The 66,454-nt window shown below is 38.6% G+C and overlaps 2 protein-coding genes and 1 pseudogene across 2 annotated transcripts; 2 read left to right on the top strand and 1 right to left on the bottom strand.

Moving 5' to 3' along the window:
• Nucleotides 1-7,118: 7,118 nt before the first annotated feature.
• On the top strand, nt 7,119-8,321 carry LOC143891123 (uncharacterized). Its single transcript, XM_077395766.1, has 2 exons — nt 7,119-7,355; nt 7,410-8,321. Exons 1-2 carry the CDS (start codon nt 7,119-7,121, stop codon nt 8,319-8,321), a joined length of 1,149 nt encoding a protein of 382 aa, XP_077251881.1.
• Nucleotides 8,322-19,778: 11,457 nt separating this feature from the next.
• LOC143884366 (putative WRKY transcription factor 49) lies at nt 19,779-23,073 on the top strand. Its single transcript, XM_077387889.1, has 3 exons — nt 19,779-20,216; nt 20,437-20,580; nt 22,301-23,073. Exons 1-3 carry the CDS (start codon nt 19,957-19,959, stop codon nt 22,818-22,820), a joined length of 924 nt encoding a protein of 307 aa, XP_077244004.1. The 5' UTR covers nt 19,779-19,956; the 3' UTR covers nt 22,821-23,073.
• A 6,559-nt stretch (nt 23,074-29,632) lies between these two features.
• LOC143891115 (ATP-dependent zinc metalloprotease FTSH 8, mitochondrial-like) lies at nt 29,633-65,846 on the bottom strand (annotated as a pseudogene).
• Between the last annotated feature and the right edge of the window lie 608 nt (nt 65,847-66,454).

Genomic DNA, 66,454 nt, shown 5'->3' with positions numbered 1-66,454 from the left:
CTTGTGATCGAATTGAACTGATACCACTGCGGTCTGAACCGTGAAATCAGTTCTTCTACTTGTTTTTACGTTTAGGATCTGTTTCTTTTGACAAAAAATGGGGGTACAACAAATTTTACGGCTTTTTTAGGTGAAAAAAATGGGTGTAAATTTTTGCTCATTTTATGTTGGAAAGGAGCCTTGAGGCTCTTTCTTTCAACGTAGAAGTGGTCGGAAGACAAATTTTATGCCTATTTTTAAGTGAAAAAAGATGGGTGTCGATATTGTATTACTCCCATTTTACTTTCAAAGAAAAAGGAGCCTTTTGGGCCTCCTGGGATACCTCTCAAATTTATACTCGCATATAAAGTTATGTTGAGTTGACCTCAAATAAGATCTATGGATGGATCTCTCTGAAAGCCATTGCTAGTCTATTTTAAAGATAATATTGTACGGAAGGAAATAGGGATCGGAATGGAGTGAATGGAATGCTAAAATTCCAGGCTCTGGCAAGGGTTATGGGGCCTCGAGGTCCAGCTGCTCTGTGAAGTCAGATTTCGAAGTTCTTGCTCGCTATAAGATTGGAAAAAGGCTTGAGGTCAGATTTTGGCGTGACTTGTGTGGCGACAAGTGCTCTCTGAATCCCGAGGCTTTTTAGGATAGCTTTGAATCCTGAGGCGTTCGTGGCAGACTACATGGTAAGAGAGAATGACACGGGCAGGGTTTCTGGGATGTGAGTGAAGGGATCTCAAGGATGAGGAAATCTTGGATCTCCAATTGCACCTCACACAATTAAACTCCATGTACTGCTCGAATTTAAAAAAATGATGAGAATATGGACACCAGAACCGAACGGGGAATTCTGTGCTAAGTCATTTTTTGCCTCTATTAATAGTGGTCAGGCTTCTTCTAGATGGAAGTCCATGGCTCCACCAAGAGTAATGGCCTTTTTATGGACATTGGTCTACAAGCGAATTAACACTTGTGACTGGTTAAAAAAAAAAGTGTTTCCATCTAGCGAGTAGAAGTTGCCTGTGCTTGAAGCTGAAGGAAACCCTTGATCATCTAATACTGCACTGCCCCTTTTCTTTTAAGCACTGGACCAAGCCATTTAGAATCTTTGGAATGTCATGGGTTTGTCCTAGATCTATCAGGATAGTACTGCTAAATTGGAACTCTGGTCCTTTTGGGGACTTAGGACGATTACTATGGAGTACCATTCCGTATGCAATTGTATGGAATAGCTGGAAGATCGCAATTGACGGATTTTTGAGGAATAAAAAACGAGTGCAAGCCGTGTTATTGAGGATATTAGAGTGGAACTCATCTCCTGGGAAAAAGTAAAAAAGAGAGTTCCATATGGATTATCTGGACATTCTTCGGAACTGGTGGGCAATCATATGGGACAGAACTGTTCGGACGAAACCGATGCCAAAATGGAAGCCACCTCCCTCAGGTTGGGTCAAATTGAACTTCGATGGGAGCTCCATAGGTAACCTAGGTAAGGCTGGGATTGGGGGGTCTGATAAGGGATGAAAGGAAATCAACCATCATGTCTTACTCAGGACCTGTAGGGGAATGCGATGCAAATGAAGCAGAAGTAAGAGCCCTTCTTCGGACTACGATGGGATTTTAGACATGATTTGAGGCAAATAATTGAGGAAGGGGACTCAGCTAATGCAATTAGTTGGGCTTCGAATGCTTCAAGGGCTCCTTGGAGGATTCAAGGGATCATTGCTGAGATCTTGGACTTATACGGATTTTGGAACCCAGAATTGAACATAGAAGAAGATCGGCTAATGAGGCAGCGGATATCTTAACAAAGGAAGGAGTATTTAAGGGAGACCATGTTGGTCAATGTTCCTTAAATTCAACTAATGTGGCAGACTTTGTAACTGCTTTAATTTCTGCATTTTGTACTTGGTGTGGGACATCTTGTCCCCACCCTGATTTTTAATGAAACTTGTCAATTTTCAAAAAAAAGAAAAAAGAAGATAATATTGTAGCACATGTAAACACTCTTTGGGAATAGATTTATTTCTTCTGATAAATTTTATTTCTCTCTTGCCTCTCGTTCTCATCATTTAATCTTTCATCTATGTGTTTCAATCTTGCCACAAAACTGAGGAGAGATTGAGGCCCATAGCAAAGGTAGAGTTCGGGCTCAGGGTCTGTTTGGATGCACCATTATTATGTCATAGTAGAGTAGTGCGTAAGTAGTCAACTGGTAGAGTAGTGGGATAATGATGTGTTTGGTTGTCAACTGTTTCTCATCTCATGCTCTCCTCACTCATGTGAAACAACAATTACTCCAAAAGCTTAAGCTGTCAAGAGTTGGTGTTATTTGATCATCTATACTTCAACACTCCCCCTCACATGTGGCCCCTCTTTTTTGAGTTGGCCAAACATGTGGATTTTAAATATTAAGGAGTTGTTGGGTTTTGAACCTGGCGTGAGGCAATAGCTTAGATAACATGCGAACCATTTAGTTGTTTCACATGGTATCAGAGCTATCACCTTACGACAGGTTCAAAACCCAACAACTCCTTGATATTAAAAGTCCATGCGTAGGGCTAACCCATGTGAGGGGGGAGTTTTGAACTGTATAAATGATTATTTAACAAGGATTCTAATTGCTTAAGCTTTTGGTGTAATTGATTGGCCGCCGCCCCCCCTCCCCTCCCCTCCCCTCTCTCTCTCTCTCTCTCTCTCTCTCTCTCTCTCTCTCTCTCTCTCTCCCTCCTGCCTTCTAAGCCTCTATTTAATACTAAGTAAGCAAATATTCTATGGAATTGTTTTCATGGTTGCCAAACATGGCCTAAAAGAAATCATCATCATCTTCTTCTTCTTCTTTATAAATAATTGAATTCATTTTTGCCTTTTTACCTTCCTTTGGTTTTCAAAACAGCACTCAAGCTAGGTCTGCCAATGATATTTCAATTTGGACCTTTTGCTAAAAAAGACAAACAAAAAGCCATGTAAATTCGGGTGCAACTTTTGCCAGGTCGGGTTGAGCTTTTGCGAAAAAATGAATTGGAACCCGACCTGATTTTGTGGTAAAAGCTCAACCCAAATTCCCAAAAATGAATCATATTTTGCACCCATAGTAGAGATTCCTAGAAGGGGGTGGAAAATAGCATTTTTGTTATTTTTTTCATCAGTCGACTTCATCAAAACCAGCTATGGTTCATGCAGTTGTCATAGTTTGCATTTTTTTAATTTATTGGCAAGCTGAGATTAGGCATGACCCCCACCAGATATATTAAAATTGAAGAAAAGAGTTAAGGGGGGCTCGCAAGGACAGCACAAACACATAAGAAGTAACAACAGAGGAAAACAAAGAGCTAGCCTGAGGGGAGAGTTACAGACGAAGGTACTGAGATCCTTTTCATCTTTATCAATAATGTTGATAATAGTTTGCATTGACATATGTATGTCTCAATTTTTTTCTTTTGAGTGGTTGTATGTCTCAAATAGTTGCATTGAGACATTTGTATGTCTCAAATGTCTTTTTTGTAAATTGTAGTTGACTTTTATGGCGTACCTTTGGATGTTTTTGTGATAAAATTTACCTTTAGATTCTCAAATCGAACTCTTTTGTTTTTTTTTTTGGGAAAATGACTAAAAAAAAGGGCTTTGATATGACAATGACCTGTCAAGGGGGGAGAGTTGTAAATGAGCAATGTAGAGTTTTTTGGACGAGAAAGCCTATAGTGTACGTTTTTCTCTCTCCCTCTCTCCCTCTCCCCCCTCTCTCTCCCCCTATCAAATCAAATTGCAGGTGATGATTACCTTCAACTTTACACCCACTTTTCACCCCCTCTCTCTCTCTCTCTCTCTCTCTCTCTCTCTGGCATTCTCTCTTCCGCCTCTCTTTCTCTCTGTCCGACGTTTTCTCTCCCGCCTCTCTCTCTCCGGCACTCTCTACCTCTCTCGCTGGCCCTCTCTCCCTGTCACCAGCACAAAAGAGGGCGCTCCCTACACGGTGGCGCGCTTCTCAGGTTGGTACCCCTCTCACTGTCACTTTCTTCTTCAGTTTTTTCAGTTATTGTTCCCATAAAGTCTGGAAAACCCCTAACTTTTTCAGTTATTGTTCTCTTAAACAATGGTTTAAACTAATAATCGTGAACACATTATTGGAAAATGTATGGTTTAAACCAAGAATTTCTCAGATATTATTGGTTTAAACCCCTAAATTTTGGAAAATCAATGGTTTAAACCAATAATCTGTGAAAAATCATTGGTTTAACCTCAAATTTTTAGAAAATCAGTTGGAAAATCCCTAATTTCTGAAAAATCAATAATTTAAACCAATACTTTGGGAGAAATATCTGATTTTAACCCCAAAATCAGTTGAGAAAACCCCTAATTTAAAAAAAATTAATGGTTTAGACCAACAATTGATCACAAATGATTGGTTTAAACCCCCCTAGTATTTTGTAAATCAGTTGATAAAGACCTAAATTTTCACAAATCAATGGTTTAAACTTATAAGTTCACACACATTATTGGTTGAAACACTTAAATTGTGAGAAATCATTGTTTAAACCCCTAATATTTCTGAAACCACTTGATAAAACCCCTAATTTTTAAAAAATCAATGGTTTAAAACCTATAATTTCTAACCCATTATTGGTTTAAACCCCTAAAGTTTGAGAAATAAATAGTTTGAAGCAATAATTTTTTAGAATTCATTGGGTTAAACCCGTAATATATAACAAATCAGTTAAGAAAATTCCTAATCTTTTAAAGATCAATGGTTTATACAAATAATTTCTCACACATTATTGGTTTAAACCCCTAAAGTTTGAAAAATCAATGATTCAAACCAATAATTTGTGAGATATCATTGGTTTAAACTCCTAATATTTTAAAAATCAGTTGAGAAAACCCCTAATTTTTCAAAGATCAATGATTTAAATCAATAATTTCTCAATCATTATTGGTTTAAACTCCTAAGTTTTGAAAAACAATGGTTTAAACCAATATTTGGGAGCAATCATTGTTTAAAACCCGTAATATATCGAAAATCAGTTATAATTTTTCAAAGATCAATGGTTTAAACTAATAGTTTCTCAGAAATTATTGGTTAAACCCATAAAGTTTTGAAAATCAATGGTTTAAACCAATAATTGTTAAGAAATCATTAATTCAAACCCCTAGTATTTAGGAAATCAATTGAGAAAACCTTTAAACTTTGAAAGGTCAATGGTTTAAATCAATAATTTGTCAGAAATGATATGTTTAAAGACATAATATTTCTGAAATCAGTTGAGATAACCGCTAATTTTTGAGAAATCAATGGTTTAAACCTATAATTTATGACACATTATAGGTTTAAATCCCAAAAGTTTGGAAAAACAATGGTTTAAACCAATAATTTGTGAGAAATCAGTTGTTTAAAACACTGAAGTTTGAGAAATCAGTTGAGAAAGCCCATAATTGTTAAAAAATCAATGGTTTAAACCACCATTCCATTGCTTCCTTTGTAGGGGCATAAACCACCATTTCATTGCTTCACTCCAAAGGACCATTCCATTGCATTGGACCAATTCTAACCTCCCTTTCATGGAAAGGTATGTAGTTATCTTTTCATTCTCCTCTCTTTCCATTTTTAGCATATTTAAATTGCTTTAAACAACTTCTAATCATTGTTTGATTTTGTCTTAACAGGAGGGAGGAATGAAGGGCTTCTTTTGTCTTACATGTTAACAACATTATAAAGGATAATGTATCATTTGAATACGTCGGCAGGAAGAAGTTGCCTCTTACTATGGGTTGGAGACCAAAATATAGAGATTTTGACAGTCTAATTCATAGCAAAATTAGGACCAATCGAAGTGAGGTTTCTCTATCTATAAAGTGTTGATATATTTTAGACCCATCTCAGATCATCTTATATGATATTCGAGATGACGACGACCTTGATCTGGTAATGATGCTCTTTGATAATACGATCAGTAACTCTTTGAGCCTATATGTAACTAAAGATTTCAGAGTTGGAGGAAACAATTCTCCGGACCCTACGAATGTCGGTCACCCGTATTTAAGTGCGAACACAGAGGCAGTGGGTCCCAGAGTGGAATGTAGAACTGCACTACCACCGCTGGAAAATTGCTGTGGAGATCCTCCTGGCAGAGGAAGACGTTGTCATGGACATACCGGTCATAGGTAAAATAACTGACTGTTTACAATCCATTCCTGAAATTGCCTTCCCTTTATGCTAAATTACATTTCTACAGATATGGAGTTGAGTTCAGTGAAGTTAATGAAGATCCTATCTGTTACCGGTGTATCAACGATTCTTTCCTCATTTGCAGAGGCTTCGAGGCCGAATATTAGTACCGCCCCCGTGCTTCCTGCATCACCGAGTCTAACGGCCGTTGCTCGAAAAGAGAAAAGAACGCTTGGAGGTATTCATACCATACATCGGTAAATTATAGTACTGAACAATTTTTGGGTGCGATTCATATTCCTTCATTTCATTTCTAAATCAATTACTTTATCTCTAATTGGCTACCGATCTGAAGGTATGAAGTGGACTTGAATCAGGATTTTGAAGATCCCACTTTGAATGAGACCGACGCGACTGAGACCGAGTTTGAGAAAACCCAACCAGGCAGAAATGATTCGGACTTGTGTAGGAATTTTGGAGGTGATATTCATGCTATTGATTTGATTCGACCGAACGATGGTAGTAATAACGACGATGATGAGGAATTCGATGATGATGAAGAGGACTTCGGTGATGATAAAGAGGACTTCGGTGACGATGATGAGATGGGTGACGATGAGGAGGATGAACCTACTAATTATCTAGGCGATGCTTTGGGAAATACCAATATAAGGCAGCCGATGGAAGCGGATGAAATGGTTGTCGGGGGTGATGAAGTAAATGTGATCATGGGACCTGAGGAGTTCACAGTCGGGGCAATGTTCCCAAATCTTAAAGCCTTTCAGAAGAAAGTCACAGAGTACGCAATCCGGCATCGGTTTGTGTTTGTCTCACAAGAGGCAAATCCCACAAAGTACGGCGTTAGATGCAAGATCGTACCTGCCCATGGCGTATCACAGGGACCACTTATACAGATTATGTTAAGGTAAAAAGATTTATCACCCAGCACACATGCTCAAGCACAATGAAAGGGAACGATCATCCCATGGCCACTGCAAAATGGGCTGCTGAATCCTCTCTAGCCTTATTCGAAAGCCCAGAAGATGTTACGGCTCCTATGATAAGACGGTACATCAAGGCCCAGTGGGATATAACAATGTCGTATCAAAAAGCCCACATAGCGAAGATGATCATACATGAAATTATGTGTTGGAATGCCAAGGCGTCATACCGCATCCTGCCTGCGTATGCTGATGAGTTGGTAAGAAGGAATCTTGGCACAGTAGTGCGGTTGTGCCGAACTCGAGAGCTGTAGCCAAGAGGGGATGATACATTTGGGCGTTTCTTTTGGTCATTTGGCCCTAGCATTAGTGCATTCAACCAAACAGTTAGGCCCCTCGCCCTAATTGATGAGACCCATCTGCGGGGAAAGTACAGGGGGAGTCTACTAGTCGCAACTGCGATATATGGCAACAATGGATTATTCCCGCTGGCACTTACAGTAGTCGAGCCAGAGACGTATGATAACTGGGTATGGTTCCTGCATTTGTTCAGTCAGAATTTCATTTCGGCAGGACGAGATGTCATCACGATTGGGTCCGACCGGATGAAGGGGTTGCCTAGAGCCGTAGCGGAAGCTCTGCCCGGGTCGCACCATTTCTATTGCATCCACTACCTCAGTGCCAACTTCCATGGAAATTTTAAGAGTGAAGATCTCCAAAAACTTTTTGTTATTGCTGCATATTCCCTAAGGGAGGGTGCTTTTAAGAATGCGATGGAGAGTATTAAAAGCATGAGTAAAAGCGCAGAAAAATGGATATCGGAGATTCCTAAACAAAATTGGGCCAACACGTATTTTGAAGGTTCTAGATATAACGTGCTGACAACTAACACAGCTGAGAGCTTTAATGCACTTTTAAAGGGATCAAGGGAGCTGCCTATTGCAGCACTTGTCGAACAGACAAGATGGAGAATATTTGACTTCTTTCAGTACCGTCAGAAAGCAGGTAGCAAGTGGACGACTCGTTTGACCCCAAACGCGGAAGACTGGTTGGCTGATGAGTGTATTCTAGCAGGTGGTTATATGGTGCACCAGTATGGTTGGACCGTATATGAGGTAAAGTCCAAGTACCACGTTGATGAGGTGGACATAGAAAAGAAAACATGTACATGTCGTTTGTTCCAAACGATGGGAATGTCGTGCTCCCATGCGATAGCAGTCATGTGATTTGACCAACGAGACCCATACAGTTACTACGACGGATAGGAGGCCCTCTTCTCGAGGAAGAGGTAGTAGGCACCTCACAACCTGAAATCGAGTAGTTAATCTCGGTTAGAAGAAGTGAGTACTAGGGAAGTACAGAAGCTCTAGGTTTAACCTGAGTCTTCTTTAGCCTCTCATCACGGATCTGTCCGATAAGGGTTGCCTGGTCACTCCTCCGTGTTTGGATCCCTATGATCCACTTCAATAGGCGTGGATGTGCATCTGGAGCTGAAGGTGCCCACAAGGTAGTATGCTCGAATAGCCACACCTGGAATGAAGACAGACAATCTTTAGAGAACAAATAATCAAACTTACAAAAGACTAATCATGTATATAATATATGTACTCTTTACCTGTAGCACAATAGTGCATCCGGTGATATATCCCGTCTTCTCGTTTTTGGAATAAGAATCCAATGACTCTACCAGGAAGTCGTAGATGGGGTATGCCTAAGCAATTCTTCCCACGGTCTTTGCTCCTAAGTAGGGGAAGAGGCAGGATTTCGTCCTGTGATCCACAGGGTCAGCCCGGGCAAAAAGCACAGAGCAGCACAGGAGCAGCAACACATGTCTCACTGTCACTTGGACCGATACAATGTCATCCGATCTGGACTCTGCTCTGATAACATCTGCAATCTCACCAAATCTCGCCCAAGCACCGGCAAACCTCCAACCTTCGACCTCCTCTGTCGAATGCCAGTCTATCCGTATTCTATCCCCTATAAGGCTTAGGCTCAATGCCAATGCTAAATCCCTGACCTCAAAGGGGACTAATATGCCACCTATTTTAAATGCCCTCGACTTGGGTATCCAAGATCGCCGAGGACGGTCACTATTGCCTTGTGCAATTTCAGACCTTCTAGATTAAGGAAGGCCCCAAATGGGCTGCTCTCTAGCATATCAATATGTGCTTTCCTCAACTCAAGGGACCTGAAGAAGTCGTGAAACTCGGAGGGGCAGCATCTCGACGTAGCATAAAATGCCTGCAAAACAAATCATTATCAGATATATACAACATTTTAAAAAATACAAGACTTAAAAGAATAACGGAGGTATTACCATGGTTTGATGAGATGATTACTATGTGGAAAAGATGGAATTAAATCCAATAAATCAGATTTGGACCTGTTCAGACAGAATGTGATGAAAAAAAGTTAACAATTTATTTAAACCAACTGATTTCTCAAATATTAGGGGTTTAAACCAATAATTTATATCAAATATTGGTTTAAACCATTATTTTTCAAAACTTAGGGGCTGATTTTCAAAATATAGGGTTTTCTCAACTGATTTGGGAAAATATAGGGTTTTCTAAACTCATTTTCTCAATTTTAAACCAATGATTTCTAACAAATTATTGGTTTAAACCAAACTTTGGGGGTTTAAACCCATAATTTGTAAATAAATTGGGGGCAATTAGGGGGTTAAACCAAACTTTAGTGCTCTAAACCATACATTTCTAACAAATTAGGGGTTTAAACCAAACTTTAGGGCTCTATACCATATATTTTAAAAAAAATTAGGGTTTTAAACCAAACTTTAGGGCTTTAAACCATAGATTTATAAAAAAAATTAGGGGTTTAGTTGCTGATTTTCCCAACTGAGAGAGAGAGAGAGAGAGTACCAACCCTAACTTATTGGTTTGAGTCTAAACTGATTTGGGAAAATTATAGGGTTTTCTAAACTGATTTTTCAAAATATAGATTTGGGAAAATATAGGGTTTTCTAAACTGATTTTCCAAAATATAGGGTTTTCTCAATTGATTTGGAAAAATATAGGGTTTTCTAAACTGAATTTCTAAACCAAACTTTAGGGCTTTAAACCAATCTTTGGTTTAAAGCAAACTTGGAGGTTTAAACCAATAATTTGTGAAAAATTTGGGGAAAATTAGGGGTTTAAACCAAACTTTAGGGCTTTAAACCATAGATTTCTAGAAGAATCAGGGGTTTAAACCAAACTTTAGGGCTTTAAACTATAGATTTAAAAAAAAATAGGGGTTTGTTTGCTAATTTTCGCAGCTGAGAGAGAGAGAGAGAGAGAGTATTGATTTTTCCAGCCATAGATTTCTGAACTAATTTTCTCAAAACCCCTAATTTTTTGTTTCCAAACTGATTTTCTCAAAACCTTAACATGAAATCTCAAAACAAACTGAGAGGGAGAGACTACCAACCTGTGAGAGGAGGTTTGCTTAGAATCAGAGGCTAACGCAGAGAGGGGTCGGAGAGAGAGAGAGAGAGAGAGAGAGAGAGAGAGAGAGAGAGAGAGAGAGAGAGAGGCCGAAGAGAGAGAGAGGGCCGAAGAGATCACACCAGAGAGGGTCGGTGAGAGAGAGGGCCGAAGAGATCACACCAGAGAGGGTCGGTGAGAGAGAGAGAGAGAGAGAGAGAGAGAGAGAGAGAGAGAGAGAGAGAGAGGTGAAAATAACAAGGTTAACGTTTGATAAAAGTAAAAACCACGCCCGAAACCCGACCCGACTTATGTAGGTGTACTATGACATTTTTAATTCTCTCTTGAACAACATAGCAAATTATTTTTCAATATAATGACATAATTGTTTTCATTGAGGTGATCATGTTTGTGATGTGGAAATATACTTTTCTTCTTTAATTTATACACTTGATTACATAAATTTAGAGATTTTTGGTGTGAAGATTTGTTTTTTTTTTTTTTTCTGCAACGCGTCAATGTGAAAAAACCCGACCCGACCCGAGAATTATCACTGATAGGGCCGGGTTTGGGAATCGTGGGTTTTCTGGAAAAGAACCCAACCCGAGATATTTCTCGGGTAGCCTAGGGTTCTTCAAAACCCGACCCGCCCGACCTGAGTTGCACCCCTAGCTATGTGCACACATGACCAACGACAATGATGATGATGTAACATGTCAAAGATAGGCCCATATATATGCCAAAGTTTTGTGTGGGGATAGTTTTTAAGATGATGACATGTCCATAGCATGCATGTGACCATGCATAGAGTTTCTAGAGGTGGACAAAGGGCAGTTAGGTAGTCACTTCATCTAAGCTATGCCGGGAAAGAGACAGTTGGGACAGCTCCACACAGTGCATGTGATACCAGACACAGGCCATATTAAGGAAACTTCTCACTCATCATCACAACTTGGCAAGCGACTTATTACATGATTGTGAAGGAGATAGAAACATATCCAATCTACCCATGATTTGTTGACATTTTTTTATTGTTTTTTACTTTTCTCTTATTATAAACAAGTGTTGTCTCTTCAAGATACTTGAGAGCTAACCTCCTTTAATAATTAGGGGTGTCAATGGATCCCCCTTCAGATCGGATCCACCTATATCGAGTCATGATCCATTCAAATCTCTTATTGGTCGGATTGAATTCGGAGTGATCTTCTTCGGATCCACTTCCTGTCTCGGTCATGATCCATCTCAAAATGGACCAATCATAAGAGTATCCTAGTAGCTCGTACTTACATTCTACACAACTAAAATTCTCAGAAGAGGGTGAGAGAGAGGATGAGCGTGAGTCGTAGTTGCGAGGGTGAACTGCAGCGGCAACAATGCAATGGGCTAAAGACATAGGGTCAATGGTTAGAAAAGAAAGAGAAGAGGATGACTCAAGACTTGAGAGAGATGAATGAGAAATATTAAAAATAGAAAGAATTGGAAAAAGAAAAAGCATGACTTATTTTTAGTAGATTATCCTTGAAATAATAATTAATGTTAAAAAAATTAGAGAGTATTTTCATAAGATAGTAAAATAAAATTGGATTTGGAACTATCCCATGGGCTTTCGTTAGTTGTCTCGATCCATTCAGTAATAATTTTGGATCTTATGGTAGGGTCCCAAAATGTGTCCATGGAGCCTAGTAATGTGTCTAGATCTTGTCCATTTAAGTTCGGATTCTGTTGGTCCATCTAAGGGGCAGAGCCAGGAATGTGCACCAGAGGGGGCAAAAAATAGTTGTTATACATCAATTAATAAATTATTGTAAAGTAAAAAAAAATTAAATTTGCACAAATTTCTATTCAAAATAGTTTCAATTTTAAAATGATATGATGGGTGGCTGTACAAACCTTTCAATTAAAAAATTATATGATATATGGGTGGCCGTACAAACTCTTATTTTTCAAAATGTACAGTACGGCCCACTCCATAGGATGATCCAAACCGTCCAATTCTTGGGCCACAACATAAATATGTTGTGCCCCAAAAACCATTTCCATAAGATGATCCTAACTCTCCAATCTATTGAAGTTTCCATAATGTGCAGTCTCCCTATAGATCGAAGGGTTAGGATCATCCTATGGAAATGATTTTTTTGGGCACAACCGATTTACGTTGTGACCCAACACATGGACGGTTTGGATCATCCTATGGAGTGCGCCGTACTGTACATTTTGAAAAATATTAGTTTGTATGGCCACCCATCGTATAATTTCTCGTCAAAAGGTTATTATATTTCCCAAAAGCTCTCAAAAGCCTATTAAAGAAGAAATTGAGCTGGGTTTTTGCAAATATCAAAATATGGTTGTGTTGGTAACATTTTCCAAACTAGAAATATAATTTTCCTTCTATAAAAAATGGAAAGTAATGATTTATTTGGTACAGCCCCTCTAGTGCAATTATGACTCCTCTGTTACAATAAAGTGGGCTGTCCCAATTAATAAAAGGGTCGAGTATATCATTCCATATATTTTATTCCGGAAACTTCTCATTTAAGCGCAGCGACTCCTCTTGTTATGTTTCGATTTTGAACAACGAATGGGACCCACATCAAAAACCCTCCCACTATGCTGTTGGCTTTTCATAGAGGAAAAAAATTGGACTTTCTAAAACCAGACCTATCCAGTATCCAATCCCCTTGACTCAGAAAATTTTCTGCAAAGATCAAGGGGGCCCCTTGGCTCCGCCCCTGGTCCATCAGCCCGTCTGGGTCCATTGACAACCCTAGTAATAATTCTTTACCAAGAAAACCTTAAGATCCACCTTCTTGTCACAAACCTTTTCGATTCTTTTCTCCAAGTAATAGAGATAGAAACAAAACTTTCCTCACATAAAGAGATGGGTCTCATTTGTCCACATACTCTTCTCACAGAATTCTATGCAGGCTCTACCACCTTGGATGATGCCAAAGGGTTGACTGTGTGCTAAAAACCATGGGATCCTTTTGTGGGTACTACATAGAACCACCCCACATCTCTCTCTCTCTTCCTGCACCACCTTCTGCTAGTCAACTCCCATTGTCCTTTTCTAGGGTTAGATACCCAAATTCCTCAACCACTCATTCCTTCTCCATAAGTCAAACCATGAAAAAACAAAAGCTCTTCCCTCACTTCAATGACCAACAGAGCTAAAGGCCAAAAAAAAAAAAAACACTCCAACCGAGTGATGATATCCTTGATATGGATATGAAAAGATATAGCTCATGAATTGTCCAAAATAACCACAATTTAGTTGGGATTATTTAGTATAGTTCACATATCTATTGAGTGCAGTTTTGGCTCTTTTGGGTCAAGCCCATGGCTCAGTTACTGCAGTGTTATGTGTGGCAATCATTAGCTTAGGGGGGTTCCATTCACTAACAAAGAAAAAAATGGCATATTCTTTTTCAAGAAAGAGAATAGGTAGGCGTTTGGATCTAGGGAAAACAAAAATTTCCTTTTATTTTCCATAAAAATTAAAATTTCAAGGCCTAAGAGGCTTTCAATTTTCCTTGAAAAGGAAAAAAAATTGATTTGTAAAAAATATAATCACAGGAAACGAATTAACTAAAGATTAAAATTTATTTTTCTGAAATTTATTTTCTTAGAAAAATAATTTCATTAAAGTAGATCCCTACAGTTTCACCATATCAGGGGTTCAACGAATGGAGATGTGGATTGCTTAATTCAGGAGGAAGCATCCCGTGCGGCTTTAGAGATTTTTTATTCATTAAAAAAAGTATTTCCCTATATCCAAACAGCCCCGTATCTCCGAATGAACACATTTTTTGCAATTAACAACATTTTAAAAAATACACATAGTAGCCATGACAATAGCTTCGTGAGTCGCGGTTCACTTTCTTAGGAGATAACGTCCACCTGGTAGCAGATTTTGTCTTATTCATTTAATTCATTTGAGGTGGTTGCTTATTGAGTTGCTAATACAAAATCACCGGTTCTATTTCATTCTTGGAGTGAGTCCCACTTGGCTCTTTTAAGTGGGATGTGTTTTCTCTCTCTCTCTCTCTCTCTCTCTCTCTCTCTCTCTCTCTCTCTCTCTTATATATATATATATATATACATATGAGAAAACGGTTCCTACACATATGTGTAGAGAGTTCTCTACACACTAGCTTAAAATACAGTGGAGGCCCACATTGTTTGGGTGATCCAAGCCATCCATTTTAAAGGCCCTCACATAGATAGGGTGTCTACAAAAAATCAGATCCATAGGATCATCCCAACCCTACGATTTGTGGAGGTAAAATGGATGTCTTTAAACCTTCATAAATTAGTCCATTTTTTGCCTCCACAGTTCGAATGGTTAGGATGATCCTATGGATCTGATTTTTGTGGACACCCAATCTATGTGAGGGCCTTAAAAATGAATGGTTTGGATCACCCAAATAATGTGGCCCCCACTGTATTTTAAGCTAGTGTGTAGATAACTTATCTACACATATGTGTAGGAACCGTTTTCTCTCTCTCTCTCTCTCTCTCTCTCTCTCTCTATATATATATATATATATATATATATATATATATATATATATATATATATATATATATATATGGTGAGTTTTTATATGATGCCCGACTGTCAAAAATCAAGGGCTAGGTGGGTTTGTCACCTAGCCCTTGCAGATTTGACGGTCGGCCACCATATAATTTCTCATATATGGTTTGCATACGTAAGAGAGGGTTTGAAGAAGAAAGGAAAATGTAGAGAGAAGAGGAGAAAAGGCCAGGGCAAGGCAAGAGGGCTTTCTCTTAGGGGCCCTAGCAGGGCTTTTGTGATGGAGCAAAAGCAAGGTTATTTTTCTTGAGGTGAAAGCTAGGGCAAGGCAAGAGGGGTTTTCTCTTGGAGGCTTTAGGAGGGCTTTTGTGGTGAAGCAAAAGCAATGTTCATCTACTCAAGGTTGAGGAGAAGGTTTAGGGCAAAAGAGGGGTGTTCTCTTGGGCTCTTGGAAGGCCTTTTTGTGGGGAAGCAAAAATCCATTTTCCTCTTGTTTATCATGGTGTATTCTTCTTCTTCTGTTGTTCTTCTTCATTAAATTTTGTGTCATGTAGCACAAGCATTGTGTTGGAGGATTTTCCAACTACTTCTCGAGGGAGGGTTTTTCCATGTACTCAGTGTAGGGACTTGGAGGTTATTTTGTGGCTACATAAAAGGTTGGGGAGAAGGGTTTTATCGGTGAATTTTACCGATGGAGGTAACATTGTACTATTTTGGTTATAAATAGTGGATTTAACGTTGCCTTGTCTGTAGAGTAGCCCATTGTGGTGAACAACATATATTCTTATCTTCTTGTGGTTGCTTGTGATTTGCTCCCTTTGTGGTTGTGGTTTGTTGGTCTATATTTTCTCCATCTTCTTAGTTTAGGATCTTGGGTATTTTCGTGTGTTCGCCGGTGGTAGATTGACAGATGTTATTGGCGGTGGGTTTTGGCAGCAAACAATTGGTATCGGAGCATCCGGGTTTTGCACGCAAGGTATTTGTGAAATTGCTTGAGAGAAGCAAGGTTTGAGAAAATGACTAGCTAAACATTTAAGGTGGAGCTATATGATGAGAAGACATAAGGATTCAATTGTTGATAGTGGGAACCGAAGAGAATGTGGCAGGCATGCTCACTAAGGTGGTTCAAGGAGAGAAGTTGGATTGATGTTTATCTTCTCTTGGCTTCAAGAAAGAAGGCTCAACATGTTGGTGATTATGCATCAAGGTGGAGATTGTTGAGTTGGTGATACAAAATCACCGGTTCTATTTCATTCTTGGAGTGGATCTCACTTGGCCCTTTTAAGTGGGATGTGTTTTCTCTCTATATATATGATTTGCATATGTAAGAGAGGGTTTGAAGGAGAATGGATAATGTAGAAATGAGAGGAGAAAAGGCTAGAGCAAGGCAAGAGGGTTTTCTTTTGGGAGCCCTAGGAGAGCTTTTGTGATGGAGTAAAAGCAAGGTTCTTCTTCTTGAGGTACAACCTAGGACAAGGCAAGAGGGTTTTCTCTTGGAGGCTCTAGGAGGGCTTTTGCGGTGAAGCAAAAGCAAGGTTCATCTACTCAAGGTTGATGAGAAGGTTTAGGGCAAACGAAGGGTGTTCTCTTGAGCTCTTGAAAGGCCTTTTTGTGGTGAAGCAAAAAGAGGTTTTCCTCCTCTTGTTTATCAAGGTGAATTCTTCTTCTTTCATTGTTCTTTTCCATTGAATTTTGTCTATTGTAGCACAAGCATTGTGTTGGAGGATTTTCAACTACTTCTCGAAGGAGGGTTTTTCCATGTATTGGGTGTACAGACTTGGAGGTTATTTTGTGGCTACATAGAATGTTGGGGAGAAGGGTTTTATCGGTGGATTTTACCGATTGAGGTAACATTGTATTATTTTGGTTATAAATAGTGGACTGAATGTTGCCTTGTCCGTGGAGTAGCCCATTGTGGCGAACCACTCATATTCTTAACTTCTTGTGGTTGCTTGTGATTTGCTCCCTTTATGGTTGTGGTTTGTTGGTATATATTTCTCTATCTTGTTAGTGCAAGATCTTGGGTATTTCCGTGTATTCACCGGTGGTAGATTGGTGGATGTTATTGGCGGTGGGTTTTAGCTGCTAACAATTGGTATCGGAGCATTCGGGTTTTGCACGCAAGGTGTTGGTGAAATTGCTTGAGAGAAGCAAGGTTTGAGAAAATTACTAGCCAAACATTTAAGGTAGAGTTATATGATGAGAAGATGAAATGATTCGATTGTTGATAGTGGGAACCGAAGAGAATGTGGCAGATATGCTCACTAAGGTGGTTCAAGGAGAGAAGTTGGATTGATGTTTATCTTCTCTTGGCTTTCAGAAAGGATCAACATGTTGGTGATTATGCATCATGGTGGAGATTGTTGAGTTGGTTATACAAAATCACCGGTTCTATTTCATTCTTGGAGTGGGTCCCAATTGGCCCTTTTAAGTGGGATGTGTTCTCTCTCTCTCTCTCTCTCTCTCTATATATATATATATATATATATATATATATATATATATATATATATATATATATATATATAGTTTGCACATGTAAGAGAGGGTTTGAAGAAGAAAGGAAAATGTAGAGAGTAGAGTAGAAAAGGCTAGGGCAAGGCAAGAGGGTTTTCTCTTAGGGGCCCTAGGAGGGCTTTTGTGATAAAGCAAACGCAAGGTTCTTCTTCTTGAGGTGAAAGCTAGGGCAAGGCAAGAGGGGTTTTCTCTTGGGGGATCTAGGAGGGCTTTTGTGGTGAAGCAAAAGCAAGGTTCATCTACTCAAGGTTGAGGAGAAGATTGAGGGCAAAAGAGGGGTGTTCTCTTGGGCTCTTGGAAGGCCTTTTTATGGTGAAACAAAAAAGGGTTTTCCTCCTCTTGTTTAATAAGGTGTATTCTTCTTCTTCCATCTTTCTTCTCCATTGAATTTTGTCTGTTGTAGCACAAGCATTGTGGTTGAGGATTTTCCAACTACGTCTCGAAGGAGGGTTTTTCCATGTACTCGGTGTAGAGACTTGGAGGTTATTTTGTGGCTATATAGAAGGCTGGGGAAAAGGGTTTTATAGGTGGATTTTACCGATGGAGGTAACATTGTACTATTTTGGTTATAAATAGTGGACTGAATGTTGCCTTGTCCGTGGAGCAACCCATTGTGGTGAACCACATATATTCTTGTCTTCTTGTGGTTGCTTATGATTTGCTCCCTTTGTGGTTGTCTTTTGTTAGTATATATTTTCTCCATCTTGTTAGTGCAAGATCTTGGGTATAGCCGTGTGTTCGCCGGTGGTAGATTGGCGGATGTTATTGGCGGTGGGTTTTGGCCGCTAACATTGTTCTCTACTAAGAAGAAAGTGAGCCATTATTAATAATTAAACTCATCTCCTATTTTCTGAATGGTAAAGAATTGAATTAGAAAGAAAAATACCAAACCTGGGGATGAGCCCGACGATCAAGATGATCAATGTAAAACCAAATAGAGAAGAAAAAAAAATGCAAAAGCTCCTAAAGGGGAGAAAATCAAGCACTTCCAATACTGCCTTGGAAGCTCCCTCCCTGTCAAGCCTTTCTACCTCACTATTCATCGCTCTCCTAATGTGATGAAAGGAGATAGAACATCCCTCCGCCCAGTCCAAGATATCATCTATACAATGAGCAAATCTCCAAGGATGTGGAAGAGTGCTTTTCAACTATTTTATCACATTGAGATAATCTCCTTCAATCAACCTTATACCTTGATGAGCGACCCTAGTCTTTGCCTCATTGGAGTCTGAACCTCAGACGGGACCTGAAACTGCCCAAATTGTGCTACCTCGTTGGCACCTAACAAGACCGCCTACTCCCACCGGTCCAGGAATGAAACTACTCTCCTTGTTTTCCATTTTGTTTTCAAATTAGCAACTTAACGTGATTAGTGATTCCCAAAATGCTATCATTAGGCAATCATAAAAGAGTTTAATAGCCGAGGAGTGCAACTATCCAAACAAAGGATTGAAAATAACATTTCCCTATTTCTGCCCAAAAAATGCATTACACAAAAATATACTCGAGTTTTTATTTAGTTACCTTACTCTCAGTCGAGTTGATTCGACTCAATTCACACACAACTTAGTTCACTTGACTTGAACAAAACATGATTGATCCCATCAAATAATTCAATTTATGAGCTATTACTATTATTATTATTTGGGATTCACTAGGGACCATCGCAGAAGGCATTTCGTGGGCCGGCTGTTGCATGAGAGAGCAGCCACCTCAGATGAATTAAATGAATAAGACAAAATCTTTTGAAAAGTAAGCGTATGTGGCTGTTCTCTCGTGCAACAGCCGGCCCACAGAATGCATTCCGTGATGGTCCCTAGCAAATCCCTTATTATTTTGTGTGTTGGGGGGTATATATATGGAGAGAGAGTTCCGTGTGACTTAAGAAAATATATAATTTTGAGAGTTCCGTGTGACTTAAGAAAACAATAACAGTGCCCTTCCATTCCTTTCAGATAATCTCTCTTTGACAATGACAGCCATAATCAAATAGACCAAAAAAAAACACCTTAGAACAAATACACAATACTTTAGTGGTTGACTATTGCCTTTAGTTGAATTGAGGTCAAATTCCTTGTCATGAAACAACACCCAGTACAATATTAGAAAAGAAACAAATTCAGGTAAAGGGTACTTTCGTCTTCTTGAAAAAATAACCTCTCCATGTTTGAAAGCCTTCAAAAGCCAAACCACTAATGAAAAAATCTACAATCTTTTCTACTTTCAAAATTTACATTCACTCCCATGTCTACCTCTATGGGCAACAAACATAAAAAAACATCACCCTCTATCTGCTCCACCCTCCAATTTTCTCCTCTTAAACGACTCTCTTGCCTCTCCTCCTCCTCCTTATGAACTGAATTTCTCTGTTTTTCAATTTTGATGGCGGCAACAGAAGAATTAAATTCAAATTGGTCAGAAGGGTCCCAAGACGAGCTCGTAAGAGAGCTTCTCGATGACGAGACCCCTTTCTTTGTTCTTCCCAAAATTGCGGAATCTGAACCTGTTATTTCATCTGATCCAATGATGAACAATTTCCTATCGAAGGTCTACTCGGGACCAACGATTGAAGATATCAGAAGACTTTTATCGGCAACCTATCATAGCAAATCCGATGAGCATATCACTTCGCAGCCACCAACGTATGTTTGTGATCTTTTCTTCCAAATTATTTCTTTTCTCTTTTTGTTGAATGATAAACTAGAGGGGTGCAACACCAGGACTTCTTAGGAGGTCACCCATCCCAGTACTACTATCGCCCAACAGGCTTAACTTAAATTATCTCTATTCTTTTTTTTCTGGAGAATCAGTTCAAATTCACTTCTTTCCATTACTTCTAATTCCTTTTCTTTTTAATTGAAGGATTTCGATGTCAGAGAAGGCATTGAAAAAAATGGAGAACAAGTATACATTGAAAATCAAAAGCTGTGGGAATGGAATGGCAGAGGATGGTTATAAATGGCGTAAATACGGACAAAAATCAATCAAGAACAGCCTGAATCCGAGGTGATTTTTTTTTTTCAATTGGATTTTAGTTATTATACAAGTGCCTCTTAAGAATTTGTGCACAGGGCATTATTGATTTCAGCCTTTTTCTTTTTTCTTTTTCCTTTTTTATTCATTTCATGGCTTAGGGCCAAAATATTTTTCTTCATCGACTTATTTCCTTTTTCTCTTCTGGCGTTTTTGTTATCTTCAATTCATCATAGCATCTTTCCTTGAATGACAAAAGGTCCCACCACATGCACTTCATGGTGACTAGTGGGCCACCACTAATTACCTCTATTTTCTAGGTTTTAATTTCTAAGCTTTAATATTATCGATGGTTCTGTATATAAGCTATATACTGAAATTCAATATATGAGCCTAATAATTCAATTTGGCTAGATGATCAGTCTTGTGCTTCTAAGAACGAGAGTAAAAAGAGCAAACACCAAACAAACACTATATCTTTTATTTCATCCATAAGATTGGCGAGTCTCCATATAAATGCCATTGCAAATCCCTTTAGCCCACAAAGCATAGTCATTATCTATAGTTGGTTCCGCCATAGTAAATTGAACACAAAGCAAAGGGATTTTGAGTATCAAACATCATCGATGATGTTTTTTCGTCACCATCTTCACCTTAATTATTTAAATGGCTGATTTTAGTGCAATTAATTGAGATCCAAGTGGACAGAGCTTAGAACACCCTATAAATGTACATTTTTGGGGACCATTTTTCATTACTCTGGTGGGTCACTTTGGGTGTGTTCTTTAAACCTTTTGCAATGAATTCTCGAGCCAAGCAGAGTCACTCCAAGTGATTCTCTTCCGCTCAATTAACCCCGTCTAAATAAAGAAATGGAGAATGGGAAGCATTGAAGAACACACCCTTCCTAACCCAAAAGTGTCACTAATGATCTCAACCACCCAAAAGTTATGTAGGGTGTGATCCATCCATGAAATGAGCCATCAATTCAATGGTCCCTCTTGACGATCATTCACCCTGATTGGACACAAGTCCATTTAAGCTTCAGGATTTGGTATATAAGCCTGTGTGGATTTGCTAGGCAATTTCTCGTAGAAAGTCATTTCATGGCTCACTTTTACACGAGAGAACAGCCACACAAGCTTACTTTTAGCAGTTTCAGCCACACAAGCTTACTTTTTAGCAGATTTTGTTTTATTTATTTAATTCATATGAGGTGGCTGTTCTCTCCTGCAAAAGTGAGCGGCAAAATGGCTTCGAAGAGAAATTGCCTAGCAAATCCCATAAATGATATCAGCACTTCAATGTTTTGATATCCACGCTCTCCTTGCTTTATGGCTTTTTGACGTCAAATCACGTAAAAAGGCGGATGAATGCGTACTAGGGGCGCTGAAAATATCATCGCACTAAATACTTTCCTTTTTATTATATATTGATTTGCTAATGTCCATCGCATAAGGCTTTTCGCGGCTGGTCTGTTACACGTCGGACCAGCCACCTCGTGAATGGAGACAACGGCTTTTGTCTCCATTCACGAGGTGGCTGGTCCGACGTGCGACAGACCAGCCGCGAAATGCCTTTTGTGATGGACGCTAGCAATTCCCAACCATTCAAGTAGCCCTTCAAGAAATTGGTATATTTGATAGTAAATACTTACAAACACAGACAACCCCCCCCCCCCCCCCCCCCCCCCCGCCTAATGATTATATGTTGTGTCCCTAATGTGGTTGATGTTGTATTTTTTCTTATACAGGAGTTATTACAGGTGCACAAACCCTAGGTGCAATGCCAAAAAACAAGTGGAGAGATCATCCGAAGATCCAGACACCCTTGTCGTCACTTATGAAGGTCTCCACCTCCACTTTGCTTACTCCCACTTCCTCTTAACCAGACCAAGTGACTACTTAGCCACTCTTCAAACACCCAAGAGACCTAAAACCCTAACCCTAGCCCAACAGGCCCAATCTCAAACCAATGATCAAACCCAAGCCCAGAAACCAGAAAGCCCACAAGTGGGCCCCACCTTACCCACCCCAATAACCTGTCTGAGACAAGAGAAACCAGTTGAAAGACATATGGAAACCCCACAAGGCTTGCTTGAAGATGTTGTGCCTTTGATGATTAGAAACCCATTAAACAACACTGAAGTTTCAAGCAACCCTTGTTTTTCTACTTACCCATCTTCTCCTCCATCTTCTTCCTCCTCCTCTTCATTTCCTTCTTCATCTAATTCCTATTATTTTGATGTGGGTATTCTTTCTAGTATTAGGTGAGAATGAGAGAGATAATAAAGGAATGAATAGATAAGTACAAAGGTAATTTTGGGCTTTTATTTTCTTTATATTCTTCAGCTCTAAAGCTCTATGGGAAGTGGTTGGGTGCAACCCAATAAAACAAAGTGCTCTCCATGAGATGATGTCATGGTGGAATGGGAATTGAATGATGTGATGATAGAATTCAGAGTACATTTATTCGAGGAAATTTGTGTAAAATTATTTTTATTTTAGCCTTTCCTTTGCCTTTTTATTTTTATTTCACTAAAGTCAAGTACTTAAATCTATTTTTGGGATTCCTGAGAGAAAACCATCCAGAGATTTATATGTGGTTAGGAATTGATTATTTTTAATTTCCTACGGGATATACCAGTTAGAGAGAGAGAGAGGGTCACTTAGTAAAACTATCATTTTCAAGGTAGTTATTTTGGACATTGTACTTGTGGCATGCATATTTATAGGTTATGCATATTCAAAGCTTTATGGCTGTGTTTGCATTTGGCCGGAATTAGAATTTTGAATCGGCATCTTATTTCGATTCCAATTTCACTGTAAAAGAAAATGAAAAAAATTAAATAAAAAATGTAATTCAAAAAAATTCATTCCGACCAAGGTAGAATCGGAATACCACCTCTCGGGGCGGGAAACAGATTGTGCCCTGATGCCATTTCCGCCCTATGTTTACATTCCTATTTTTTCCAACAAAATTTCAAAATCGAGTGTAAGCAGAATAGTATGCTGATTCCAGTGTGACATTGGTGTCATACTCAAAATAAAGTGCGAGGTTTCAACAATTTACTTTACCAACAAAGAATTTGCATTATATATTGGAAATATTTCATATTTTGATGGCGGTGATGCGATAACAATTTCAATAAATGAGAAATTACTATGACATTATTGCTATAGTATTACACTATTGTGAGCATCGAAAATATCCAAGATAGCCTAACATTTGGATGGTTGGGAATGACCCAAGCCAGTTAAAAATTTGAATTATTTATAGAAATGATAATGCTGTTTCTTATTTCATATACTATAGTTTCCAAGTACAAAAATGATTAGGTGGAGGTTGGCAATTACTAGGTTTCTTCTTTATACTTTTTTTCTAGCTTTTGGATTAATTAAGGGGCCCCATAGTATTAATAGGCGGCTGGTGTTCGCTAGCTGATGCTTTCAATTAGTAATGCTTGTAGTTATTTTCACATTGGGAAATAGGGAAATGAAGGGATCTAAACATAAGGGGGTGTGTCATGTCTGTTGGCGTGAAAATGGTGTGGTCCACATGGACCCACCCGTATCTTTTGGATGTCCCATACCCTAATGAGAGTTTTTACGAACACCGGTTTTAGAAGTTGTATCCACTATCTTAAGATAGGACTTTTAGCCTTTATCTTAAGATACTCGATCTGTGTGTATATACTAGTATTCTCGGCCCATGCTATGCATGTGTAAAATGATAGGCCACACGATCAAAACATGAGGTATAAGATGGTGGCCCCCACCCTAATGCATAGGTTAGTGAAAACACAAAAATATAGATGATATTCTATGTATATGCGTGAATATGATTAATTTCTAAAATGAAATATAAAATAATAAATAAAAGGAATTAGCACTCCCCCGATTCGCTTGATTCGACGTTTTGCCTTGAAGTAGGTGAAGGTGGTCCATGTAGGCCCTGTGTGAAGATCGTATAGATGCGGGTGGTGCGACGTCGTTGTCCTGGTATGAGTGATCATAGGAAATTGATAAATAATGGAAAAATAATGAAATGATATGGCTTGTTTGTATAAGCAGACAATAGAGAGGAGAGGACCTTCTCTCTTCTTGTTGTTTTTTTTTTTTTTTTGGTACTTGTTGCTTGGGAGAAAATGAGAAAAAAATAGAGATGTAGTGGTGAGAGAAAATGGGGATTTTGGAGGAGCCCTTTTTTTTTCTTGTGTTGTAGAAGAGAGGAGAGTGGACTTTGTCTGGTAGCAAGATGTATGTATGATGAAGAGAGTCTTTCTCTTCTTGTGCAAGATGGGAGATGTCTTTTTGTTTAGGAAGGCGTATATGCTATCTTAGTTCAATCTTAATGCGGAAATCGAATCGTTCCTCCGGATATATGATGATCAGATGTAGTTACCAAGCATCATGGGCGATCTGATTGTTGAACACGCTCACGATGATTACCATTTATTAACTATTGGAGGGATCTTCCAAGATACCTAAGTCTGGATGCTGTATATAATAGGAGATTAGGGTTAGGTCTCCGCATACACTACAACTCTTACTAATGATAGATATTAATTGGGATTTAGCTTTAACTCAACGTTTAAAAAATCATTAAACCTGATTGGTTTAGGTTGATAATGTGTGCCACCCAATATAAAATGTTTCCAACATTCTCCCACCTGACCATATTGACATTTCTAGGCTTTGAAAAATGACACTTAGGTTTTAGGTACTTTAAAATAATATTCCTACCTATGGCCGTACATTTTGAAAATAATCACATGGTCGAAGCCTTTAAGAGTATTTCTTAGCTCATGTAAAGAGGTTCAAGTGCACGAATCATGGCGAAAATTGCCCTAAGGTGAGCATTACCTTCCACATGTCAAAAGGAGAAGGGTGGAAATATCAAAAGGAAATTAGTAAAAATGACTATAATTACTAAGGGTAGAAGTGCTTAAACCTGGGCCTTTAAGTGTCTTTTATAGTTAACAAAAAGACATGAAGAACCCCATCCCCCGTCCCAAAAGAGTCTCTTAAGAAACCCTTTCAATGGGCGGTTGGACCATGTCATCGACCATTGGGTCATGACCATTTTATAAGGTTCATTGGGACTCATGGTTAAAACTGTTAGTTCACCTGCGATTAAAATTTTGATTTTTTTTTTCTATAAATCAAATTTCTTCTTTAAGCTGCCTGCAACTCTTTCTTTTCTCTAATTCTCATTCTCTTTCATAACACCCACTTTGATTTTCCTCCAACATTCCATTTTTTTCAACAATATCTCTTTTTGGGATTGTTTTTAAAATTCTATTTACCTAAGCTTTTTGGTCAATGGTAAGTTTGTTACCTAATTGTAGCGGGTTAACAGTGTCATGCCAAGAAACTTATTTAGATAAGGTTTTTATAACTAATTTAAAGATTTAGATCAGAAGGCTGATGAAACCAGCTCTAATGTGATCCCAGAGATAGAACTATGTTCGATCCAATCTTTTAAGCTTGTAAAAGTCTGAAGCTAGAGAATAATTATTTTTTTTACTGTTTGCTATTCAAGTTTGCTATTTAATTTTTTAATCATGCAATACAAAGTATAATACTATTCACAAAATATATAATAGTACTATTTATGCATAAAACTTCACAAACTACTATTCATGTAAAAAACTTACAGTAACAAGATGAGTAAAAAAAATTAAAAAGTTGACGATCAAGACGTTGGCCATGAATCACTAACACTCGAACAATCCCGAGATACTAAGTACTCACACTCACACTCACACTCACACTCACACTCATACACACAGGGGCGGAGCCACATATAGCGTGGGGGTGGCCACGGCCTCCCCAAAGACTTGCAAAATCCGTTTTATGAGTACAACCAAAAAAAGTGTTTTACCCCCCCTACAACACACACACACTCAAACTCAAAATGACTTACAAAAGTTTTACAAAGCTAGTAATACATTGGATGGTCATTACTACTATGATACCTTCAATGCGAGGGATGTGTTCCCTATCTAAAAAGAGCTTGAAGTCTCTCGAGCTTCGAATTAATGAGATGTTAAAGTTCTTGAATTTTACTTAAGAGTATTAAAGAAGTACTGAACTCAATCTCTCCATGCATGTTTTCACAGGAATAACAAAAGGAGTAACAACTTTATTTCAAACAAATTTTAGGAATAATTATGTCTTTCCAAAGCCTCTTAAATGAGATGAAATCATCTTTCAAAAAACATGAACAGTATCTAAGATTATTCTTCCAAAATATTTAGAAACCCACAAAAAAGTTGGGTCCTATAATCCAAATGCACCCTTAGGGAGAAACTATCTCTCTCTAAATTTAGGGCGAAAATCTCTCCGTATTTATGGATTATTGATTCTAATGCTTACCTAAACAGTAGAATTGGAATTGATATTCCCTTTACCAAGGGAATTGGAATTTAATTTCAATACTGATTCCTGATTCATGTAATCCAAACGCACCCTTAGGGAAATTCCAGTAGAAATCACCCATGAAAATTAAAAATGGGAGATGTTCTGTGAGAAGAATACAACTGGTAAAATTCAACACAACAAAATGCAAAGACCAGACTACTGGCATTTTATTTCTGATATCAATTGATCTATTTATATGCACTGATACTACATATATTACTAAAACTAATAGATTCACTCAAAAGTAAACAAGAAAACTTAGGACTTTGAAGTTTTAGTCGATTTTAAACATTATTTGTTGTGTTTTGACAACAACCTTTTTAATTTAGAAGACCAAAAATCATGTTGTTTTTTCTAAGTGAGCAGATGATCTACTGTTCTTCGGATCCATTTGATCTGGATAACTGGTTGCCTTAATTGGTCTCCAGCCATTGTTTAAAAACAACCCTGTCTATTGAACACCCTCTTTTAAACTACTTAACATGGTTTCCTACTTTGACACATTCAAATTGATAGAGAGGTGAGGGAGTGGATGGCCAAGGCCTATGAACACACTGTAGCATTGATAGAAGAATATAAAGAGAAAGTGGCTCAGATTGCAGAACTGTTTCTTGAGAAGGAGGTTCTACACCAAGCTAACTTGCTTCTGGTCCTTGGGGAGCGCTCATTCAAGTCATGCAAGCCAACGATTTACGATAAGTTCAGGAAAGGGTTCCAAATTGCAGATGAGATACAATCTCTGGAGTGTGGGATCAAGGAGATGACACATCATCAGCTTCGCTCGATGAGGAGGTGGTGGTGCCTACGTAGTGGAGGTATCTGATCTTCAATTTGCTGACAATACACTAGCGTTTAGTGTGCCTGAAGTAGAGAAGGTGATAAGGCCGAAGGCCATCATAAGGTTCTATGAGCTAATCACAGGGAAAATATCAAATTTCCACAAATCTAGAATTCTTGGTGTCTATTTAAAATGAGAGGAGTTGGAGGGGCTAGCTAGTCTTCTGGGTTGTAGCATAGACTTTTTCCCTTCATTGTATATGCAATTTAATGTTGGGGCGAGGCAGACTAAGGAAGAAGCAATGGGACCCAATAGTAGGAAGGGTAGAGAAAAGGTTGGACACATGGGACCCAATTGGAGGGAGGCAGACTAAAAGTTGATTGAGCCTTCCGACATGGCAAAGGTGATAGTTGAGGGGGACTCCTTCAACGTAGTACAGTGGTTGAAGGGTAGTTGATCTAATCCATGTAGGTTCTCTAGCTGGATCAATGAGATTTTGAATCATGTAGAAGGCTCAGAATTTCGTTTCTATAATGTGAAAGATCGGCAAACCAGGAGGCGGTTAGATTGTGTAGGGAAGGAGTTGCAAGAATGGAGTTAGAGCTTTTTTATCATCCTCCCCTCCAAGAGTTTTGCTATTTTCATTCCTCTTTCCGTGTGTTTCTTTTGAGTTTTCTCTGTTTTTTTTTTCTTACAGTGCTGACCATCTCCGTCGGTCTTGTACATTCGTCGTTTCCTATTAATGATTCATTAACATTAAAAAAAACAGTAGGGCCATGTTTGGAACCCATGAAAAACTATGGTAAATGATATATTCACACCTTTTCTTCCTTGACCAGCCACTTGTAGTGTAAAAATGCGGTCATAAATAGACTAGAGGGGGCTGGCCCAGGGAAGAAAAGGGGCTGAGTATATCACTTACAAAATTATGTCATGAAATATTCGTGGCCCCAAACATGTGAGGGGTATAGAATTGAGTGGCTGGGAGTAGAGATCGCATAAAGATCCCTAAAAACTACTGAAAAGAAAATAAGTACTTAGAATTCTTTTTGGCTACTGATATTTGCACCCATGTTTTGATACTGACACAAACACACCTTATCTTTTCCTCGTTGATGGCCTGTTGAGAGCTCTTTGGGAATTGTAATAACTGGTCAGCTTGTTAAATAATAAAAGACAAAGTGAGTTTGTGTCATTATTACAACTTGGTAGTGCAAATATCAGTAGCCTCCGTTTTTCAGTTTCCTGGTTTTATGAGATTTTCATGCCTCGCTCACTCACATCCTCTCAGTCTCAGGTCCGTCTCCCCTTCAACTATGTCTCACAACTGGGATTTTGATTTTGCATGGAATATTTTTTTCATGGTAGCCAAACATGGCCTACACCTGGTTATGATGATGCAGGCCCAGTTTACAAAGTAGGAGTTCAAGCAGTCAAACTTATATGGCAATTTTTTTATATTTAAAAAAAAAGTATAAAAAAAGTCAACCCCCATATATCTTAAATCGACCCCATATAGGGCAGTGCTGAGAGAGAGAGAGAGAGATGGGGGTCGATTTATCACTTTCCTTAAAGAAAATAAGAGATGGGGGTCGATTTATCACTTTCCTTAAAGAAAATGCCATAAAAGTTTTACTGCTTGAGCTCCTACTTTTGTAAACTGGACTTGCATGAACATAACCAGGTGTAGCCACATTTGGCTACCATGAAAAAAAAAATTCCTACTTATATTCTTAAACCTGCATTCTGGGATGTTTCAAACAAATAAATACTATAAGGCAATGAAGAAGTTTGAGTTTATACAATTATTTTACCAATATGACTGAAAAAACTCATTTCTTTAAAGGGATTTGTTAGGGAATTTTGCGAAAAACCTCTTCCCCTATGCCGGCACCACCTCCCCCCTATGGGATGATGATGGTGTGTCAACCCCTACAATCCCACCTGCTGGGGATTGTTTCTCATCTGGAATTTGGAATCCTTGCCTGAATTTATCATAATTTGTTGGTTCACTAGACTTGAACGGGCGCTCCCCAAGGACCCGAACCAAGTCGTCTTGGTGTAGAACTTCCTTCTCAAGCAGAAGCTCTGCAATTTGTGCCACTTTTTCTTTGTGTTCTTCAATCAATGCTAAAGTACGTTCGTAGGCCTTAGCGACCCACTCCCTCACTTCTTTATCAATTATCGCCCCCGTTTTGCTGCTATAGGGCTTGGACATTACGTACGTATTATCCCTCTGCGGAAAAGACAGAAGCCCAACTTTGTCACTGAAACCGTAAACAGCGACTTGGGCGTAGGTCATCTTCGTAACTTTCTCCAAGTCATTATGGGCCCCGGTTGAGACCTTCCCTATCAAAACCTGCACCCAATAGCAAACCAAGTCATTTCCTTTGTTAGAATGGTTCAATACACTGAATTCAGATTGCAATTGATGACATTACAAATGGTTTGTGCAAGTACAACAGCTAAAGAACTGCTTACATGGATTTGATGTGGAAATGGAGGGAACCCAGCAATGTGGAACTGGAACTTCATCTTGGTGAAGATAAAGGCCTACATTACTAGTTAGTGGGTGATGTAAAAGCATTTAGCAGAAACTTTCTTGAATTTGTTTAGATACTGGTATAGTGTCAAAGTTGAAAAACGATTTTGAATTTGTCAAAGTAAAAAAATACTCCTGAATTTGACGAAGGGAAACATTTTAAAGTATTTTAAAAAGGGTGGGCAATAGTCAAGGTTGTTCTTGAACAACACACCAATTAAGGCAACCAGTTGCCCACATCAAAGTGAGCAGGAAATGGGTCCGAAGAACATTAAGAACATCTGTTCACACAGAAAAAACAGCATGATTTTTGGTTTTAGAAATGAAAAGGCGTATTGTCACAACACAGCAAATAATGTTTAAATTTACCCGAACTTCAACTTCCTTAGTTCTCCTGTTTACTTTTCAGTGTAATCGTTTCAGTAGTTTGTGTAGTGGGGAAGTATCACAAATAAATAGTCTGGTCTCTGCAGTTTGCTGTGCTGGATTTTAGGTGGAGTATCCATCTAACAGTGTATCTCCCATTTAAATGTTCATGGGAGGTTTCTACTGGAATTTACCTAACTTCAGTATAAATATATCCCTTTAATGTTCTAGAAAGATGTAGAGGGTGAAGTGGAAACATCATTGTTACCTGCTCAGCTGCTCGGCCACCTAATGTCATGCATGTCATGTCAAAGAGCTGCTCTTTGGTCATTAGGAGGTTCTCGTTGGGAACATTTTGTGTAAAGCCTAGTGCCGCTGTTTCACGAGGAACAATCGTGACTTTAAGTAGGGGCTCTACATGCTCGAGAAACCACCCGGCAACGTACAGCATGACCAGATTCATGATATGCGACCGTTCTCGTTCCCGCTTGCTGATAACCTGCTCACCAAACAAGGAAATACAATTCATAGCTAGTTTTTAAGTGGGAAGAAAGAAAATATTGATTTTCCTATACAAGTTAAAATAACATCGATAGAAATGTACCTAACAAAATCACTTGTGGACATGATGTAGAAATGATGAGAGCAAAAGGGGACATGAAATACTATTTTCTTATACTTGATTTTGTGAATGTGCAAACAGCCAAATGACAAGCAAACATGAAGGCGACCATAAATAGATTTCTTTTTTTTTTAGCAGTTATAATGTTGATAGAAAGAAATCAGTGATTTTCTACACAAATTACAAGAATAATAATAGAAACAGAAGTAAGAATTAATTGACTTGCAAATATGACACTCGGCGAGTGCACCACGAGACTTATGCTCAGATAACATTTTCTTATACTTGATATTGTAGATGTGCCAACAGAAAAATGAGAAGCAAACATTCATACAGGAATACGAAGGGTAAAATAACAAGACTCCTTTTGTTTTTAGGAGGAAATATGACTAATAAATCACTTGTGGATTTCTGTAAAAATCCCTTTCAAAAAAAATAAAAAAAATCACTTGTGGATATGATGCTAGAAATGGCGAGCGAAACAGGGGACATGAAATACTCTCTGTTGCATGGATTCTTGAGCTCAACGTGCTGAATCATGTGTTGAAATGTTTCAACAAGGATTCGTCTGAAACGTTTGCCCCTTGCTAAAAATACTAACCCTGCGCTTAACCCTCTCCACACATTCCAACCCCCTCTCTTCTTGCTCGACATCCCTTTTCCCTTCCTCAACCCTCAACCCTCAACCCCTTTCAGTTGCAACCATGAAAGCCCCGTCTCGGCGACAGAGTAGACCACAGCAACCCCAGCAGGAACTGCCAGCGAGAAGATAGGAGTAGTTTAATGCGTGCCGCATTTTTCTCCGAGCAGCAAACTATCAGTGAGGAGAAGCACAACCAAGGTCTCTCTCTCTCTCTCTCTCTCTCTCTCTCTCTCTCTCTCTCTCTCTCACTAACACACACACACGCACACACACAAACACACAAATCTCTCTCTCTCTCTCTCTCTCTCTGTTTTTATTCCTTCACTCAATACACCCTTGTTTAAGATTTTTTTTCTTTTTTTATTCGTAGACTGCTTCGGGTTTTCTATTCGGTTCTCTGGGATTTTTTTAGAGTGAGAATGAGTCAAAGCGGCAAAACATACATGGTTTGTGCAAGGGATTTGTTCGGTTTTTTGTATTATGCTTCTATTGAAATAAGTTGTTTTCTCTCTCTCTCTCTCTCACACACACACACACACATACACACACACTTGTTTTGAGTGAAAATGAGTGAACGCTCCAAAAAAATACATGGTTTCTGATAACTCGTATGACCAGTGATAAATTTTGAGGTGCAGTTGGTAGACAGCCCTGGCTATATGCCTGAGTTCAGAGTGAACAATATGATAAGATCTCATAACAAAGTGAAATGCATAAGTGTGGTCGATACTTTTCTTTTTGGGGACGGATGTTCTTAGGAAGAGGGTGATTCAGCTCAAGAGGCTTAAAAGAACAGTGCAATGACAATAAGAGATTATTATGGTCGTCGCCGAGGCTTCTCCCTGGGGGATTTTGGCTTAGGTGATCCCTTTGATGTGTGTATCTGTAGTTGTGGCTTTAGGCTTGAAAACTTAAAAGAAACTTATTTAGATAGTGTTGAATCTTGATATTCAGCTCAAGAGGCATTCCAATCGTTAGGATTGTACAGGGTTTGTTGTAGAAGATCCCTGATCCTATTAGGACAAGGAAGAAGTGATATCGGATTCCACTGGTCCTCCCCAAGGTCATACCCCAGAACTCCTGGGAGATTAGAGGAGGGAGATGCTTTCTTTAGAAGACCTGATTCCAGATTGAGGAGAAAACTTGGAAGAAGAATGGAAGGGTTCAGGAGGCACATCTCCCACACCAAGGTTGAAAGTGACTGGAAATGCTTGGATGTGGATACAATAATTTTGGGATGCGTAGCCATTCCAGGAAATGTTCGCTGGCAAAAGAGGCAAAAGATTTTGGAAGGGGCGGGCTCCCCAGAGTTGAAAAGGCCGATTTCACTTTGGAATCTGAGTCTAAAAGATTTTCGGAGATTGAAGTACCGTCGGAACAGGTGGTGGATCGCAGGTTGGCCCTCAGAAGCTGCTTACTTGAATGTATGAAAAATAGTTCATGGCTCCCGGAAGAGGTCTGGGCATGGGCTAAAAGATTATGGGTTCTACCTCAGTTAAAGAAACCCATTATTCTGAGCCCTACCATGATACTTTTCAGTTTTGATTCGAAACCGCAAGCTTCTTCAATCCTGCGTAGAGGAGGTGATGCTCTGGGCAGGTATCTCCTCTCGCTCTAGCCTTGGTTCCCCATGTTTAACAATGGTGCAAGGTCTATCTGGATTAGATTTTATGATATCACACTTCATGCATGGACATCCTCTACAGTGGTGGCCCTGGGGGAGTGGTGCCTTTTATAAACCTTAAGGTGGAGCCCCAAGTCCTATTTAGTGGGAGTTAAAGCAATGGCTAAAGAAGCACTCATTAATAAGAACTGGCAGAATCCTACAGAGTTAAAAGCTAAGGAAATACCAACCTCTCCTGAGGATTACGGCTATCGGATCTCAGGTGATTCAAACTCAAATCAACTAAGCATTTTTCCCAAACTAGTTGGGGTCAGCATCTCAGGTGATTTAATGCCGGGGGACAATCTTTTCCCGAAAAGTGATGGAAAAAAATCCCGCTAAGAGTAATACAAAGGATAGAGAGTTGTTGCTTGAACCCTCTTTGGAATTTGAATCGCTCACAAAAAAGAAAGTCAGATGGGTAGGAGTAAGGAAGTCGGCATCTCCAGGTAGGAAAGGACAGCATGGATAGGAAAATGTTCAGAGTACATTTAATACAAGGACACTTGGCTTTCGAGGGAAGGTCAATCGGAATTGTGTGGCTGACGGAATAGACTTGCAGTCGGCAAAAGCATCGGTATCAAAGCAGTTAAAAAATAGTGTTAATGATGGCTACAAAAGGGATGTAGGGAAATTAAAAATAGCGCTAACCGATAGACATCAATCTCTAAGGAAGTGTGTCAACCCTAAGGGAAAGCAGAAAAGCCTCCTTGTTGGAAAAGCTCCATGCGTAGGGGTTAGAAAATCAAGAAACATTTTATTAGCTACGAGATGCGGCCTCTCCATTTTTAAAAGGAATCTTCAGGGTCATTTTGCAAGGGAGGAGAAGAAGAAGAAAACTCTTGTTTCAGAAATCCAGAGAATGTTGGCAAATTATGACAAACCAAGTGACTCCTCTACATCTGAGGATGGAGAAGAAAGAGATAGGAAAAGGAAAGGAAAGGAAAAGTAGTCTCTCTAGAAGGAGTAGGCTGTCAGGCCAACAAGGACCTTGGTCTACGATGAAAAAAGGCCTCTAAAGAATCATCGACTCCCAGAGAAAGATCCATGGCTATCTGGAAGGACTTGAAACAATTCAAAAAGACGCAAGGGAGAACGCGAAGGAATTCTTTAGGTTGACTGGAAAGCGAGATGTTAAAGAAATATGTGTTCCAGCCTACAAGCTCCCTCATTTCAAGGAGGGTTTGGAAAAGGAGCGTAGAGAGACGCGTCTGAGATGGGAAGCGCAGATGGCGATCGAGAACTTAGAAATGGTACTACCTGTTCCAACTCCAGATGAGGAGTCAAAGGTTTCAAGGGATTCTTTGAAGGTGGAGATTAGTCAGTTGGTTCTTACGCGTCTTGCTCAGAAGGAAGATTCTAAAGGGAAGGAGGTTGAGGTGAACTCAGAGGAGGCCAGAACTTCAAAAAAGGAGGAGGTTGAGTCAAATGAGTTTGATGAGTTGTTGTCAATTGGTAATGTGTTTGGGATTGGGAATGACGAAAAATTAGTTGCGACGAAGAAGATGTTTCTTGGTATGGAAGAAACGGACCGGCGAGAGAAAAAGGAAAAAGAAAATGTGGATGGAGAAGAGGGGTGAGAGTTGAATACTCTCAAGAAGTAGTAGTCCAGTCCTCCTTCTGTATATAGTCTGTATTTAGGGTTTTTGCTTTAGGGTCACTTCTTTTCTGTTCTTTTCTTTAGTCTTAGGTGGAAATTTTGGTGGTAACAAGATCTGCCACTAACACGAGGATGTTATGAGTCTGTTGCATTAAGACTCTTGCTGCTGTTAGCGGTTAAAAGTGTGGATTAGAGTTTAGATGGGAGACAAACTTGGTTGCATTATCATTTTTTCTAAGCATGATAGGTTGTTAGGAGGGCTGTAATCTCTGGGTGTTCGGGTGAGGTTTGTTGGTGATGGTCAAAGGGTTATGCGACGGAGGTTGTTTCGTTGGTAGGTTGTCTATTTAATGGATTTATTAAAATTCTCCAGGAGAGATTATGGGAGCAAATTAGACGGTGAAGATCCTCGCTAAGCTTGAGAGACTTTTTGTCTTTCGCTTATTGAGGCATTTTATTATGGTAGTCTCTTAGGTGAAATGACTGTTTGAGTTGATTTATTAGAAATTCTCCAGAGGAAGTATGAGTGAATGAAACGAGGTAGATTTTCACCAAGCTTCAAAGACTTTGGCCTTCGCTTATTGAGGCAACGATTTGATTATGGAAGCAGTGGAGCATATGAAACGAAGTAGATTCCCATCAGCTTGAGAGACCTTGGCCTTTCGCTTTTGCTGGCATCTTTTTGTTGAGATCATTACTTGGCCTCGGGGAGTCTCGTGTTATGATGGAATCACTGATGGTTTGTTGGGAAGCTTGTTGGTTTGTTTATTTAGAAAGTTTTTGCATTGTAAATGGAAGGAAGAAATAGTTATCTTTATTATGATGGAATTGTAAGTAAATGGTGTAATTTTGTTCTACCTCATGGTTTAGGAGTATGCTCTTGACCAGATATACTATGTAAATGCAAGCTGGGACCTCTGGTCCCAATGTAATTCTCATAGTATAAATATACTTTTGTCAACTTTCAAAAAAAAAGTTGGTAGACAGCCCTGTCTCCAACTTTTGGACATCATAAAATCTCTTATACTCTCCTATTTGGTATCTCAAGCACGTTTTTGCTATTTTTTCCACCATCTATAATGAATTTAGTATTGGAATTTTTCACGCTCAAGAATTAACTGCAAGCTTTGGTGGCCTTACCTACTCTTATCAATAAAATAGTTTTTCAAGTTTTGTGGCTTTTAAAGAACATGTTCTAACCAAGCATGAAAATGCTAGACGACAATAGAGCTATCTGTAGCAAATGTGTTACTTTTGGGCCACCTACGACGCTAGGATAGAGATCATAGGGCAAAGTATGGACATACTGGATGTAATCCTAAATGAGCTCAGGCCTATGGGAGTGATATGCTTAGATTCCTTAGTGGCTAGTGACAGACAAATGCAGCCTATTTGCAAATTGGGATGGAGGTTTTAAATTTCGATTTCGGTTTCGGTCGTCACAGAAATGTATGGAAATATATGGAAATGACAGAATAATTTAATCTTAAAAAAAACATATGAAAATGATGAGATTTTAAGATGAAACTTCGGGAAATGCTAGAATAAGCACAAATGACATACTTAGAAACCGTCATGAGGTATTATCAGTCCTATGATAAACTAGCATCCCATGCATAAGATACGGTTACTTTGTTGTGCATTTCAATGATGTTGCTTACCAAATATCATTCTCTACATTAATGAAATGCAAAAAATAATATCTTCTTTTTTTGTCGTTCCAGCGATTTCTAGAGATTTCGGTCGAATTTTGGGGATTTCAATCCAATTTTAAAAATTTCGGTTGAATATCAGGGAAAATAATGACGTGAAAGGAAATCATGTAGATTTCGTTTCGGTGGGGATGGAAATGGAAACTTCTCGGGGAAGTTTCGGGAAATTTAAAGCCATGATCAGGATGGTGTCATGCTTCCGATCACTCCGTGCATGATATAAGCAAGAGATGTTAAAGAACTTTGGGATAGGACGTGACAAGCTTGAGTTGTCCCGAGAACATGATTATTAAAGCCACTTCCATGTAAAAGTATTTTATTTCAAAAATATTTATCCTAAGTTGCCCTAGCATAAAATATTTCATATGCAAACTTTAGTATTGGAATCAAGATAAGGGATATAAATGTTAAAAGGCAAGGGTAACAAGGTAATTGACTAGGGGATATGGTTGGACGCCTAATGGTGTCTATTTTGGTAAATTGGGTATATGTAAACTATAAGTTGCAATTCTTGTCATCATTAAAAAAAAGTTGTAATTCTTGTTCAATGTATGTACTTATTGTCTGGATAAACATGTGAACCAGATGTTGCAATTCTTGTGCAATGTATGCAATTATTGCATGCATGCACGTGTGCTAAAGTTCATCCTCTCTACCAATTAAATCATTATTAACCCATGTCAACCCGGCCCATCCTTAACTAACATTTATGATTTCCTGCCTGCCAAGACACCTCTAGAGCTCTATAAATACCACATCCCAAGCCCCATCTGGTGTGCTCTCTCATTTGCTCCAGTGGGTTCTTTCTATGGTGTGTTCTTGAGTGATTCTAATGGAGGTTTTCAAAAGTAAGGTTTCTATTTTCGCAAACAAAACAGGTCCCCTGTGCCATAGAGCTTCAGTAGCCAGACTTCATGTTCAAGCTTTGGAGAGACTCACGTGCTGTGAATTTGAGGGTTGCAGAAGAGATCCTCTCCTGCGTGTCTCACCGGTGATGCCTACACAAGCTCTTCCAAAGCCAGGGGTGCAAGTGAATCACTTATGGATGATTCATAGAGGGTGCTTTTATGCATCTTTGGTTTGGTGAACAGCTTTATTTGATTCAAGATATACCCATGTTATTATTAATCTTATTTTACTTTTGTTTCACTTTATTTCATATATTTAAATGCGTTGATGGATCCCTCTAGAGATTATATCACTTCCTCCATATCGCTTGGCATGAACATGTCCATGATGGTCAGAATCAAAGAGCTGAAGCAATATAAGGGTACAACAAAGGTATTTGATTAACTTGGTTCGTGAGCTGCGAGTTCTTGGAGAGAGGTTGACAATGCGACCATCGTTTCCACCATTCTAGGTTCTCTGTCGAAATCATTTGATGAAATTGTAAGAATATACTCCCTGTCGAACTTCAACTGGGATAATGAAAAATTCATCCAGAAGATGAATATGGAAGTTGACCGCCTTTTGGGCACTGTTTGCCCTGTTGTACATTCAGTTGTTTAGCCTCCTAAACAAAACTCAAATGACAAGAAAAAAGAAGTTTCATCCTAATACCAAACAATGCAAGAAGTCCCAACCATTTCCCATCAAGAAAAAATCACAGAAAAAACTTTCCTAAAGAGTGCAGAGGACAAATAAATCAACAAAGTCGATGGGAGAATGTCCAACAAGTCATTTGCCTCAATTGCCACTGACAAGGTCACATTACAAAATACTGTCAAGCTAATAGAGCTAACTCGACACTTCAAGGTAAAACCTTGATATTTTCTTTACACGTGATAAATTCCATTTACATAAAATCTAACTCTTGGTGGGCTGACTAGTGCTATAACCCACGTATCCTTTGATAAGCAGGAATTGCAAAGATAGCTCCATCCCCATGGGTAATGACAATGAAGATGATATCAAGGGGATTGGAGACTACATTTTGAAGTTGGATAGTGTTGAAAGGTTTTGTTAATGGTATTCTATCTCAAGGTTGCTAGGGTGGGAATCGAAAACAGGATTCAATTCGGGATTCGAAGGCTTCGGGGATGGTTGGGAGCGGGATTCGAAATTTCGCCAGGGAATCGCTGGGGAATAGTAGGGGAGTTGCCGGAGATTCGCCGGGGATTCGCCGGAGAGTCACCGGGGACACCCATTGCCAATGTACTTTGCAATCAAAGCCCTGGATTTTTCTCACATCATGTACATTAGCCCCCTTTGCAATCAAAGCAACTGAATTTTTCTCACCCATTGCCACTGACGATGGGTGTGGGGTGATCAAAATGGGCATAAATATCACTCCCCTAAACCATTCTCAAGCCCGAAAACCTCTCAAGCAGTTACCCATTCACACATAAACCGTTCAGGGGGGGGGGGGATGGGTTTATATCCGGGGAATCGCCGGGGAAACGGATTTCACGGAATGGGATTCACGGTTTTGGGTAATGTGAATCCGCGAATTTTATTATCAATGAAACGTGAATCCATAAATGAAGAATCGCGATTCATGTGGAAAAGAAATCGTGGTTCCCAAATAGGGATTTGCGTTTCCAGTGAAAAGGATTCGGGATTCCCCTATTTTGGGGAATCGAACTGAATCCGATTCGCGAATCGGGATTCCCCACCTGTGAAAACAAATCCTGCTTCCTTGTTCTATCTTCCATGACAAAAGAGAAGGAGAGGAGAAGAGAAGAGATAGAGGAGATGAGATAAGAGAGTTAGCCAGCTCTCTCACTCATTACATATAGAGTCAGCTAGCTCTCCCACTCATTATATATATATATATATATATATATATGTAGTTTACCAGAATTGATTTTTTTTATAATCAATTTACCTCTGGATATGTTTAGGAAAGAGGACCAATATACTTTGATTTCTTATGTTTCAGCAAACATGGTCATACGAGTCATAAATGATAATTTTAATTGGTGAATATAACATTATATATCTGTCTTTTTAATATCATTATGACTATTTATTCAACAAGTTCGATTGATTGATACAAGTTGATTTACTGTTACGATGGATCGATGAAACAATAGTTGACCCAATAGTTGCTTCAGCTGCTGCAATAGCTATAACAAAGATCGAGAAAATGTCTCATTTTAATTGTCGACTATCAAATAAATCAGAATATGTTACGAGATTCATGTTAACCGCATTCGGTATAAGCTTAAGACACATATGTACTGTAACCACACACACACACACACACATATATGGGAAAACTGTTTATGAGCTTAAGCTCATATAGCTTATATGAGATAGAGTGCCACAAAAACATGGGTCCCACATTTTTTGGGGTGATCCAACGCAGTCATTTGGAAGGACTTTACATAGATAGGGTGTGTACCAAAAATCAGGTCCATAGGATCATCCTAACCCATCCAAAAGTGAAGGAGAAAATGGACAGACACTGTTTGTCGACAAACCCATTTTTGCCCTCCACTTTTGGAGGGGTTAGGATGATCCAATGGACTTGATTTTTGGTACACACCCTAGCTATAATGGGGCCTTGCAAATGAATGGTTTGGATCACCACAAAAAATGTGGGACCCATGTGTTTGGGCACTCAAGCTCATATAAGCTTATATGAGCTCAAGCACATGAACAGTTTTCCCTATATGAGAATAGTGTTTCTGAGCTCGACCTCAAATAGCTTCTCTGAGCTCGAGCTCAGATAGCTTATCTGAGCTTGAGCGTGAAAAACTCATGTAATCCATGTTTTTGGGGGATCCAAAGCATTCATTTAAAAGGCCCTATCATGGATAGTGTATGTACCAAAAATCAGGTCCATAGGATCATTCTAACCCTTCCATTTGTGGAGGGAAAATGGACAGATACTGTTTCTCCACAAATCTGCCCAATTTTCCCCCCACAAATGGAAGGGTTAGGATGATCCAATGGAGCTGATTTTTTATGGACACCCTATCCATGATAGGGCTTCCAAATGAATGCTTTGGATCCCCCAACAATGTGGGCCCACACCTGTTTCTAAGCTCGAGCTGAGATAAGATTATCTGAGCTCTAGCTCAGAAACACTATTCTCAGATATGAGCTTATCTTGAGGCGTTATAACGCCTCCCATTGGTTCGTGTATGTGGGACCCAAACATTTAAACCAATGGGAGGCGTTATAACGCCTCCAGCGCACCATTTTTTTGGTGCGCTCAACACTTCTCTCTCTCTCTCTCTCTATATATATATATATAATATATATATATATATATATATATATATATATATATATATATATATAGCAGAAGAGAAAAGGAGAGAATTATTTGAATTTCTTCCAAAATTATAATAGAATTACACATCACTTTTTTTTGCTTTTGTTAACAAACGCCCCCACCATTAAAGCCCCATATTTTCAATCCTACCCCCTTCACAATACTTATTTTACCCTACTTTATGAATTTTTTATTATACATTTTGTTCACAAAGTCAACATGGTGGCGTTTTTTCTTTACAAAATTATGGATTGGGTGCATATGTTACAAAATACTACGGATTTTTTTGAACAGATTACATGATATTACGAATTCCGGACACCTTGAAAAATATTAATGAATTCCGGGCACCTTAAGAGGAACAACAATTATGGAAACCTCTATATTGGAGGGCTAGGATCATCCTATGGAAATGATTTTACGGGCAAAACCTATTTATGTTGTGTTCCATCACATGGATGGTTTGGATCAACCTATGATGTGGGCCGTACAGTCCTTTGTCGGCCCGTACATCGCACGAGGTTTTTTACTAGTATATATATATATATATATATATATATATATAGAGAGAGAGAGAGAGAGAGAGAGAGAGAGAGAGAGAGGTGTTCCTACATGATCATGTAGACAAGTTATCTACTCAGTCGGCAGAAAACACAGTGGGCCCACATTGTTTGGGTGATCCAAACCATTCATTTGATAGGTTCTCACATAGATAGGGTGTGCATATCAACTCCATAGGATCATCCTAACCCTTCGAACTGTGGAGGTAAAAAATGGACAGATTTGTGAAGGTTTATACCCGTCCATTTTAACATCCACAAATCGGAGGGTTGGGATGATCCTATCTATGTGAGGGCCTATTGGAGTGATGGAGTTAGCTTCCTTAGTGGTTAGTGATAGACCAGTGCAATCCATTGGGAGTCAGGATGTTGCCATGCTTCCGATGCACCCCTATGCATCATATGAACAATACATGTTGAAGAACTTTGGGATAGGACCTGACAAGCTTGAGGTGTCCCAGGACTATGGTTATTACAGCCATGATTTTGTGTAATAGTGTTTTATTTTGAAAATATTTATCCTAAGTTGCCCTGAAATAAAAGATTTATAATGTCTATATATATATATATATATTAAAGAGAAATTATATGATGTAGGGTTGTAGCTGTATAAACATGAAAAGGTGGTACGATAGAAGTACCATCCTTGATATTTGATCCAACATCAGCTCATTTTGAGGACCTGCTGTTGTATCAAATATCAAGGATGGGATGATGAGTAAGAGTTTATAAGGCCCTTCATCATATAAATTCTCTATATTAAATATATAAGGTTAGAACCATAGTATATACAATTTACTATTTCAGAGTAAAACACATTTGAATTTGACAAAACAAATCAACAAGGCAAACTTGAGAGTTAGAATCAAGATAAGGGATATAAATGTCAAACGGCAACGGTAAAAAGGTAATTGAATAGGGGAAATGGTTGGACATCCAATGATGTTTATTTAGGGTAAATCGAGCACATGTAAACTACATTTAATTCTTATTCAATGTCAGCACTCTTGCATTATCTCTAGTGCTCTTGCTCACCAATAAATGTTCTGTTACGATCGAAAAAATGCTTTCAAAGCGGCTCCTAGCAGACTTTGGGGCAAAAAGACCCCGGTGAAACATCGCTTTTAAGAAGGTAGAGAACTACTAGAGCAAAGAACACTTATCCTTCCATGGACTCACTGAATCCAATTCCTTTGAGTAAATACCCTAGAGGAGGGCTTTAGCCCAAGAAGGGGACCCCGCTCCAGAGGCTTTCCTTTGCCACTCTAGTGTACGGCATCTGTCGTGCTTAGGCCTCTTCTTTCCTTCTCTAATGAAAGAGTCCAACGCCTGCCTTCCTGACACTGTATGGGATTCAAAATAATATTTGAGTTTTTATATCTTGATTTTTTTCTTTATTTGATTATTGCTCCTTCCAAAACAGATAAGAGCGGCGTCGAGGTGCCAAACATTCCCATCGATGTAAACTCTTGGGGAAGATCGGCCTGTTATCCCTAGGCCGTAGTGACGAAATCCCTCAAAAATGCTGTACAAATGGTGGGTCCATAGTGGTCTCAAAGTCACAGACGAGTGGCCAACCAAGAAAGAAAAACGGACAAGCAATGGGAGCGATATACGGCCAAAATAATCGATTACCTCACAGAAAACAATGTCAAAGCAATGCACATTCTTTGTCAAGAGCAGATGAGAAAGCCACAGAAATCGATAGAAACGAACCCGAATGGCATCACTTTGTTATAAAAGTTCTCCTTGGGCTTTCGGAACGCAGTCTTTTCTTGGCATCGGTAAATGCCCCAGAACAATTGGGACATATTCAAGTACCTAAAAGAGCCATTACATCAGAGTTATTATGATGGGGCTAAACCCTTGAGTAGTAAGGAGTCAAATGCTAGAGAATTATTTATAATGGATATTGCTATTAAGAAATTCGAGACTATAGTCCCAATAATTCCTCTAATTAGATCATTGGCCGGTCATTGGTACATCAAAATATTCGATTAGTCAGAGATATTGATATCGAGGAAATCGATAACCAAGTTCACTAGATTAGATTGGGTCCCTAGAGTAACTTTTATCTGTTGAACGACGGCCCTTCCACTCGGCACCGTCGGATCACTAAGGCCGACTTCGTCCCTGCTCAACGGGTGGGTCTTGCAGTCAAGCTCCCTTCTGCAATCTGAAATGAGTGCGCTCACCAAAATTCAAACTTGGGATCTAGTGCCACTTCCTCCTAGAAAAAGACCAAATGGAGACATGGCAATTTGCACATACAATACGCCCAGTTGCTTCTCGTGGATTTCATAACCCTGCTGTGCAAAAATAGGATATGCATTTGAAATAGATGTCCGAGTTATTGGAACACCAGTTGACATGGTCTTCAACCTAATAGGAGTACCTTCGCAAACAAATATTTGAATGCCAGCTCGGGTTAGCGGGGGCCGACCGCTTTAGAGAACAAATGTAACCAAAACCTCTGAAAGCGAAGTGATTCAAAAGGCGAACAGCCCCCTATTCTGCGATCAATAAATGGATCAAAGAAGTAGGCTCTATGTATGTCATCGTATATAAGACAAGAAGCCCGCCCCTAATTGAAGAATGAAGAAGCGCGCCAGAGCGGCTCAGGATCAGCCTCATGAAAACCTTATATTTCTTAAGGAGGTTCTACCCCGTGGAAACACTCTTTAATGGAACTTTAGCTTTAGCACCTTAACTGTTATTTGAACAAAAAGATCACAATAAACTTTTGGTAAAAGTTATGTCGGAAGGATGAATCCATTCTTTAGGAATTGGATGGGGAAGGACTCGCAATTCAAAACTTCAGATTATGAGGAGGAAGAGGCAAAAGAAAAAGAGATCCTTTACTTCTAATGATGTTTTCGAAGAATTGAATCCCTTGATTGTTATAGTATCCGTTCCTCGATAGTATGGAGTCAGTCATTCACAACCACTGATGAAGGATTCCTCGAAAAGTTAAGGATTAATAATCCTTTGTCGAAATCGTAACTGGATAACCAGCACTGAAAATCAACTTTATATTGGATGGTTTGGTAGGTCAGTGCGAAGGATGGCCAGTATCCGTGAAGCCAAGAAGTTGCCCTGTCTCAAATACGACAGTAAATCCAATCTTATTATTCTTTGTTTGCATTCAAAGGTCTTGTGCCTGCGCTATCGAGTCACGTGCCTAACTTCCAAAGAATAGCCATTTATCCTCTTTTTTTGTCAGTGGTTCAAAATGATCTTAGAAAGGCGATTCATGTGATCCTTCGACATTATTGAAGGGAGAGGGCTCGACTTGAAGCCTTGAAATAGTCTCATCCGCCTCCCCGGCTCCACGCGTCGACCTCCCATTGGGATAAGCATAAACTGATGAGTGAGCGATCCGGCTTGTAGCCCTTGAATTCCCAAGAACCGTTCATGAATTCGCAATAGTTAATGGTTCCAATTGGCCCTGAATTTTTTATTTTGATCTGCAAAGAATTCTCGATGTGAAAACACAGACACAAATGGATGATCTTTGAACAGGAAAAAGAATAGATCTGTAGGGTCCCAAAGCAAACAAAGGATGGCCATGCCCCAGTTCCCAGGTTTAGGGTATTCCCTATTATGAGCCTACTCAGATTAGAACTAAACTAGTTGATTCTCTTTCACCTATCGGCCGTGTCTTTAGTTAGGCAGGCTAGCCCCCATCCCATTTATCGCGGTGACACAAAAATAAAAATGCATTTCGGAGTGGTTCCGAAAAAGTCGAGGTATTTTGAATTGTTTGTTGACACGGACAAACAAAGTAAGGGAATCAAAAATCTCATTCAAATAAATATTTGAACAAGAAAGACTATGGTGCCTTTTGCAAGAAAGATAGTGTCTGCTTTTACTACTGCTCAAAGCGGCCGGGAGATAACGAGATGGCTACATGTGCTCTGAATTCATTATTTGTATTCTGATCCAGGAGCAATACCAAAGTGTTTCAAAGAGCTGAATTGCGAGGGAATGGGGATGAAGACCCTTAGACCAGAGTAGGGGTGTCAACGGATCCACTTCGGGTTGGATCCACCTATGTCACAGTCACCATCCATTCAAATTCCTTATTGGTCGGGTCGGAGTCGGATTGTTCTTCAGATCCTACTTTCCACATCATGATCATGATCCATTTTAATTCGGACCGTCCATCAGAGTGTCCTATTATATCCCACTGAGTTCAACGGCTTGTGGTTGTTAGGGATTCCCCCTGTGGGGTTAGGGAGCCCTATTATGTAAGGTGGGTGCGAATAAACGTTTAGCATCGTTCTCTCTCCCTTTCCTTGGGTCAGCTACCTTTTCAGGTAGGGCACAACAACATGGAATAGCTCGGCTCTCTCCGGCAACTCTTTAAGGTTAGAATCACTTCGTTCCACTCACCTTAATGCACTTTCAGAATCACAAGGGACTTTTTGACTTGCCTTGCTTAAAGAGAAACTGGTAGAGTCGTATTTTCATATATAGAAATGGAAAAATCCCATTGATTTTCTCGAAAAAACCGAGGCGATATAAATATCGCGAGGATAAAGAAAGATCCTCCTTCTCCTTGTGTCACCATTTCCTTGAACAATTATTTTTTTTTTAAAAATAGTTAGAATGGCAGTCCACTATTAGTGTGTCTCTATGCATTTTCTTCAACTAAATTAAAAATTTATCTATGTTTAATCTGTGTGTAAAATAATGCTTGTAAACAATAAAACTAATCAAAATTCCATACATGAATATAATGTATAACTATTATCAAAGAATAAATTACCCTAAAACCCCTCTCTCTTTTCCTTAGTGAAAGAATGAAATGAAATGACTGAAATGAGTGAAATCGCATTCCCATCCAATTCATCAAGTGATAAGAGAGGTTTTGACCAAAATACCCTTCATAGAACGGTTAGCATTAACAAAATTTGGAGGGTATTATTGCAAAACATTTCGGATCGTAACTATCCAATGGACATATGTGGCGTGCCAATACCCAATCCAAAAATTTTCGGACCCCAGAGTTGATGGTCCGAAATATACCCATGGATCCTATCCACATGTTTAGATCATGTTCATTAACATTCGGATTCGAACGATCCATCGGACCGTCTGGATCCATTGACATCCCTAGGCCAGAGTCCATGGCATGTGGGATTTCCACAGTATGGGGAACTCAGTAATTATCCGTCTCTCTTGTTCTTGTGAAGCGAAAGTGAAGATACCACGGTAAACTACTATTTGAATCTTTATCAGGTTTTTAGGTGGAGAGGGACTCCTGTCGCATACTCGCGTCTACTTTCCCCTTAGGAAAAGGGGGTTAGATATCAGTGAGTGTTTTTCTATCCAGTGGATTGTAATTCTGTGTAAAAGAACAGAGTAGAGAAGAAAGAGTTTGAGGATTAATTCTTAATTCTTTAATTAAGAATTATCTTAATTCTTTAATTAAGAAATTAAGAATTAAAGGGCGAGACTCCAGTGGATGGATAGGAAGGCTTAGAGAAGCCCTCGCCTCGATCTCTTGATGTCTTCTCTTATCGAATTTGTCATTTTTTGAGGTCTCAAAGGGCGTGGAACACATAATAAATCTTTAATGGAAACTGAAAAGAGATGTCTCTTGCCTTCAACTCTACTCAAGCTAGCTTCGGCTATTTCAAGAGTTCTTGTGTATCAATGTCACTACCCCTCTCCGCTTGAAGAAATAGTGAATGGTCTTATCAACGTACAAAAAGCTCATGCCCCTCTTTGTCTCTAAAGATGGGGGCCCCATAGGAACTGTCTAACTGAGACTGTCCCTTAGCCCATAGGTCCTAACACACAAGGTTTTAAATCTCGGTTTTGGTTTCGGTATGAAATTTAGGACGAAATCTTGTAAAAATTTCACCGAAACGTTTCACCGAAATTTCCGAAACGTTTCACCGAAATTTTACCGAAACGAAACGTTTCGGCCGAAATTTCTGAAACGTTTCGGCGAAGTTTGGTACTTTTTCGACTCACTGTGAATTTCGTTTCGTTGTCCACCGAAACCGAAATTTAAAACCATACTAACACAAGGTTAGAATTTTAGCTCTTCCCGGCTTCGCTTGGGCTATTTTCACTTCTGATTGGTTCCATCCATCCCAAGCTGGAGGTAGGTCAGTCAAGCGGTTCGGGTTCTCGGTCGGTTCCCGTTCGCTGCCCTTGGCGTGGGTGGGGTGGTCAACTTAAAGTCTAAAATTCATTTCGTATATAAAATGATATTTCTCTGTCGGGGTCTTAGTATTGGATCCTACCTGTCGTGTTGTACAAAAGCAATATAGGAACGAGTGCACCGATAACGAACGCCAAGTTGATAGTTGTATAGTCAAATCTTCCCTACTAACGCTATTCTAGCTGAACCAGGCTCTCAGCTATACCTTCCACAACTAGCCGCCCTTGATAGCTTCAATGACCTGTCTTCCCCAGACAAGAATACTTGGGAATTGACTACTATGTATCAACCAATTTGTTATGACAAAACGAGGAAGGGGAATTTGCTTGAACTTTCTCTTCCTGGAGGCGCCGATTACATAGGGGGAATGAAACCCCATCATAAATTAAGGCTACCAACCGATAGGTTTTACCTTACTCTCTCGTTATCTGCTTCTTACTTTACTGATGAGCAAGTTGCCACTATCATCAAACTCATTATCTGGTAAAGAGGGGAAGAACCAGAAGGGCAGATTGAATGCTAGTTGATAGGATCTAACGTTACATATGTATAGATACATATGTATTAGCTATACAGTTACATCTCTGTAGCATGTCAAAAATGTCATTATATATCAGTTGTCTTACATGCTTAATGTTAGTTTTCATTGAAACTTATTTCAGACTACTTAGATCAAGTATACGATTACAATTTGTGAGGTACGTTGCTGGCTTGCTGCAATCAAAATCTTACAACCGCTGTTGCTCAAAAAATTTCGTGATATACATATATTAATTTCTCTAAACGTTAAATATTTATTTTTTTATTTAATAAAAATTGTTTATCTCAAGTCATTCCTTATTTCAGACAACATGTTTATGCTTTGGCCTAATAAATGGACGGAGTGGATTATTCTGTGGTGGGCTGACCCTCTTATGGAAATTATTTTGGAGCATAACTTGCATATGGCTCAAACAACTGGATAAATTGGATGGTCAGATGGAGTTGATTTCTTGGCCATGATTCATCAACACCTTGGGGCCCTGAGTTGAGTGATTCGGATCACTTTATAGAAAATATTTTGGACATATTAGCGGAAACCACTAATTGGATGGCTTAGATTGTACAATGGAAATAATTTAGAGGGCGGTGCATTACCATTATGAACTGTTTAGATCATTTAAATGAAAGTGGTTTAGATCATCTATGGTGAGGTTCACACAGTAACACTAAAGCCGAATTGTGGGTCCCATCAATGGAAATGATATTTTGAGATATAACCTTAGTAGACCCGTAAAATGGACGGGTAGATCATCTCATGATTGACCAACTCTCTATCTATACTACGCAAAATTACACCATATAAAATCTATAATGGGAAGTTCTGTTGGACTAGAAAGAATGACACGATTTTGGTATGTGTGTATGCGACCAACAAAGGAGGGGCCCACTAGTTTTATAAACTGAATTACACGTTGGAATTTGGCCATGGTGGTGCCAATATCAATTTGTAGTTACACATGGAAATCGGGCTGTGAGAAAAGTTGACCGGTCCCCACTGGTGACGCATAGCATGGAGAAGAGGTGAGCCCATCATATTCTGTGAAATTTGTTTTATTCCATGGAACTCAGGAAGAGAAAAAGGGGTGTATTTATCAAGTGATAGCATTGTGTTTTTTTTTTTTTGGAAAGTAAAAAGGATAAGGAGAGAGACATATGGGGGAGTAGGAATAGAACGTATTAAAATATAAAGCTAATGGAGTGTGGTGGACGTTGCATGTGCAATTTAGAAAGCTTTCTAATAATAGGTTAATATGCAAAGGTGTAAGGTAAGTAATATTACCAATTGTTGGCAAGATGCATGGGAATATTAGTAATGGCCATAACCGACTATACAACACAAGAAAAAAAGGAATGACTTGCTATATTTGCATGGGTTGTATGACATGCACATGCATATGCATACAAGTGGGACCCATTTGCACCATTTTTGGAAGCATGTATATTCGGTGAAAATCAACAAAGAGAATGGCATAAAAAGTTGCTATATTTGCATGGAATAAAAAGAAAGATTTTTTTTATTGGAAGTAACCCACGTCACTATATTTGCATGTTTTTTTTCTACCAATTATGCATGGTATAAAAAAAGCAACAACTACATGATGTATTGGGAAGTTCTTGGATGGTTCGGTCTGGCTTTACCTATATACACAACACAAATTTTTCTTTCATCCAATATTTTCACCCAATATTTCTTCATTACTTTCATCTATTACTTTTCTTTTCTTCTCCAATTTTCATCTAATTTGTTCTAATTATTCCCATCTTAAATTTTCGTCCACATCTTTTTCCCCATTGGAATTTCATTCAACTTGTTCTCTACTCTCTCTTACACTCTCTTGTTCTTGTTCAAGTTCTTTTCTTTTCTTTCTCTCAACAAAGGCTCAATCCAACCGTCAAAGATTCAATCCAAGGGTGACATCAAAGCTTGAAGCAAGACAAGAATTCAACCATTGCTTGAGGAGAAGAAAAAGACAGAGTTTTCTTTTGTTTTGCTCTATATTTTAGTTCCAATTCCATGTATTTTTGCTTTCAAGTTTAATTAAAGATATTTTTCTTTTCTTTTCCCTTCTCTCAATTTCTTGAATGACTCTCTACCTATTTTTCTTTTTCTTTGCTTCTTTCCCTTTCTCCATGAGTAACTAAACCCATCTACTTAGGGTTTAGATGAAGCCATAGGGAAGGAGAAAGATGATTAATTAAAATTAATGGTATAATATAACATCATATATAGGGGTTTATATTTGTTGGATCCCAATCACTCATGCCATTGGCTTTCCACTTTCGTATGAGTAATTGCTGATAAACAAATATATTTTCTTATATAATTTATAAAATTTGGTAGTATATTTGATCAAACACTCATGGGCAATGACATCCATAGATCTTATTCCCCATTGATTGGATTTATCAAATACACTATCCAATGCAAAAAAAAAAGAGTGATTTAATTAATTATCTAATCCAAACCCATGGTGATTCTAACACTAAGTAATATTTTAATCAAATTAAAGCTTCAATTAGATTTCTAATTACTTTTCCAATAGAATTTCAATTCACTTTAGAGTAGTTTTTCCAATCCAATTTTCCAATCAATTTAGGTTTTAGATTTCGGTTTTCTAATTAGGTTAGATAATTAATAGAAATCCTTTATTAGTTCATTTTGCCTAAATATAAGGGTTAAATTAGTAATCGTTTCTTCATTGTTTTCGATCTTTGTGCTCTAAACATAAAATATGCATGTTTTTCCTACCTACTATTCACACATAAATGTGCTCATCAGGACCCAAACATTTAAACGAATGGGAGGCGTTATAACTACTTACACGCACCAAAACAATGGTGCCCTTATTCCTCATATATATATATATATATATATAGAGAGAGAGAGAGAGAGAGAGAGAAGAGTTCCTACTCCCCGGAGTAGATAACTTATATACTCTGTGGGCTTATAATACAGAGGAGGCCGCATTGTTTGGGTGTTCCAAAGCATTCATTTGATGGGCCCTCACATAAATAGGGTGTGCCCAAATAAATCAGCTCCACAGGATCATCCTAACCCTTCAATTTGTAGAGGCAAAAAATAAACAAATTTGTGAAGGTTTATACCCATCCATTTTTTGCCTCCACAAATCGAAGGGTTGGGATGATCCTATTGCCCAAATAAATCAGCTCCATAGGATCATCCTAACCCTTCAATTTGTAGAGGCAAAAAATAAACAAATTTGTGAAGGTTTATACCCATCCATTTTTTGCCTCCACAAATCGAAGGGTTGGGATGATCCTATTGAGCTGATTTTTTGGGCACACCCTAATATATGTGAGGACCAATCAAATGAATGCTTTGGATCAACAAAACAATGTGTCCCCCACAGTATTTTAAGCCCACGAAGTAGATAAGCTATCTACTCCTAGGAGTAGGAACTGTTTTCTCATATATATATATATATATATATATATATATATATATATATATATATAGAGAGAGAGAGAGAGAGAGAGAGAGAGAGAGAGTAAAGGGTTCCTGCGCTTGAGCGCAAATAGTTTATCTGAGCTCGAGTGAAGGAAACAAGGGTGGGGTCACATTGTTGGGGTGATCCTAAGCATTCATTTGAAAGTCCCCATCATAGATGGGGTATGTGCCAAAAATCAGCTGCATTGGATCATCATAGGGTGTCCATTTGTGGGAGTGAAAATGACCTGATACTGTTTGTCCACTAATCTGCCCATTTTTTCACCCCACAAATGGACACCCTAAGATGATCCCAATGGAGCTGATTTTTGGTGGACACCCTATCCATGAAATGGCCCATCAAACGAATGCTTTGGATCACCCAATAGTGTGGGCTCACCCCTGTTTCTCCACTCGAGTGCAGATAAGCTTATCTGCGCTCGAGCGCAGAATCCCTTTACTCACACACACACACACACACACACACACACACATCTATATACTATATAGCCGAAGAGAAAAGGAGAGAATTATTTGAATTTGTCCCAAAATTCTAATAGAATTACACATCACTTTTTTTTACTTTTTCTAACTAAGGCACCCATTCAACCCACATATTTTCAATCCTACCCCCTCCTTTATGCTTTTTAACAAAGGCACCCATTAAAGCCACATAATTTCAATCCTACCCCCCTCCTTTATGCTTTTTTAAGTATGGAAACCTCTATAGATTTGAGGGCTAGGATCAGCCTATGGAAATGGTTTTACGGGCACAACCTATTGATGTTTTGTTCTATTACATGGACGGTTTGGATCAACCTATGATGTGGTCCATACAGTTCTTTCTCAGCTCGTGGATCGCATGGGTTTTTTTACTATTGTGTGTGTGTGTGTGTGTGTGTGTGTGTGTGTGTGTGTGTGTGTGTGTGTATATGGAAATGATATTTTTCCCTCTTAAACGGATAAAATCCCCCTCCCTTTAACGGCTTCTGTGAGAAAGGTTCACTGCTTGAGGAGAAATTCACCCCCTTTAACATTTTTCTTTGCCTTTAAAACTTAACGAATAATGTTAAAGGGGGGGATTTTATCCGTCAGAGGGGGGGAATACCAAAGTTCGAGAGTGAACAACATCCAAAGTTCACAAGACAGAGAGAAAGGGAGACTCCCACAATGTCTTTAATGTAAGTGATCCCAAAAAAATTAATTGACCGCATATGATACCATCCATCACATACAATATCATCTATGCATAGTGACTGCCTTCTTATACAACAAAATATTTATCATTTTGTTAGTTTAATGAAGGTATTAAAATTTTGAATCATAGCATTTATGAAATAATGTAATGGCATCTGAAAAATAAGACATCCATAAATGAAAATGAATAGAATAGGATGTAAACGTGGCACAATGCAAGGAAAAGAAAATAAAAATAATAACCAGATCAGAAAAAATGTTGACACCGAAAATAAGTTACCTTATTTTTCTTCTCCAAACCACCAATGACCCTATCTATAGCCGCTGTAAAATGTTCAATCATGACCTTCGTTTCCTCATTCCTTGCAGCAATTAAGGCAGCTTCATTACAAACATTTGCAATGTCGGCTCCACCGAATCAAGGTGTCAGAGCTGCAAGTCTCTGGGAGTAAAATGACGGTGCACTATCAAGTTTAAGAGTTTTGAGATAAATCTGGAATATCTGGTCACGACCTTTGATGTCAGGTTTATCAATGGAAATTTGACGATCAAATCGACCTGGTCTCAACAAGGCCTTGTCCAAAATGTCGGGACTATTGGTGGCAGCAAGTACAACAACTCTAGCAGTTGTTCCAAATCCATCCATTTGTACATGGAACTGATTAAGAGTACTCTCAGGCGCATTGTGTGCTCCTGTGATGTCCCCACGGCCCCTTGCTCGACCAATTGCATCAATAAAAATTATACTACGTGCACATTGTCTGGCTTCTAAATATAAGCTCCTCACCGTGGATCCTCCAACCCCAACAAACATTTCCACAAAATCTGAACCATAAATAGATAAAAAGGGCACACCAGATTCGCCTGCAGATGCTTTTGCAAGAAGTGTCTTTCCTGTTCCCGGGGGTCCTACAAGAAGAGCACCTTTGGGAATTTTTGCTCCCAACTCCTCATACTTACTTGGGTTCTTGAGGAAGTGTACAAATTCCATGATTTCTTGCTTCGCTTCATCACATCCAGCCACATCTTTAAAAAATACCTGGACAACAAAAGCATTTCAATTTCCAACTTCATTTTTAAAAAATACGTGGACAAGAAAAAAGCATTCCAACTTCATCACAACCAGCCAAATCTTTGAAAAACACCTGGACAACAAAATCATTTCAATTTCCAACTATTCTAAATCTTATCAAGCTATTGACAGGGAAAATTAATTCAAAGAACTGTGCAATAAGGGAGATAATTGATCATCGGACAACATGCTCAGGTAAGACTAAGTGAAACTGCATATCTAAGAACATTGAACCATGAAGAAGCATTTGATCTCAACTCAACTCAACTAAGCCTTTGTCCCAAACTAGTTGGGGTCGGCTAGTGAATCCTTTAAGAAATTTTCATGAAGAAGGTGAAAGAATCTACTCTGCTCAAATTGACCAAGTCTAATCCTGACACTAGTTGGGTAACTTGGGTTCGTCTACATGGATCAATTTCTTCCATTCTTATGTTCGTATAGTGTGTGTGTGTGTATATATATATATATATATAGAGAGAGAGAGAGAGAGAGAGAGAGTTGCTCCGCTCGAGCACAGCTAAGCTTAGCTGCGCTCGAGCACAGAAACAGGGTGGGCAACATTTTGGGTGGGATCCAAAGCTTTCATTTGATGGGCCCTTTTATGGGTAGGGTGTCCACAAAAAATCAGCTCCATTGGATCACCTTAGGGTGTCCATTTGTGGGACAAAAAATGGACAGATTTGTGGACAAACAGTATCTGTCCATTTTTGGCCCCACAAATGGACACCCATTGGTGATCCAATGGAGTTGATTTTTGGTAGACCCCCCATCCATGATAGGGCCTTACAAATGAATGGTTAGGATCACCCCCCTAATGTCCCCACCCCCCTGTTTCTGTGCTCAAGCGCAGCTAAGCTCAGCTACGCTCGAGCGCAACAACTCTTTTCTCATATATATATATATATATATATAAGAATAGCATTTCTGAGCTAGAGCTCAGATAAGCTTATCTGAGCTCGAGCTCAGAATCAGGTGTGGGCCCACATTGTTGGGGGATCCAAAGCATTCATTTGGAGGCCCCTATCCTGGATAGGGTGACCACAAAAAATCAGCTCCATTGGATCATCACCCTTCCATTTGTGGAGGGAAAATGGGCAGATTTGTAGAGAAACAGTATCTGTCCATTTTTTCCCCCACAAATGCAAGGCTTATGATGATCCTATGGACCTTATTTTTTGTACACACCCTATCCATGATAGGGCCTTTTAAACGAATGCTTTGGATCCCCCCAAAAACATGGGCTCACAAGAGTTTTTTGATGCTCGAGCTCAGATAAGCTATCTGAGCCCAGGCTCAGAAACACTATTCTCATATATATATATATATATATAGGAAAGTGTTCCTGTAAGCCCAAGGGTTCCCCATGGGTTCATTCAATCACCTTGTTTTGATGATTAACAAACGCAACTTGATTAGTCGTTTATGGACTAATCATCTGCCTTGAGTGTTGTGCTTTAGACAGGTCCTACACAAGTCAAATCATACTAGCACACACCTTGTTGGCCTATGCTTGAAGATGAACCAACCAATGGACAAATGAGCTAGAGCATTCTTGGACAAATCACACCTTGGAGGATCCACCAAGGAGAAGCTCAACATCATCCATATCAAGCATTGAACATACAGAGAAGTTCATGAAGGCCAAAGCTGGAGGATCAAGAACCTAATGCAAAGGACCAAGGAGCTTGTACCACAACTTGAAGATGTCAATCATGGAAGCTCAACCATAGAAGATCCCAGCTCAAAAGAAGAGTTCAAGAGAGTGATAGAAAGGATAGAATGTATTCCTATCTCTCTTGCATATTTTCTTGTCAAGGCACATTGTTTAAACCCCTAAAAATATATTTTTCAAAGAGACTAACACACCCTTTAGGGACTTAAATGGATAAGTGAATGGCCATGGTGGTGTACCAACATGTTGGGACCCATATGGCATTCAACACAAGAATGAACAAAACAGAGTTCCGAAGCAACAACCTGGACCAGCAACTAAATCCTATCAAAACTTATATAAAATATTTTCAAATATTTTTGAAAATAATTTTAACAGATAGCTCTCATTTTTCTTATATCCGTAGAGTATAAGAACATCAAAATCCGAAAAGAAATGAGGGAGATATGAATTTTTCAAATGAAACAGTGTTTGCTGGAAATCCAGTCTCGGAACTCCGAGAACATTCTCGGAGCTCTGAGAAATGGTCCAGATTCTAAAATTAAAAGCTCTGTTTGAATTCTCGGAACTCCGAGAATTTGCTTGGAACTCCGAGAAATGTTTTTCTTCAAAAAAATATAGCCGTTGTAGTGCAACGGCTAGTTGAATTTTTGACCCAGTTTTGACTGTTTTACCCCCCAAACGGTCACATAGAGTTGGGACTTTATATATACCCATTCAAGGGTCCAAAACACATGAGGAACATTGTCCAACTCTAATAAACCCTAGAAATCCATTTGTGAATCATTTTTGGGTTAATCTCTCACCAATCCTTCATTGTGCCGTGACTTTGAGAAAATCCAATTGAAATTGGTTAGGTTTAAACTTGTTTATCTTTGAGAGCATCCTTGGAGCTAAAACTTGTAATCAAGCCTAATAAGAGGCTAATACTTCTTCTTCTTCTTTATTCGATCGGTGGCAAGGGCATCCGTTGTTTTTAATTCCCTTGGGTGAAGCGCTTAAAACTCGGCGGAGAAGGAGAGTCAATGTAAAGGTGGAAGGGCATCCTCATTTAATTCCCTTGGAGTGTAAAAGCCTTGGAGCCGGGCATCATGGAGGTCTCAATAGTGGAAATCCTCAAGTGCGACCTTGAGTAGAGTGGAATAGGCCATTGGCCGAACCACTATAAATTCTTGTGTCGCCTGCGTTGGTATTTTTCGATTTCTCACTCCCTCTATCACTCTCTTATTTGTGCTTGTCTTATTATTTAGAATTGAGTGAGTTAGCATTACCATCCAAAGTGAATATCTTTACATTGCTAATTAGCCCACTAAATCTCCTAATTAAGTTGGTTATTTAAACAAGGGTTTTTAAGCTTATATACATTTGTGGAAATTGGTTAAGCTTAACTAATTCAACTTAATTAACCAAAGGATAAAACTAGGGTAAAATTAGTAAAAGTTTTCAAAAGGTAAAAGTTTTATAAACATCCTATTCAACCCCCCTCTAGGTTGCCAAACCAAGTCTCTACTTGGATTTCAATTGGTATCAGAGCTTGGGCTCTTGATTAAGACCCTAACCGGTTAATATTTAAAAGATCAAATTTTTTGGCAACTTAAAAGATGGGATCTAGACTACCTATTTTAGATGATTCGGATTATGGATCATGGTTGATCCATATGAAGACATACTTAAAAGGTCTAGATAAAGATATGGTAAAGATAATTGAAAATGGATTTATTTTAAATGCTAAATCTAAAGGATTAAATGAATATAATAAAAAATTATCTTTACTAAATACAAAAGCCCTAATTGCAACATGTTGTGCATTACCACCACACATTTAGGAGAAAGTATCCTCATGTACTAATGCTAAAGAGATTTTAAACAAACTTGAAAAATCTTGTCAAAGTGAAATCCTATGCTTAATTGGAATAATTGAGAAATCTAATGAAAATGCTTTGAAAAATATTGATTTCACATTTGAAGAACTACATTGTGCTTTTCAAGATTTGAATAAGAAACTTGAGGATCAACTAGCTAAGAATTCAAACTTGAAAAATAATTTAGCTAGTATTCACAAGGAGTTTAGGTCACTAGAAATAGACCATGCGCATCTTAGTGAAGAAAATGAAATGTTTAAAAATAATTTTATCGAACTAAGTGAAACTATTACATCACTAAGAGAAGAAAATGAACTCCTTAAAGAAGAAGAAGAAAAAATCAAGAATTTCTCATCTCTTGAAACAAATAACTTCAAAATGGAAATCAATGATTTGAAAATCAAGAATGAGAAACTTGAGTTGGAAAATTACAAACTACAAGTAAGTGTAAACATAATTGCCATCATGACCATTCTTGTAGATCATCATGTCCATCCCGTCCATCTACCTACTCATATATGTCTTGTGATTTTTGTAGTAGATTTGGACATTACAAATCTAAATGCATGTTTAGATTTGTAACAAATAATAAGTTTGTTTGGGTTAGAAAATATACATCAACTAGAACAAACTTGATTCGAACCAACATGGTTTGGGTTCCAAAATTCCCTACTTAAATCACATCATATGATTAGTAGATTAGGGGATGTGCTTAAATGTTAGATCATTTTAAAATGTTCTTTGGATACCATATGCTATTCTTGTTTGATTCACATGTATCCATGTTTATGCTTTAATGAGAAATCATTTTGTTATAATTCAAAGTCTTTATGCTTGAAACTTAGTTTTTCCAAGGCTTTGATATCTTGCATTAAAATGTTATATCTATTGGAAAAGGTTCCCTAGATATTTTATTTTTGATAGCTAGTTGATATGTGCTTCATGATCACATCATTTGTGACGAAACAACCTATAGATACAATATACTTATATTGTTTGACTTGTATGTATCTATATGTATTTTTGCTAAGTGCACACACTATGACTTAAATCTTATCGCACTTAGAATATGTCATTCATCCACATGACAACCACAATAGAGCATTCAATGCGAAAACCATAAATTGATCCTTATAGAATATACAACAACATCTCTTGCCCATGTGTTCAAATTAAAGCTTCAAGTACTTCTTTAAAATTTGAACCTGTTTTGGTAGTTACTAGGAGTTAGGTTAATTGATCACATCATTTTAGAAAAACCAAAAGAAAAGAAACCCATAGGTTTAAAGACTTGAACTTAAATTGAAATTTTTTGGCAATCAAATAGTTTTTGGGTGAAAGTTGTGAATATGCCAAAATATTATTCTTTAAACTCTATTTTCCTTGAATCTTTCCCTAGAAACACAAAATGATATAATATGTAGGGAAGTTGAAACATGAATCTAGATTCAATGTATGACTTGAAATGAAAATATCATAGGAATGTAGAATCATGAGTAAAATTAAAATTCACTAAGGTGGTTGTATACATTAGATTGTGATGGGAACATGTGTCTACCACACATTTTTGGTTTTTCAATAGGGCTTATGCACCTTGTGCCTAATGCCTTGTCATTTTACATGTGGTTGTGGATGTAGATGTAATGTTTGGACCATGCACATTATGTGTCATGCCCTTTGTGTCCAAACATGGTAGATTATCCATGAAAATCTTGATGATCATATCTTTCTCATAAGGTAGACTCTCACCTTCATGAATCATGGATGTCGCTCTAAGGCATTATTTTTTATTAACCATTCTCACTATGTCTTAGTCCTATAGAATTGAACTCAAATTGGTATATATATATTCTATAGTTATCACCCCTTGTTTGATAATATCTACACGTATGAGATGTTAAACCTTAATCTTAAAAGTCACTCAATTGGTGCCCTTAGCCTTCTTAGATTCTAAGAGGGAGATGGTACATTCACCTTAATTAAAATATCTAACAAATTGGCCTTGTGCCAACATCTCAAACATGAATAGGTATACATTTATATGTGATCTCCCTAACTAGTTATGTATGTTACATACTTAGGGAAGTAAAGTGTGAATTTGAAAATGTGATATCACATTTAGGGGGAGCATGAGCCAAAGATTAAAAATCTTTTGTGCTATGCATGTTTATCATGATGAGCTAAACTATGGCTATCATTTTATCATGATAAACCGACACTTGGAGAGTAAGTGTCATTGTAGCCCAAGGGTTGAGTCTAACATGTCATCTTTTGAAAAATATATCCAAAAATCTTTGGAGTCTATGCAAGGACATCCCTTTGGATTCATGCATTGCATGATTCATTTTCAAAGGAGGAGCTTAAAGGTAAAACTGTCCTTAGTTACTTATCATATGATTCCTAATGTGGTTATCACCTCACATATGATAAGTTCACTCATTTGGAGCATGATTGCTCCATATGAGGTGTTCGGGCTTGTCTTGTGCTTTTATTTGTGTTTTAGAGTTTAAGACAAGAAGCCCATAGCCTAGGTCTTAGTGACATATTCTTCTAGGCTTTTTGACTTATCTTGGATGGTCTAATATGATATCATCTGTTCCAAGAATAAGTTTTGGTGGCCAAGTATTCCATTGTCATATCTTTGGCCTATTATGTCATGTCATGCCTTAAATCTTAGGTTTATCTAAGGCCAATGACAAATACTAAGGGGGAGAGCTAATTGTTGCTATCTTTATGTTTATATGGATCATTGTAAGATGCTTACACTATCCATTCAAGCATTTTCCTACTAATTATGCTAAAAATTGCATATCATTAGATTTTAAAAAAAAAGAAAAGAAAGGGGGGGCTTATCATGCTAAACTTTAAACTTGCTTGTTTTCTTTCATGATAAGTAAAATATAAGCTTTAACTTGCTAATCTATTATTATATTACAGGTCATAGGGTAGAATTATATTGGATTTATATATATACTAAGATATACCCTAAGAATGTGTACTAAAATTAGAATGTTTCTTTGTTTTTCTAACATAGGCTTGATTTATCTTAGTCGATTCGTTTCCTATGTTGATATGCTCTTATCATGCCAATATACTTTGGATTATACTTTGATTTTAATTGGTAACTCATGATAAGTTGTTAGGGGGAGCATCATATTCTCATTGAATATCTTTTATGCTTTATGTAATTGTGCTTAAACGCTTAATCCTTCCTTTTTGCTAATGCCAAAAGGGGGAGAATTTGTATAATTGATTAGATCCATTATCATATGCATTCTTTTATTATAACTTGTTAAATATAAATCATGCATATGATGAGGGGGAGTAGTAATGATTAAATTGTCTATCTAATCCTCATAAGAGGTTCCTCCCACCTATCTAATCAATTTGGTTTGTCATCATAAAAAAGGGGAAGATTGTAAGCCCAAGGGTTCCCCATGGGTTCATTCAATCACCTTGTTTTGATGATTAACAAATGCAAATTGATTAGTCGTTTATGGACTAATCATCTGCCTTGAGTGTTGTGCTTTAGACAGGTCCTACACAAGTTAAATCATACTAGCACACACCTTGTTGGCCTATGCTTGAAGATGAACCAACCAATGGACAAATGAGCTAGAGCATTCTTGGACAAATCACACCTTGGAGGATCCACCAAGGAGAAGCTCAACATCATCCATATCAAGCATTGAACATACAGAGAAGTTCATGAAGGCCAAAGCTGGAGGATCAAGAACCTAATGCAAAGGACCAAGGAGCTTGTACCACAACTTGAAGATGTCAAGCATGGAAGCTCAACCATAGAAGATCCCAGCTCAAAAGAAGAGTTCAAGAGAGTGATAGAAAGGGTAGAATGTATTCCTATCTCTCTTGCATATTTTCTTATCAAGGCACATTTTTTAAACCCCTAAAAATATATTTTTCAAAGAGACTAACACACCCTTTAGGGACTTAAATGGATAAGTGAATGGCCATGGTGGTGTACCAACATGTTGGGACCCATATGGCATTCAACACAAGAATGAATAAAACAGAGTTCTGAAGCAACAACCTGGACCAGCAACTAAATCCTATCAAAACTTAATTAAAACATTTTCAAATATTTTTGAAAATAATTTTAACAGATAGCTCTCATTTTTCTCATATCCGTAGAGTATAAGAACATCGAAATCCGAAGAGAAATGAGGGAGATATGAATTTTTCAAATGAAACAGTGTTTGCTGGAAATCCAGTCTCTTCTCGGAACTCCGAGAATTTGCTCGGAACTCCGAGAAATTTCTCGGAACTCCGAGAAATTTCTCGGAACTCCGAGAAATGTTTTTCTTCAAAAAAATATAGCCGTTGTAGTGCAACGGCTAGTTGAATTTTTGACCCAGTTTGACTGTTTTACCCCCCAAACGGTCACATGGAGTTGGAACTTTATATATACCCATTCAAGGGTCCAAAACACATGAGGAACATTGTCCAACTCTAATAAACCCTAGAAATCCATTTGTGAATCATTTTTGGGTTAATCTCTCACCAATCCTTCATTGTACCTTGACTTTGAGAAAATCCAATTGAGATTGGTTAGGTTTAAACTTGTTTATCTTTGAGAGCATCCTTGGAGCTACAACTTGTAATCAAGCCTAGTAAGAGGCTAATACTTCTTCTTCTTCTTTATTCGATCGGTGGCAAGGGCATCCGTTGTTTTTAATTCACTTGGGTGAAGCGCTTAGAACTCGGCGGAGAAGGAGAGTCATTGTAGAGGTGGAAGGGCATCCTCATTTAATTCCCTTGGAGTGTAAAAGCCTTGGAGCCGGGCGTCGTGGAGGTTTCAATAGTGGAAATCCTCAAATGCGACCTTGAGTAGAGTGGAGTAGGCCGTTGGCCGAACCACTATAAATCCTTGTGTCGCTTGCGTTGGTATTTCTTGATTTCTCACTCCCTCTATCACTCTCTTATTTGTGCTTGTCTTATTATTTAGAATTGAGTGAGTTAGCATTACCATCCAACGTGAATATCTTTACATTGCTAATTAGCCCACTGAATCTCCTAATTAAGTTGGTTATTTAAACAAGGGTTTTTAAGCTTATATACATTTGTGAAAATTGGTTAAGCTTAACTAATTCAACTTAATTAACCAAAGGATAAAACTAGGGTGAAATTAGTAAAAGTTTTCAAAAGGTAAAAGTTTTATAAACATCATATTCACCCCCCTCCTCTATTAGTGTTGTGCTACTCAACTGATGTCTTTGCTAGTGCTACTTCGTCGTTGTCCGTAGTGCGCGCCTTGGGCGTGCTTATTTTATTCAAGGGTCGTTGTTGTCCCCGCCGAGGCATCCCCATTCGATCATGGGTATGTAGATTGTTAGCCGTGCTCTGATACTGGGGGAGGCTCTGTTGTGATCACTATTGCCATAGTGCAGATCTAGGGGGAGCTGTTCTTTTCTGATGACCGTTGAACTCGTTGTAGCACTCACTGTGGCTGTAACTATTTTTATTATGTTTTTCATTATGCGTTCACCTCACCAGCTTGAGGGAGAGTGTTATACCAAGTTGGTTGTGTATGAGATTGTTGCTTTTTTATTGTAGGGGTATTTTAGTCATTTGTAGTAGTTTTCTTTGTAGCAAACTGGAGTTCTACAGTATATACACTCCAACTTGAACGGGAGTATTGAAGAGTGTGTGAGGGTAGTTTAGTCATTACTTGTATTGTAAGGGGTATTGTAGTTTCTGTACCTTGTTGCCCTAACTTGGGCTTATATATACATCACAAAACATGGGAGCTCCCTAGTGAAGGCTCTGCATCCTCGCCATTCCTCTTCTTCCTCTCTCTACCTTATCCTCATTTCTAGATAGGTGCACTATTCAGTTAACACCGAATTAACTGACTGAACCAATTAGAGTTTTCGGTTTCGGTTCGGTTACCTCTAACATCGGTTCGGTTACAAGTTTAAAATTCAAAAATGTTCGGTTTTCAGTTTCGGTGTCAGTTTTAAAAGTAAGGAATATGGTTAACCGAACTAACCGAATTTGCATTTTAATTTGTATTAAAATATGTTTTTAAAGGAAAATCATTAACCCCCATTTTTTACCTCGACAGTCCCAACCTTATTCAATGACTCAAGGCTTAGGCTTAAGTGGTTGTGCCTAGTAAAAGAAACACTTAAAAACATAATGATTAAGCTAAAGTCATCTCGAGTCGTCGAGATTTATTGGGATTGGACTTGTGGTAGTAGTGGGAGACAGAGAAAGTCGCTTTATGTGCAGTGGGCGAAAGGAAAAAAAGGAACGTGGAACATCCTGCTGGGTTTGGCTTTTTCCTTTCTAGGGTTTCATACTTTCAAGTTTCTTTCATCTTCACACTGACTGAGTTTGGGACTTATTGAGTTAGGGTTTGTCACCGCTGCAACGGCAAGTCGGCATCTCACCATCTCAGAATTTCTTAGGGTTTGGTTTTGGGTTTTGCCGCCTCTCCAACTCCGGCAATTGCAGCCGCAACCGGCGACCCCATCACTGATGACTGAGACCACAGCCACCACTCCAAGTTCTCCAACTCAGGCGAGTAGCGACCGTGACCCCATCACCGGTGAACTTTCTAACCAGGGGTTTTGTCAAAATCCCTTTTGATTAGTAAAAAAGAAGAATAAAAGAAGGTGACTTTTCTTTAAGAGTTCCAAGTTCTTCTTGGTTCAAGAAAGATAATGGTATGAATCTGATTTCAGTTTCTTTTTTTTTTCAAAAATGGTATGAATATATTCCTGTTTATTTTGTGCGGTTTTTCTTCGGTCTTAAAATATTTGAAGTTGTTCTTCTATTTATTGTGATTATTCGGTTTTAACCGAAAAAACCGAACAACCAAAATCAATATTCGGTTTCGGTTCGGTTCGGTTCGGTTTGTATCCAATTCGGTTTCGGTTTTAGTTTCATAATTTAGCTAATCGAAATGTATTCGGTTACCTTGGTTCGGCTAAATCGGTTCGGTTATAACCGATTGCACAGCCCTACTCATTTCCAACATCCAAAGTTCAAAACAGAGTGAAAGGGAGACACCCAACAGTGTCTTTATTGGAATTGACACCAAAAAAGTAATTGATCGTATCTGATACCATCAATCACATACAAAATCATCTATGCATAGTGATTGCTTACCTATTGTTAGGTGTGTATACGTCCAAAAGGGCACTTTGGTCTTTTTTACTTATCCTCTTTATATAAATGATTAAGTGAGGGGGAGCTAGTCTCCAAATTATTCTACTCTCTCTCATTCTCCTCTTCTCTCTAACCCTCAACACCTATACAACAAAATATTTATCATTTTGTAAGTTTAATAAAGGTATTAGATTTCTAAATCATAGCACTTATGAAATAATGTAACGACATCCATAAAATAAGACATCCATAAATGAAAATGAATAGAATAGGATGAAAACATGGCACACTGCAAGAAAAAGAAAATAAATAGAATAAAACGATCAGAAAAAATGTAAATGCCAGAAATAAGTTACCTTGTTTTTCTTCTGCAAACCACCAATGACCCTATCTAAAGCTGCCTCAAAATGCTCCATCATGACCTCCGTTTTCTCATTCCTTGCAGCAATTAAAGCGGCTTCGTTACATATATTTGCAATGTCGGCTCCCCTGAATCCAGGTGTCAGAGCTGCAAGTCTCTGGGAGTAAAATGACAGTGCACTATCAAGTTTAAGCGTTTTGAGATATATCTGGAATATCTGGTCACGACCTTTGATGTCAGGTTTATCGAGGGAAATTTGACGATCAAATCGACCCGGTCTCAACAAGGCCTATTGGTGGCAGCAAGTACAACAACTCCAGCAGTTGTTCCAAATCCGTCCATTTCTACAAGCAACTGATTAATAGTACTCTCACGCTCATTGTCTGCTTCTGTGAAGCCCCCACAGCTCCTTGCTCGACCAATTGCATCAATTTCATCAATAAAAATTATACCCGGTGCACATTGCCTAGCTTCTGAAAACAAGCTCCTCACCCTGGATGGTCCAACCCCAACAAATATTTCAATAAAATCTGAACCAGACATAGATAAAAAGGGCACACCAGATTCGACTGCATTTGCTTTTGCAAGAAGAGTATTTCCTGTTCCCGGAGGTCCTACAAGAAGAGCACCTTTGGGAATTTTTGCTCCCAATACCTCATACTTCCTTGGGTTCTTGAGGAAGTCTACAATTTCCATAATATCTTGCTTCGCATCATCACATCCAGCCCTAACATTCCATGAGGCGATGATGGTGATAGGGCATAAATACGGTGGACCGTTGGATCTCGCCACATGTCACCCATGCGGCGAAAGAATCTAATCACGATTAGAAGAGACATTAATACACGGTAAGGCCACGTGATCCTGCCACGTGTCACCTCCTCGCCTCCAAAAAACTTCATCATCACGATTATGGGCAAGATTACACAACAAAGCCACGCACGCCGTCAAACCAGGGGGGCAACCCAATCCAGCAAAAGAAGGCCTTCTCTCTGAAATGATGAAAAGGTCCACGTGGCGCCCCCTGAAGAGGATTTGCATGCAAGATCAAAGTATAAATACGCAATTAAGTCCCTAAGAGAAAGGGATCCAGCCGGGGGAAAAGCAAGGACTCCGAAAAAAGCAAAACCATTAGAAGAAGCTCTATATCGCCAGTAGGGCTTCCCCAACTTTAATCATGAAGGGGAGGAGGCGTTGGAAGCCTTATCCCTCCCGCGACCCCTAGCTTGCCCACCCAGATATCGAAGAAAGAGCCCACACATTGGCCCTGGTAAACCTGATTGTACCTTCGCCATTTCTTGTTG

Source organism: Tasmannia lanceolata, unplaced genomic scaffold (genome assembly GCF_043159265.1).
Source record: "Tasmannia lanceolata isolate RefF3 unplaced genomic scaffold, GAP_Taslan_0.1 ptg000002l, whole genome shotgun sequence".
Taxonomy (NCBI): Eukaryota; Viridiplantae; Streptophyta; class Magnoliopsida; order Canellales; family Winteraceae; genus Tasmannia; species Tasmannia lanceolata.
This window is presented reverse-complemented; position numbering and strand designations above follow the sequence as displayed.

What these genes read in the sequence shown, in the direction of transcription:
- LOC143884366 (XM_077387889.1), top strand. Translation starts at nt 19,957, where the DNA reads ATGGCGGCAACAGAAGAATTAAATTCAAATTGGTCAGAAGGGTCCCAA. An exon ending in ATCACTTCGCAGCCACCAAC is followed by an intron (nt 20,217 to 20,436) that starts GTATGTTTGTGA and finishes TTTTAATTGAAG; the next exon opens with GATTTCGATGTCAGAGAAGG. An exon ending in AAGAACAGCCTGAATCCGAG is followed by an intron (nt 20,581 to 22,300) that starts GTGATTTTTTTT and finishes TTTCTTATACAG; the next exon opens with GAGTTATTACAGGTGCACAA.
- LOC143891123 (XM_077395766.1), top strand. Translation starts at nt 7,119, where the DNA reads ATGAAAGGGAACGATCATCCCATGGCCACTGCAAAATGGGCTGCTGAA. An exon ending in CTGCGTATGCTGATGAGTTG is followed by an intron (nt 7,356 to 7,409) that starts GTAAGAAGGAAT and finishes CGAGAGCTGTAG; the next exon opens with CCAAGAGGGGATGATACATT.